At 47.6% G+C, this 72,089-nt stretch overlaps 1 long non-coding RNA gene across 3 annotated transcripts; it reads left to right on the plus strand.

Annotated features, from left to right (window-relative positions):
* The first annotated feature begins 303 nt into the window (after nucleotides 1-303).
* On the plus strand, nucleotides 304-29,169 carry LOC140479541 (uncharacterized). Of its 3 annotated transcripts, XR_011961064.1 has the most exons (7): nucleotides 304-371; nucleotides 1,010-1,116; nucleotides 4,484-4,566; nucleotides 6,311-6,409; nucleotides 9,822-9,917; nucleotides 23,430-23,547; nucleotides 27,496-29,169. It is a non-coding gene; the product is annotated as an uncharacterized lncRNA (long non-coding RNA). The 3 variants fall into 3 exon arrangements; XR_011961063.1 differs by lacking the exon at nucleotides 9,822-9,917; XR_011961065.1 differs by lacking the exons at nucleotides 4,484-4,566; nucleotides 9,822-9,917.
* The last annotated feature ends 42,920 nt before the right edge of the window (nucleotides 29,170-72,089 follow it).

Here is a 72,089-nt window from a genome sequence, read left to right on the forward strand (position 1 = left end):
GATTCATCAATCACAGCTATACAGTCATGAGTAGGAAGGGAATTCCCTCCATTAATAAAGGAAATCTACTGCAGAGCTCACACAAAGGGAATTCTTCCCCTCAGTCAACTCTCTCATCACATTACCCAACATATCAGCAAAAGTAGGACACACTACGCGTGCGAAAGCCAACAAAGGGACTCTGGGTGATTGATGTCGGCACCGGACCAATGGAAGGATAGTGGGAGGAGCTGGAAGACCTAGTGGGAGGTGGGTCCTCCAACCAATCCAGTGAATGAAGGGCGGGGCTAATCCATACCATGTGATCACCCTCGCGCGCGGCGCAGAGTCGCTGTAATGAATACTCGGAAGTTATGGAGAGAAAGGATACGGTAAGGAAAGAAATAAACAGGGAAACGGGAGAAAACTGTGTTGCTATGAGCGGAGAGGTTTTCCAAACAAATTGTGAATGTCGGAAAACACAAATTTGAACGTCCCAGTCCCGTGTTTGCAGTAAATGGGGAATTGCCTCAGGGCGGCTGCAGGCCTGAGTGAGCGCCGTCATCTTTATTCGGGACAACGATTCACTGGACACGTGCGCGGCCGCCATCTTTGTAGGGGGCAAGGTGCAGCCAGGCGCATGTGCAGCCTTTCTCTAGTCTAGAGTCACTGGGATCATAGCAGCCAACACTGCTCTGGTTCACCTCTGGGCTCCCTCATGACCACTTTGTCAATATCTAACTTCCTCACTCTCGAACCATGGGTGTATTGTTGTTCTGTTTACTACTGTATTATTACTTGTATAGACCCTTTGTTAATGAGTTTTTCACTGCGGCCCAGCCCCTGACCATGTACTGCTCTATTATCAGATTACTTTCTTCTTGAATACTTTTGACAGTCAAGAATTCTTTTTTTCCAAGAAGCGAGTGTATTTTCCTTCCATTTCTGACTATCAAATTCTGCACCATTTTCATTCCCTGTAAACTATTTTGCACTCCCTGAAACATCAAATGTGTTTCTCCTTCCACAGATACCAGTGATTAATGCCAAAGCCCTGTTGCCTGTGGAGAGGGTGATGTTTGACTTTCTTGTACAGCTGCAGTTTGTGTGGTGAAGGTGTTTCCACAATGTGGTTGGGTAAGAGACATTACAGATTATTCATTACAGCACATTGATTATTTGAAGATAATGTCCAAATCAAGAACAGTTTGTAGTTTTATTATCATGCTTATAATTTCACAAAAATACTATTGAGAGTTTTAGATATAAGGCCAGAGATGGAGAGATTAGGTCAGGTGATCAAAAGCATTGCCAAAAAGCAGGTTTTGAGGGATGTCTTAAAGGTGGAAAGCAGACCTGTGAGGTTTTATCTGCAAATTCCAGACCATGTTGCTTTAGCAACTGTACAATCAGCCACACAGTTGAAGTAATGAATTAACAAATCGTTGGGAGTCTCATAGAAAATGGGTTGTTGAGGTCTCAAAGGATGTGTGGTGCAGGGAGCTAGGGATGATCACAGCCAGGAATCAAATCAAGAATGAGAATTTTAAATTGTTGTCGCTTATGAATATGAGCCTTTTGATGGATGAACATGTTTGGGGAGAAGTGAGCACGTGGGCAATAGAGCTTTTATTTTTTCTTGAGATTACAGGGAGGTTGAATTTGGGAGGCTGGCCAGGAGTGTGTTTGGATAATTAAGTCTGGATATAACACACGATGTATGAGAGTTTCAGTATATGAGCTGAGATCAGAGTGGAATCAGCTAGAAATAGTGGTGTTGGAGTGGGACTGGGCTGTCACTCACCTCACCTCTGGGATTCAGCTTGTGAGAAACAAAGCTCACACACTTCAATAATTGCAGTCCGAGACAAAATCTGAATCAGCAGTGTCCTTTATTTTACACTTGCAAGTGGGTGAGATGTCCAGTGCCTATAAGGTAGAGGACATACACACACCAAATTCAATTCATACACAACATTTATATGATTTGATTTCTATTGTTTTACACTGCTCCCTCCCCTGTTTACATCCTCCATTTCCCTAAGACCGGCCCCCATTACCCCTGTTTATCTCTTGCCTTATCCGGCCTTGTCTGTGACAAAATTCTTATTTCTGGCCTCACAAGGCTGTTTGACCTCATCCCGCTGTAGGTCATTGTTAGGCATATTCTTTCTTCATCATTATCTACCCCCTTCATCTGTGCCTTTCCCGAGGCCGTTCTGATCCCTATGACCCTGTAAAAGTGGGAAACAGATGTTTATACCTACTGTTTGTACAGGCGTATCTAGCTTAACTTCATCCCCTCACAACATCTTATATATTTGCCCGTAATGTCTACCATTGTTTTACTGGCACATCTCATTCTGACATACAATTTTAGCTAATACAAAAACAATTATATATTTCCTCCACATCGTTTCCATTCTTGTTGACTCAGCTCGTGGCTAAAACAATTACACACTGGCGTGAGTCCATTTTACTTTGTAAAATGGAATTGCAGAATTGCAGAATTAACATTAATTTACCTGTATCCCACAAGCTGGTTGTCAGGTTGTGAATCAGGGCGGTAACACAATGGGGAGCTGAGTGGCCCTGGTGGAGCCTAAAATGAGTGTCGCTCAGCTGGCTGTTGCTGAGCAGCTGCTGCTTGGTAGCCCTGTTGATGAATACTTCCATCACGTTACTGCTGATCGAGTGTGGACTGACAGAGGGAAATTTCCTGGGTTGGATTGCCCTGTGTTTTTGTGTTGAACATCCCTGGGCAATGTTTCACATTGTCAGTCAATGTCAGTGCTGGAGCGGTACTTGGCTTGGTGGGTGGCAAGTTCTGGAGCACAAGCTATCAGTATTATTGCCAGAATGTTAGAAGGACCCATAGCCTTTACACTACTTAACCATTTCTTGATATTATTCGAACTAAATTGAATTGGCTTAAAGCTCACATCTGTGACGTTAGGAACCACTAGAGAATGCTGAGATGGATCAAGCCACTTTGCATCTGGCTGAAAATTGCTGCAAATGCTGTCATCTTATCTTTTACATGGATGTATGAAACCCCTCCATCAGTAAGGGTGGGGATATCTGTAGTGCTTCCTGCAATGAGTTGTTTAATTGTCCATGACCATTCACAACTGGGTGTGGCAGAATTGCAGAGCTCTGATCTGATCCCTTGATTGTTAGGATTACTTAGCTCTGTTGCTTGCTGCTGATGCTGTTTGATATGCAGATAGTCCTGCTTGGTAGCTTCACCAGGTTGGCACTTCATTTTTAGCTATGCCTGGTGCTGCTCATGGCATGCCGTCCTTTCCTGCCCACTGTGATGGGTGAGTGCGGGATGTACAAACCCATGAGATTACAGATTGTGCTGGAGTACCTTCTGCTGCTGTTATTATCCCACAGTGCCTCAGAGAGATCTACTTTGAGTTCCTACATCTGTCCCATTTAGCACGGTGATAGTACCACTCTGCATAGTGGAGGTTTTTCTCAACTTTAAGGTGAGGCTTTGTCTCCAAAAAGACTGGGATGGTCGCTCTTACCAATACTGTCTTGGACAGATGCATTTGCAGCTGGCAGATTCATACTGATAAGATCTCGTATGTTTTTCCCTCTTGCTGGTTCCGTTACCGCCTGCTGCAAACCCAGTTGAGCAGCTATGTCCTTGAGGACCCGACCAGCTCAGTCAGTAATCCTGCTGCTGAGCTACTCTTGGTAGAGGACATTGAAATCCTGTACCCAGAGGAGCCTTGTCACCATTTTATTGCCTCAGTGCTTCCTCCAAGTGTTGATCAACATGGCGGAGCACTGATTCATCAGCCGTGGGAGCACAGTACGTGGTAATCAGCAGGAGCCGTGAGACTTCCTTGTGTCCAAAGTCAATGCTGAGTACTCCCAAGGCAAATGGTTCCTGTGTGTACACCACTGTGCCATCGCCTCCGCCTGGTCTGTCCTGCTGGTGGGACAGGACATATCCAGAGATTTCAGGAGAAAGTGAAGACTGCAGATGCTGGAGATCAGAGTCCAGAATGTGGTGCTGGAAAAGCACAGCAGGTCAGGCTGATGAAGGGCTTAGGCTCGAAACGTCGATTCTCCTTCTCCTTGGATGCTGCCTGACCTGTTGTGCTTTTCCAGCACCACACTCTGTCTAGGGATGGTGATTGTGGTGTCTGGCCATTATCTGTAAGGGGTTACTCTGTGAGTATGACTATGCCAGGCTGTTCCTTGACTAGTCTGTGAGACAGCTCGCCACGTTTTGGCACAAAAAAACAGATGTTAGTGAGCAGGATGTTGCAGAGTCGAGAGGGCTGATTCTGTGGTTGTATTTTCTAATGCCTTGTTAGATGCCAAGTGGTCCATCCAGTTTCATTCCTTTGTTGAGACTTTGCAGTGATTAACACAGTGAGTAGCTTGTTGGGCGACTGTCACGTTGTGAGGATTTTTTTCGCCATTGACAATGGTTCCATGGAGATCAGGAGATTCCTAATTCGTTATTTTTTCTTGCATTCAGTTTCTACCATCTGCCGAGCTGGGATTCGAACAAGGACTTCAGTTGTACATTTTAATATTCTGGATAAAAGTTAAATATATTAGGTTTGTTCACTCATTTTAAATATCACTAACCCAGGTTTTGTTTCTATGTAAAACACAGTCCATCATCCTGTCTCCTTCATCCTTCCCTCCAACAACAAGAGCAAGGAGCACATTGAGTTTCTCTGTCACTAAGACTGAGACAATCCGATCAGCTGCTTCTGCTGCTTCTCTCCCTCCCACTAGCCCACCGAGACAAGCTGCCTCACATGGTGTTCCTGGTTTTTGTCCCAAACTCACATCTTTCTCCAGTCTCTAGTCAAGCCTTATCAGAGCTCACCTTGATCTTTTACTAGTCTCACTAAACTACAGACATTCCAAATCTGTTTCCTCTTCATCACTCCCCCTCGCCAATTCACAGGTATTGTTCCGTGTTGTGTCTGTCTGTCTTTTCTGGTTATGTCCTTCTCATCCATTCTGCAAAACAAACTAAAATTTGACCTCACTATCATTTGTAAATCCTGCTCCATCTCCACTCTCCCTTTCATTTCTGAATTCCTTGTATTTGGTGTCCCTCAAGGATCTATCCTTGGTCCCTCCTGTTTCTCACCTACGCACTGCCAGGAGGTGACATCGTCCAAACGCACAGTGTGAGGTTTCACATGTACACTGACGATGTCCAGCTCTCCCTCCCAATCAATCCTCTCCATTGCTCCACTGTTACTCAGTTACCAAACTGCTTATCACATTTCCACTACTCAATTAACTGCAATTTCCTCCAAGGAAACATTGTTATGGTTAAATCCATTGCCTTCAGTTGCTATTACAAATTCCTTTCCCTTACTGCTGAGCCCGTCCCTCTCACTGGGTGCAGTCTGAGGCAGAACTACACTCTTCACAACATTGCTGTCATATCTGTAACCCCAAGGTGACCTTCTGATCAGACATCTACGCAATCACAAACACCAGGATCCAATCTCTAAAATGTTGCTTGTCTCCACCTCACCCTAGCTCCATTGCAACTGAAACCCCATACCCGTGTCGGTGTTACCTTAAACTTGATGAATCTGAAATGAACCCTTGATTTCGTGACTGACCCAGAATCTGCTAGCTTTCAGTGTTTCCTGCAGAATTACCCCCCCCCCCAAAAAAAAACCTCTGTGATGCAGTTTTCTACAGTTTCCACCATGGAAATAGCACTCTGTTCTCTTATTATCCCCTCCAAAATGACCGACTTCACTTTTTCCCAAATTATACTCCATCTGACAACTTGTTGCCCCCTTCTCCTGTGCATCTCTCTCTCTTCACAATACTCTCAGAACTTTATAGTTATGCCTTTACTAGGAGTTCCCCCCCCCCAATTCTGCTAAACATTTACTGGGAGCACTGGGCAGTGTGAAGCATGCAGAGTTGCTCTGTTTTTAGAGATACTCTGTGGGAGGAGCTTGCTGCCCATTGGTCAGAATGGAGACAACTTGCCCATCGAGCTGCATGAGCCTTTCACCCCCCCCCATGTCTTATTGATGAGGCACAGCAGCAGCACGGAAGGAAAAAAAAGCAGCAAATCCTGCTCTCCACATCTCACTGACTCTTGGAATATTCAGTCCCATGTTTCAAAGATCTGCCCTGTTCAGTCACATGAAATTCCAAGGTGGAAACTCCTAGAAACCCACATAGATTTCCCCCTGAACCGACTGCTGACCTCCACAAGGGGTAATGTGTTCAGTCATCCTGGGCCAGGAGGAGGGGATGGTGCGAGTTTCTAACCTGAACGGACAGTGATGGATTTTATAAACTTGTATTACAGGATATTACAGTGGACATTCAGATGGTAATCTCAGTCATTGTAACACCTAACTCTGATTGAATTAGTCAATTCATCAGGACCTGGATATTTGCATTGTGTGTGAGTATTGTGTTCCATCTGAATCCCATTTGCTGCATAAAAATTCTCCTTTGAATCTTCCCAAACCTTTAATATGTGTCCTGTAATCCTTGTATAATGAGCTGATGGGTAGAAGGTTTATTATTATAATGTGTAACTTTTCTAAACCCCTCTGTCACAGCTCCTTTCGATTGCCTTTGCTACAAGGAGAACACCTCAGTTTCCCCAAACCCCTGATTCCCCAATGTCTGTTTGCTCTCTATAAGGCACACATCAGGATTCTGTTGGAACATTCTCCACTTGCCTGCATCAGTGCAGCCCCCAACAATATTAAAGAAAGTGAACATCCTCCAGGACGAAGCATTATGCCTGAGTGGTGTCCCATCCACTCCCTTCAGCATTCCCTCTCCCAACCCCAGAGACACAGTGGCATCATTGTGTAAAAGGCAGCATTGTCCTACCAGACCATAGGGCTGCTCTCTCATTAGGGAGGAAACTGGAGGACCTGGAAGAAACCCATACAGACACTCGGAGAATGTGCAAGTCCCACAGAGACAGTTGTCCAAAGCTGGAATCGAACCTGGGGCCCTGGCAGCAGTGCTAATCACTGAGCCACTGTGCCCCCTAAAATTGTAATTTGATTCACAACTACCACTTCCTCTGATAGGTCATTCCACACATAAACCATTATCTGAACAAAAATAAAAAAAAATTCCCGTACGCCTTTTTAAAGCCGTTCTGCTGTCACCTTAAAAGGTATGTACCCAGTCTTGAATCGCGTCCCTTCCTGGAAAGGACACCTGCTGTTCACATTACTGATACCAACCCTCCATGATTTGAGAAACATCTAATAAGGTCACTCCTCAGCCTCCTGCGTGCCAGTGAAAGAAGTTGCAGCCTATCCAGCCTCTGCTTATAATTCAAACTATCCATTCCCACCAACATCCTGGTAAATTTCTTCTGAATCTGCTCCAACTACATAATGTCCTCCCGATATCAGCATGACCAGAACTGAACACAGAATTCCAGAAAAGGCCTCCCCAACATCCAGAATAATGTTCCAACTCTTGTACTCAAAGGTCTGCGCATTGAAGGCAAGTGTGCTAAGCACCTTCTTAACCACCCTGTCTACATGTGACACAGACTTGAAAGACCCAAACCCCTCAGCCTTTTTGTTCCATATCACGACTCGAGGCCCTGTTTTTAATTAATGTAAGTCTGCCCTCGTTTGTTTTTTCAAGATGTAATAATTTGCATTTATTCCAATCCAAAGATCCCAAAAAACCCTGAGCATTAAAGACAGTAGGAGTATACTTAAGAGGGAAATCAGGAGGGCAAAAAGGGGACATGAGATAGCTTTGGCAAATAGGGATATGAATAATCCCAAGGGTGTTTATAAATACATTAAGAACAAAAGGGTAACTCGAGAGAGAATAGGGCTCCACAAAGATCAGTAAGGTAGCCTATGTGTGGAGCAGCAGGAGATGGGAGAGATACTAACTGAATGTTTTGCATCAGTGTTTACTGTGGAGAAGGACATGGGCAATATAGAATGTGGGGAAATCGATGTCGACATGTTGAATATGTCCATCTTACAGAGGAGGAAGTGCTGCGTGTCTTGTAACCCATAAAGATTGGTTAATTCTCAGGTGAACCCGAGAACTCTGGGAAGCTGGGAATGTGATTGCTGGGCCTCTTGCTAAGATATTTGTATCATCGATTATCACAGGTGAGATGCTGAAAGACTAGAGGTTGGTTAACGTGGTGCCACTATTTAAGAAAGGTGGTAAGGACAAGCCAGGGAACTCTCGATCGGTAAGCCTGACATTGATGCTGGGCAAGTTATTGGAGGGAATCCTGAGGAACAAGATGCGCCTGTATTCTGAAAAGCAAGGACTGATTAGTGATAGTCAGCATGACTATGTGCGTGGGAAATCATGTCTCACAAAATTAATTGAGTTATTTGAAGATACATTTGAAGATGTATCAAAGAGGATTGTTGAGGGCAGAGGTAGACATGATCTATGGAATTCAGTAAGGCGCTCGACAAGGTTCCCCATGGAAGACTGGTTAGCAAGGTTAGATCTCATGGAATACAGGGAGAACTAGCCGTTTGGATACAGAACTGGCTCAAATGTAGAAGGCAGGGTGGTGGTGGAGGGTTGTTTTTCAGATTGGAGGCATGTGACCAGTAGAGTGCTGCAAGGATCGGTGCTGGGTCCACTACTTTTCGTCGTTTATATGTATGCTTTAGATATGAGCATAGGAGGTATAGTTAGTAAGTTTGCAGATGACACCAAAATTGGAGGTATAGTGGACAGCGAAGAGGGTTACCTCCGATTACAACAGGATGTTGTTCAGATGGCTGAGAAGTGGCAGATGGAGATTAATGCAGATAAATGTGACGGGCTGCATTTTGGAAAAGCAAATCTTAACAGGACTGACGCACTTAGTGGCAATTTCCTAGATAGTGTTGATGTACAAAGATATCTTGTAGTGCAGGTTCATATTTCCATGAACATAGAGTTGCAGGTAGATAGGTTATTGAAGAAAGTGTTTGGAATACATTCCTTTATTGATCAGAGCATTGAGTATAGAAGTTGGAAGGTCATGTACAGGACATTGGTTAGGCCTCTTTTGGAATATTGTGTGCAATTCTGTTCTCCATCAATCGGAAGGATGTTGTGAAACTTGAAAGGGTTCAAAAAAGATTTACAAGGATATTGCCAGGGTTTGAGCTGCAGGAAGAGTGCAAAAAGGCTGGGGCTTTCTCTCCCTGGAGCATCAGAGACTGAAGGGTGACCTCGTAGAGGTTTATAAAATCATTAGTAGCATGGATAGGGTAAACAGACAAGGTCTTTTCCCTGAGTAGGAGAGTCCAGAAATAGAGAGCATAGGTTGAGGGTGAGAGGAGAAAGATATAAAAGGGAACTAAGGAGCAACTTTTTCATGCAGAGAGTGGTGCGTGTCTGGAATGAGCTGCCAGAAGAAGTGGTGAAGGCTGACAATTATAACATTTTAAAGGCATTTGGATACTTGACATGAATAGGAAAGATTTAGAGGGATATGGCCCAGGTGCTGGCAAGAGGGATAAGATTAGGTTCGGATATCTGGTCGGCATGGACAAATTTGACCGAAGTTTCTGTTTAGTGGTGTTCATCTGTAACTCACAGCTCAGTCGGTTTCGGTCTCTTCAAAGATAAATCTTAGTCTGTTTTATTTTAGTAAAGCTACAACATTCAGGAGGGCGACGGCTTATATCTTTAAATACATATCTTATGATATTTGGTTGAGTTTTTTAATATAAAATATTGGTACTAATTTATTCTAGAGTAGTGTTTTGTAAAGCTGTGTGCCTTTTTCTGGGTCTGTGGACTGTTAAGGTGCAGAGATGGCCATTTGTACAGTGATGTGCTCTTCCTGTTGGTTTTAGGAGATTAAGCAAAGTTTCAATGATCCTGATTGTCTGCAGGAAGTGAGGATGCAAATCCTGTAGGATTTCATGGACCAGATGGAGCGATGGTTAAAGGTAATGAAGAATTTACAGGAGCCGGAGGGATGGGGGGGTGGGGGGGGGGGGTGATAGGTGGCAGTTTCAGAAAGGTAGGAAAACTGCCGATCCAGTCAGGTAGATGGGTTTCCTCTCGGAAAGGGAGGAGTGAAGGGCAAGTAGTGCAGGAGTCTCCTGTGGTTATATCCATCTCAAACACGTTTACTGTTTTGGAAAGCGTCGGGGGTCACACTCTCAGGGGAATATTGCACTGACAGCTAAGTTCCTAGTGGAATGGATCTAGTGTAATGTGAGGTATATCAGGTTCCACGTGATCGATGGTGATAGGGGGCTCTCTGGTCTGCAGCACAGACTGCAGTTTCTGTAGCTAACAGTGAGACATCAGAATGGGGTGGTACCTCCCTACTGCCTGGGAGAAGGATGGCTCCAAGGGTGCAGAATATACTGAAAGGGGAGAATGATCAGTGGGAGGTCACTGTACACTGGTACCAATGACATAAGAGAAAAGGATAAAGTCCTGATGAGAGAATATAGCAAATTAGCCTGGAGGATAATAAGCGGGTCCTTGTGGGTAGTAATATCTGGATTACTCCTGGTGCCACATGCTCGTGAGAGTAGGAATAGCAGGGTAGAGCAGATGAATGCATGGCCAAGGATCTGATACAGGGGAGAAGGATTCACATTTTTGGATCATTGGAATCTCTGCTGGGATAGAATTGACGTGCATAAGAAGGATGGATTACACCTGAATTGGAAGGTGTCTAATATCCAAGCAGGGAGATTTGCTAGTGCTACTCGGGAGACATTAAACCAGTGAGGGCGCGGGGGTAAACCTAAAGAGATAGTGAGAAAGGAGGTAAGTCTGAGTTGAGAAGTTATACAGGCAAGGGCAAAGCACCGAATGAGGTAGGACTGACAAGGTACAATAGACAATAGGTGCAGGAATAGGCCATTCTGCCCTTTGAGTCAGCACCACCATTCATTATGATCATGGCTGATCATCCACAATCAGTATCCTGTTCCTGCCTTATCTCCGTAACACTTGATTCCATTATCTTTAACAGCTCTATCCATCTCTTTCTTGAAAGTATCCAGAGACTTGGCCTCCACTGCCTTCTGGGGCAGTGCATTCCATGTGTCCTCTCTTGATAAAGACGTTTCTCCTCAACTCTGTTCTAAATGGCCTCTCCCTTATTTTTAAACTGTGTCCTCTGGTTCTGGACTCACCCATCCGTGGAAACATGCTTCCTGCCTCCAGAGTGTCCAACCCTTTCATAATCTTGTAGGTGTCTATCAGATCCTCTCTCATTCTTCTAAAGTCAAGTGTATACAAGCTCAGTCGCTCCAATCTTTCAACATATGATCATTCCGCCATTCCGGGAACTGACCTCATGAACCTACCCAACAGTCCCTCAATAGCCACAATGCTCTTCCTCAAATGTGGAGACCAAAACTGCACACAATACTCCAGATGTGGTCTTACCAAGGCCCTGTACAGCTGCAGGAGGACCTCTTTGCTCCTGTACTCAATTCCTCTTGTTATGAGAGCCAGCATGCAGTGAGCTTTCTTCACTACCTGCTGTACCTGCATGCTGGCTTTCATTGACTGATGTACAATACCTAGATTTCGGTGTACTTCCCCTTTTACCAAACTTGACTCCTTTTCGATAGTAATCTGCCTTCCTGTTCTTGCCTCCAAAGTGGATAACCATACATTTATCCACATTAAACTGCATCTGCTATGCACCTGTCCACTCACCTAGCCTGTCCAAGTCACCCTGTATTCTCATAACATCCTCCTCACATTTCACCCTGCCATCCAGCTTTGTGTTATCAGCAAATTTGCTAATATTACTTTTAATATGTTCATCTATATTATTAATGTATATTGTAAACAGCTGCGGTCCCAGAACCGAACCTTCTCGTACCCCACTAGTCACTGCCTGCCATTCTGAAAGGAAACTACTCTTTGCTTCCTGTCAGCCAGCCAGTTTTCAATCCAAGTCAGTATATTCCCCTTTGTAAATCCATGCTGACTCTGATGAATCCTATTACTGCTATCCAAATGAGCCATAATTTCATCTTTTATAATTGACTCCAGCATCTTTCTCACCACTGACATCAGGCTAACCGGTCTATAATTCCTTGTTTTCTCTTTCCCACCTTTCTTGAAAAGTGGGACAACGTTAGCCACCCTCCAGTCTGACTCTACATCTCCTGATTCTGTGTCTCCCGCTTCGCAAGGGACTGAAGGTCATCCCTCACCAACAGGGCCATCCCGCCCCCTCTGCCCATCAGTCTGTCCTTTTGATAGCACTGCACTGCATTTATTTCAATGCAAGAGGTTTTACAGGGAAAGCAGATGAGCTTAAGATATGGTTTTGAACATAGGACCGGGATATAGTGGGTATTACAGAAACGTGGCTTAGGTTGGAAAGGACAGGTAGCTTAATGTTCCAGGGAATAGATGTAAGAGGAAGGATAGAAAGGGGGACAAGCGAGAAGGTGGAATGGTGTTTTTGATAAGGGATAACATTATTGTTGTGCTTAGGGAGGATATTCATGGGAGTTCGCCCGGTGAACTTACTTGAGTGGAACTGGGAAATAAGAACAGGGTGATCACCTTATTGAGGTTGTCTGTGTGGGTTTCATCTGGGTGCTCTGGTTTCCTCCCATAGTCCAAAGATGTGCAGATTGAGTTTATAATCCGGGCTGAATTGCCCATATTGTTCAGGGATGTGCAGGTTGGGTAGATTGGCCATGTGAAATTGCCTACAGTGTTCAGGGATGTGCAGGCTAGGGGGATTGGCCATGAGAAATGCAGCATTACAGAGGCTCTGAGGATCAGTGTGAATGTGATGGGCCGAATGGCCTGCTCCCACACTTGGGATTCTCTGACGATAATTCTACTAGTTCTAAAGTAGTTGCAGAAAATAATAGATCAGATCTAAAAGTTGGTGTTCAAAATTGGACAAAGGTGAATTTTGACGGTTCAAGGCGAGACCTTCAATATTTCTTTGCAACCCCCAGGTAAAGGGACGGCTGGAAAGTGGGAACATAAGAACAGAAGGAATAGGAGCAGGAGTAGGCCATCTGGGCCCCTCGAGCCTGCACTGCCATTCAATCAGATCAGGGCTGATCTTTTCATGGCCTCAGCTCCACATTCCTGCTCTCTCACCATAACCCTTAATTCCTTTCCTGTTTGCAAATCTACATTTAGCCTTAAAGACATTCAAGTTGATAATGTCAACTGCTACACTCAACAGGGAATTCCACAAATTCATAACCCTTTAGCTGAAGAAGTACCTCCTCAACTTTTTCCTAAATCACATACCCCCTTATTTTGACGCTATTCTCTCTAGGTTGAACCCCCCCCCCCCCCCCCCCTCCCCCAATGGAAATGACCTCCCTGCTTCTATCTTCTCTGTTCCGTTCTTAATTTTATTTTTTCCAATGCAGCCACCGATTCTTCTAAATTCCAACAAGTATAGTCCCAGTCTATTCGTCTCTCCACATACACCAACCCTCTCAACTTCCGACTCAAACTCGTGATCCTCCACTGCACCCCCTCCTGTGTCAGTACATCTTTGCTGAAGTAAGGAGATCAAACCTGTACACAGTACTCCAGGTGTGGCCTCACCAGCACCCTGTACAGCTGCAGCATAATCATCCCTCTAGCAAGGAAGGACAATAGACCCTTCACCATCTTTTTTAGTCCCTGAGATGCATTCCATCACGGCCAGGAGACCCATGTACTTTTGGGCTGTTATCTTTCCCAACACTGCCTCTTTACTGAGAATGACTGTTTCCATATCCTCATCTGCCATTGCCTCCATAGGCCTGTGGAAATGAGACAACAAGAGAACATAGGCAATATGTTCCTGTTAAGGCCAAGTCTGGTAGGTGTAGAGAATGCTGTGTGTCTCGAGAAATTGAGAGTCTGGTCAAAAAGATGGAGGGATATGGCAGGTACAGATATCTGGGTTTGAGTGAATCCCTCAGAATATAGGGGCAGTAGGAGTACACTCGAGGGAAAACAGGAGGGCAAAAAGGATACATGAGATAGCTTTGGGGGGAAAGAGGTTTAAGGACAATCCAAAGAGATTCTACAAAACACTAAGGACAAAAGAGTAACCAGGCAGAGAATTGGGACCCTCAAAGATGAACAAGGCTGTCTGTGGAACCACAGAAGGTGGGAGAGATACTATCCGAGGATTTCATGTCAGTTTTTACTGAAAGAGGATATGGAAGCTAGAGACTTTGGAGAATAAATAGTGATAACTTGACAACTATCCATATTACAGAGGAGGTTGTACCGGATGCCTTATACATAAAGCTGAGTAAATCTGTGGGACCTGATCAGGTGTATCCCAAATTTTTGTGGGAAGTTAGGGAAGTGATTGCCGGGCCCCTCGCTGAGATATTTCTATCACCAATAGCCACAGGTGAGGTGCTGCAAGACAGGCGCCATTATTTGAGAAAGGTGATGAGGAAAGGCCAGGGAACAATACACTGGTGAGCCTGAAGTAAGTGGCAGACAAGGTGTTGGAAGGAATTCTGAAGGACAGGTTTGTATGTAATTGGAAAGGCAAGAAGTGATTAGGGATAGTCAGCATGGCTTTGTACATAAATCACTAACTTGGACTTCAGAAAGACTTTCAAAAAGGTTCCACATAACAGACTGGTTAGCAAGTTAGACACCTTGGGATACAGAGAGAACCAGCTATTTGGATGCAAATTGGCTGGAAGGTCGGAAACTGAGGATAGTGCTTTTCGGACTGGAGGCCTGTGATGAGCAATATGGTGTAAGGATCAGTGCTGGGTCCACTGCTTTTCATCATTTATATTCACATAGAAATCATTGATATCTGAGGTATAGTTAGTAGGTTTACAGTAGACATCAAAACTGGAGGTGCACTGAACAGCAAAGAAGGTTACCTCAGAGTACAATGGGACTTCAATCAAATGGGCTGAGGATTGTCAGATCGAGTTTATTTCAGGTAAATGTGAGGTGCTCCATTTTGGAAAAGCAAATGAGGGCAGGAATTATACACTTAATGGGAAGGTCCTGGGGAGTGTTGCTGAACAAAGAGACCTTGGAGTGCAGGTTCATAGTTCCTTGAAAGTGGAATTATAGGCAGGGTAGTGAAGAAGGTGTTTGGTATACTTGCCTTTACTGGTCAGTGCATTGAGTAGTGGAGTTGGGACGTCATTTTGCGGCTGCACAGCACATTGATTCAGCCACTTCTGGAATTCTGGTGTCAGTCCTGGTCTCCCTGCTATCGGAATGATATTGTGAAACTTGAAAGGTTTCGGAAAAGATCCGCAAAGATGTTGCCCGGGTTGAGGGTTTGAGCTATGTAGGTAGAGGGTGAATAGGCTGGGGCTGTTTTCTCTGGAGCATCGGATACAATTGTGAGGGGCATGAATAGGGTGAAATCCCAGGGTCTTATTCCCAGGATATGTGAGTCCAAAGTTTGGGGCACAGGCTTCAGGTGTGAGGGAAAATATTTCAAAGGGATCTAAGGGGCGATGTTTCCAGCTGAACATGGTATGTGTATAGAATGAGCTGCCAGAGGAAGTGTGGAGGCTGGTACAATTACCCAATTATGACTTTGAGATGTTGTACGTGATTAGCAAAAGTTTGGAAGGGTATAGGCCAAGAGCTGGCATATGGGATGAGATTAATTTAGGATATCTGGTCAGCATGGACAAGTCGGATCGAAGGGTCTGTTTCTCTGATGTACATCTTTATAGCACTACTAAAAGTAAGATAGGTTTCTCTTTTATGAAAAGTTAGCAGAAGGTCAGATAATTCTCCTTGGAGCTGAGAAGGTTGGGCAGTGATTTCGACCAGGAGCAGATTTGTTTCCAGGGTATTTAATTGACAGAGAAACAGAGGGAGAAATTATTAATGTCACAATTTTTAGTAACTCCCTTCAGGTAACTAGCAAATAATGCAGGTTAAAAATGTGAGGATTATTTTATTCACTATGTTCTGAGCATCTGGAACAGTTTGACCGACAGCTGGATGCAGATTCAGCAGTTATTGTCAAAACAAATTTGGAATTTAACATTTTTAAGGAAAGATTTGGAGGGCTACAGACAAATGGGAGGTGAGTTGGGACTGACTGGCTCCATCTCCAGAGGGGGAGAGTATAGCCCCAATGGGCTGAATAGCCCCAAACCCCTGTGATCTGTGATACTGCCCCATTCACTGTGAATGATGAAGCTCATCCCAGGGCAGAGTCATAGAGACATACAGCATAGAATTAGACCCTTTGGTCGAACTGGTCCATGCCGACCAGATATCCCAACCTAATCTAGTCCCATTTGCCAACAGTTGGCACATATCCCTCTATACCCTTCCTCTTCACATACCCATCCAGATGCCAAATGGTGTAATTGTACCAGCCTCCACCACTTCCCTGAACAGGAGATTCCATACACACACCCATCTCATGTGAAAAAAGTTGCCTTTTGGGTCCCTTTTAAATCTTTCCCCTCTCACCTTAAACCTCACCCTCTCGTTCTAGACTCCCCCACCCCAGGGAAAAGACTTTGTCTATTTTTCCCATCCATACTCCTCAGGATTTTATAAAGCTCTATGAGGTCACCCCTCAGCATCCGATGCTCTTGGGAGGAGCCCACTCATGTCACAATGGGGCCCGGGTGATTGACAGCAGCTTCAGACCAATAGGAGATTTGGCGTGATCCTCCAGCCAATGGGAGTGAATTGGGGTGGGTCCAGCAGGCCAACACGTGGCTATGTGCTGCGCAGGCACAGTGTCACGGTGAGGGGGAGAGACTACAAAGTCTGGGGAAGAAATGGAGCTATTGTGGGCTGGGAGGGTTTATAAACGCATGGTTTTAGGCTGCTAGACTTGAATTCGAAATTCCTGGTAAATTAGAACCAAAAGAACTGCGGTAGCTGTAAATCTCTCAACAACCAAAAGATACTGGAAAAGCTCAGCAGGTCTGGCAGCATCTGTGAAGAGAAATCAGAGTTAACGTTTTGGATCTGCTGACCCTTCCTCAGAACTGATGTTACTGAAAAGAAATGTCGGTTTAAATGTAGAAGGTAGGGGTTGAGGAGTAAATGATAGGTGGTGATAGAGTCCAAAGAGATGGGAGCAGTTGGACAACGGAGTGGATAACGATCTGGCTGGGGGGAGGGTGAATAGCTGTTAATGGCCACTGTTAGTGACTAACCATAGGTAATGTGTAATGGTAGGGTGTAGTAACAGGGCCTGGTATGTGGGTTAAGAGGCTAGGGCGCTAGGACATTGGAGAGTTCAGGACCTAAAATTATTGAATTTGATACTGGGGCTAGAGGGGTGTAGGGTCCCCAAGTAGAAGATGAAGCGTTGTTCTTCCAGCTTGCGTTAACGTGTGGTGCTGGAAAAGCACAGCAGGTCAGGCAGCATCTCAGGAGCAAGAGAATCAATGTTTTGGGCATATTCCTTTCATCAGGAATGCCAGGATTGGGGGCGGGGGGGGGGGGGAGTAAGAGGGCTGAGAGATGAATAAGAGCGATGTGTGGGGTTGGTGGGAAGGGAGCAAGGGAGGCAATAGGTCGATGTAGGTGGAAGGTAATGGAGAGAGGGTGGAGTGGAGAATTGGAAAGGAAGATGGACAGGTGGGACAGTTCAAGAGGATGGTGTCGAGTTGGAGGGTTGGATCTGGGATAAGGCAGGGGAAGGAGAGATGAGGAAACCTTGATTCTGTGGTTAAAGGGTCCCAATGTGTAAGATGAGGTTTTCTTCCTCCGGGCGTCAGGTGGCTGGGATTTGGTGGTGGAGGTGGCCCAGGACTTACATGTCCTTGGCGGAGTGGGTGGGGAAGTTGAAGTGGTCGGCCACAGGATGGTGGGGTTGGTTGGTGCATGTATCCCAGAAATGGTCCCTGAAACATTCCACAAGTTGGTGTCCTGACTCCCCAGTGGAGTGGAGACCACATCGAAAGCAAAGGTTATAATAGGTGGAATGTTTGGATGTGCAGGAAAATCTCTGCTGGATGTGGAAGGGTCCTTTGGAAGTGAGGGAGGAGGTGTGGGCACAGGTTTTACACCTCTTGCATTGACAAGTGAAGGTGCTGGGAGTGGAGGGTGGGTTAGTGGGGAGCATGGATCTGACGAGGAATTCACAGGAGATGGTCTCTGTGGAATACTGAAAGGAATGGAGAGGGAAATATATCTGGTGGGATCTGATTGTAGGTGGTAGAAATGGCGGAGGCTGATGCGTCGTATCTGGGTGGAAGGTGAGGACTAGGGGATTCTATCCTTGCTGCAGATGGAGAGGTGTGGTTCAATGGCAGAGGTGTGGGAGATACACTGGAGAGTATTGTTGACCACGTGGGAGGGGAAATTGCAGTCCTTGAAATACGGGGTGTTTTGGTATGTTCTGGAGTGTTCTGCCAGCTTGCATCAAGCTTCACTGGAACACTGCAGTAAGCATGAGACAGAGATGTTGGCCAGGGAACAGACTCGTGTGTTAAAGTGACAGGCAACTGGAAGCTCAGGGTCTGTTTTGCAGCAGAATGTAGATCATCAGTCGCCATTTCCAGCACCTCCACTGAGATGCTGCCAGACACAGGTTCCTGTCCCCTCCATTAACAGCTATGCACCCTCCCAGCCAGATTGTGATCCACTCCTTTGTCTTTCCAAATGTTACTGTCTCTTTTGGGCTCTGTCCCTGCCTATTATTTACTCTTTGAACCCTATCTCCTGCAGTCTGAAGACATGAAGGTTCGGTGAATTGGCCGAGCTAAATTTCTTGTAGTGTTCAGGGATGTATAGGTTAGGTGCATTAGTCAGGGGAAATGTAGAATAATAGGGTCGAGGAATGGGTTTGGTTGAGAAACTCTTCAGAGGGTGGGTGTGGACTTGTTGGGCCGAATGGCCTGTTTCCACATTGTAGGGATTCTAATTTTCCCAGCTGCCGTCGGTTGTGAGGAAGGGTCACTGGACCTAGAATGACCCTTGGTGTGTGCAGGAGGAGGAAACGGGAAAGGGGGAGTTGAATCCAGTTTAGACTGGGAGGGTTTAATTACACCCTGAACAGGTAGTTAGGCCTGAATTAGAAACTCTTGGTCCCACGTTTACAGCAAATGGGAAAACGGCTGTGGGCCTCAGTCAGTGAGAGGTCCTGGGTTATGGCCGCCATCTTTATTTGGGGCAAGGTACAGCGAGGCACAAGAGCATGTCCTCTTCCTGGGTGGGTTGGGGCGATTTGAAGAGGAGCATTTACACATCAAACACACACCAAGAGAAATATTTGTCTTTACTGTTCAGTCTGCAATGACTGAGTTTTGTTTTGTGAATTCATTTTATCGGATATTAATTGAGAATAATTGAGACAGGGATCTCAAAAGCAATTTTCTATCGTCAGGGTCATCAGGATCAGAATACCATTGACATTTAACTGTGGAAGGAGAAAGGTGTGTCTGTTTTGTCTGTGGGAAAGTATCTTTTTTTCGAGCAAAGAGCAGAAAGATGTTCAAATTTGTGGCCGGATCACCCTTGTGGTTTGTGCTCAATTCTGGGCCCTGTAGTTGTGGAAGGAGGTATTGGCCTGAGAGGGAGCACTAATTTGTCCCAATTACACCTTGTCTCTTTATATGAACTGTCAGGTTTAGACCCAATCACCCACTTCATGATGTTAACCTGTCAACTCCTTATTTTCAATTCCCTGCAGACTTCTCATTAAAATTCCTTATGGACGATGCAGTTCCTGAGCTCCCATTGAGATGCATTGGGACAGTACAGGAGGCTGAGGGCAGTGTAGGTGTGAGCAGACCATGAAAATGACAGGGCTACATTGTGAGGGCTGCTTGGCTCAATGAGAGTGTTTTGGAGTTGGGTGTAAACAGAGCGAGGGGAGACAGGGAGAAGGTGAAACTCCTCTTCAGTTTTAGTTCAGGCCATTCAGAAATTCACTTTTTTTTAATGTTTTTAAAGTATATAATGTCTGCTTCAGTAAAGATCGGGGCTTTTGATTATAATGGAAATGTTTGAAGAGAAGGAAGGTTGCTAGCTCATTTAAATTCTCCTAATGGGAGTAACTAGCTGAAACTAGAGAGACATTGTGACAGAAGACCTCAGACCAGTGGTGTGCTCCTCTTGTACAATGTGGGAAATAAAGGACACTTCCAGTGTCCGTTACAGCTATGTGTGCAGGAAGTGGGCCCACCTGCAGCTACTGGGAAACTGCTTTTCAGACCTGGACTCACTGTGGAGCAATACTGAGAATGTTATGGAGAGCATGTTTAGTGAGTTAGTCACACTACAGGTGAGGGTTACACAGGCAGAAAGGGAATGGGTGACCATCAGATGAAGTAAATGGTCAGGAAGGAAGTGCAGGACTCCCCAGTGATCATTCCCCTTCTCAAACAGATATTGTGCACCGCTTGGGATTCTATAAGGGAGGAACAGGTGGGGTGGACTCTCAGGGGAACTCAGCAACAGCCAGGTTCATGACACCACAGATAGCTCCGCTGCACCGAACGGGAGGAGGGAGAATGGCAGAGCTATAGTGACAGGGGATCCAGTAGTCAGGGTCAGAGACAGGCGTGTCGTTGGACACAGACATGAATCCAGGACAGTGGAATTGAACCCAGGACAGTGGAATTGAATCCAGGTTCATTTATTGATAAGTGCACAGACCAAATAAAGGTCAGCGTCCCAAATGCAACCTTCAGCACTTGATCACCCTGAAGCTCTACTTTCCAACGTCTGTGCACGTGTTCTGAGCCCTTCAGAGGGATTGAAGGCGACAGGGAGAAAACAGGAACAGGGTTGTGTTATAATCTACAAAATAATGGTCACCCTCCCATCTCAGTCTCCCCCCTCTGTCTCCCACCCCCCATCATGCCTCCTCCCCACCGCAGGGAAAAAACTTTGTGTATTTCCCCTATCCATGCCCCTACTGATTTTATAAACCTCTATAAGGTCACCCATCAGCCTCCAGGGAAAAGTGTATTTATCCTCTCCCTGTAGCTCAAATCCTCCAACCCTAGCAACATACTTGTAATACTTTTCTGACCCCTTTCAAGTTTCAAAATATTGTTTTTATAGGAAGGAGACTAGAATTGCATGCAATATTCCAAACATGACCTAACCATTGTCCTGTACAGCCGCAGCATGACCTCCGAACACCTATACTCCGTGCTCTGACCAATAAAGGAAAGCATATTAAACACCTTCTTCACTATCCTGTTTACCTGCGACTCTGCTTTCAAGGAGCTATGAACCTGCACTCCAAGGTCTCTTTGTTCAGCAGCACTCCTGAGGACCTTACCATTAAGTGTATACATCCTGCTCATATTTGCTTTTCCAAACTGCAGCACCTCACATTTATCCAAATTAAACTCCATCTGCCAGTCCTCAGCATATTCAAACATCTGATCAAGATCCCGTTATAATCTGAGGTAATCCTCTTCGCTGTCCACGACATCTCCAATTTTGGTGTCATCTTACTAACATTACTTCCTATATTCACATCCAAATCATTGATATAAATTATGAAAATTAGTGGATCCCGTGCCGATCCTTTGTGACACCCCACTGGTCTCCAATCTGAAAAGCAACCTTCCACCATCACCCTCTGTCTTCTACCTTTGAGCCAGTTTTGTATCCGAATGGCTACTTTTCCCTCTATTCCATGAGATCTAACCTTGCTAACCAGTCTCCCATGGGGAAACTTGTTGAACGCCTCACTGAAGACCATGTAGATCATTTCCACCGCTTTGCCCTCATCAATCCTCTTTGTTGTTACTTATTCAAAAAAATTGACTCAAGTTCATGCGACGTGATTTCTCACACAAAGTCGTTATTAATATCCACGATTTAACTCTGTACATTGGGGTCTGTGTCACCCAGTTATGGGTGTTAATATTCTGGATAAAGTTCAAGTACATGGGTTTGTGTTAGTGACTGTACTGAGTCTTGTTAATAACACCAACACAGATGAATTCCTTTAGAAAGCCAGTACCTATATCCCTAAACCCCTCCCACCTGCTCTGTCTCCTCCATCCCCACCGTAGACAATCAGTGGGAGGAACTCATGGAGTTTCCATGTGAGTGAGATTGCGAAAATCTTCCCTTCTTTCCACTAGCCCAACAGGAAATGGTGGTTGTGTCCTTACCTCTGGACCAGGAGGATCGGGTTCAGAATTGAGTAATAGCATCTTTGAAGAGACTGATTAGAAAACCTGCCCAAGCCACCAGGCCATACTGTCTCCCAGCTGTCCCTGCCTGTGCCTCGAAACAGAACCTTCCTGTAGTTTCTCTCCTGTCAGACTCTCCCATTGCTCAGTTTGTTCAGGATCCCCTCTTAGTGCTGCACTGATCCTGTCCATCCCCCAGTGTCCTCCACATTCATTCGTTGTTTACAATCCCATTGTCCCAGTCCACCAGCCCCGCCCCCTCCACTCTATTGGGTGCAGCAGCTGTCAATCACCCAGGCACCTGTGTGATCTGGAGCATGTGCTGTAAGAGGGGAGATTGGTGCACAGGCGCAGTGCTGGACAATTGTTGGTATATGTGCAGGGTGGGTCAGTGCCAGGGAGGGAGGCTGTGGGATTAATCTGTTATTGGCAGCTGGCAGCTTCCTCCCTCTGAGAACAGGACCCAGGGGAATGCTCCCTGCCCTAGTATCGTGACCAGTGGTCGGTGTATCTTTGGGGGGAGCATTTTGCAGAAAGTTATCAGAACTCGGGTGAAGATTCAGGTATGTTATGGAAAGGAACAAAGGTGGGCCTGCAATTAAAGTTCTAATTTGGTTCATTTTATTTCAACCAGATATGATTTGCCCAGTGTGTGCAGGATTGGTTCTCATCAGAGGATTGAAGTGGGGGAAATAAATAAGAGGTTCCAGATTGGGGAAAAAAAAGTCACTGCAGGTCTGACCCGGAAGGAAATCTTGGGAGGTGGGGGGAGGATTCAACAACACCCGGAGGCTCCGAGTTCGACTATTGATTAGATTAGATTTCCTACAGTGTGGAAACAGGCCCTTCGGCCCAACCAGTCCACACCAACCCTCGGAAGAGTAACCCACCCAGACCCATTTCCCTCTGACTAATGCACCTAACACTATGGGCAATTTAGCATGGCTGATTTCACCTGAACTGTGCATCTTTGGATTATGGGAGGAAACCGGAGCACCTGGAGGAAGCCCACGCAGACACGGGGAGAATGTGCAAACTCCACACAGTCAGTCAACCAAGGCTGGAACCGAACCTTGGACCTTAGTGCCGTGGGGCAGCAGTCCCATCGTGCCACTCCTTGTTTTGGTTCTTACTCTGCAGGCAGGAGCTCGAAAGCTGAATTTAAAGAGAAGAGAGAGTGGGAGAGAACTGCATGTGGAGGAAAAGAGTGAGGAGATTGGTTTGGATTTCAGTTAACAAGGGAGAGAAATTGTGAGACTGAGATTTAAAACTTTGGGGGAACAAAGAAACTACAATTTAATCCTATAATTGTTTTATGAATTTCCATCCTGTGTTAACAGTGGTGACTTGTTTTCTCTGTTGTAGGGTTCGGAAAGGGCGGATTTGTGGATGAGAAATTCAAATTGAACTTCCTATTCGGTTTTGATAGTTACTTGATCCGTGCCGATCTGAATATCATTGGCCATTTCATGTGGAAGGAAAGGTGTGTATTCTGTCCATGGGCGAATATTTCAAATGTCAATGTGACTGCAAAAGTACTGAGACACAGCCAAGTCCATGTTAGCGTGGTGAGTGTGGAGAGAGATTTCATTTGTTTTTAAAAGTCTGAAAAAACCTGGCACATTTCCCAGGAACAATTAAGCTACAGATTTGTTTTGTATGAGAACAAGTTTTTAATTAATCATGCAACTAGAAAGACACAAGGATACCTGCAGCATGGAAAAAAAAACCTATGAAAACAGGATTGTTGTAAAGGAGTTAATTATCGATCATAGCTTGTAATCCATTGGCGTTGTCACATCGGTTCCAGTGCCGTGGGGAAACACTGGAAATGTGATGAATGAAATGTAGGTTTCAGTTGTTAAACTGGAAATAGTGCAGAAGAAATTTAGAAGAATTTTTGCCAGGGCTCGGGGTCTGAGTTATAGGGAGAGGTTTTTTTGTTTAGAGAAGAGGAAACAAGGGGGAACCTTTTTTGGAAGTGTATAACATCGTGAGAGGCTTGGGAAAGGTGAATGCACTCAGTCTTTTTCCCAGGGAATCAAGGAGTGGAGGGCATCAGTTTAAGGTTAGAGGAGAAATTATGAAAGGGAACCTGAGGGGCACCTGTTTTACCCAGAGGGTGGTATGTATATTGGACTGAGCTGCCAGTGGAAGTGGTTGAGGTGAGTACATTAACAACATGTAAAAGACATTTGGACAAATACATGGATAGCAAAGGGTCAGAAGCATATGGGCCAAGTGCAGGGAAATGGGGTTCGTGTGATGGACATTTTGGCCGACGTTGGCCAGTTTAGGCCAAAGGGCCTGTCTCTGCTGTAGGACCCTGACTCCAAGTATATTTACTATTTCTCCCGCTATCTCTGGTAGCACCCTGGGATGTAATCCATCAGGGTAAAGAGACGTGTCTACCTGTAGCTCCATTAGCTTGCTCAGCTCCAACTCTCTCATGATAATGGTAGTTTATTGGTCCTCACCCTCCTCAGTCTCCTTATCAATTACTGCCATACTCTTCCTATCCTCCACTGTGAAGACTGACTGCTGTGTGCTCATATTCCTGAACCCTGCAGGATAGGAATAACTAGGCACAGAACTCTGAGAGGTCTTCTTTGAGTCTTTATTGATGAACATGCAGAACACCTCCAGGCAGCATCAGGTAACTCCCCGCCTGTCCGATGTACAGCTCCCATTCTTATACGTTTGTGGTTTGTGGTTTTGAATGGATGCTGTCTGTCAATATTATCTCCATGGCAATGGCAGTTAAAAAGTCTAGTTCAGCTCAGCACTTTGTGGTTAAACCACATACCCCTCCCCCACGCCCCCGTGGCTCCCTCAAGTATCTGACAGGCGCTTCAGTTTCAGTGGGGTATCTGTCAGGATTCTGATGTGGAGGAGCCGGGGTTGGGGTGGGCAAAGTTAAAAGCCACAAATCACCAGGTTATAGTCCAATAGGATTTTTTGGAAGTACAAGCTTTTGGGGTGTGCTGTGATTTTTAACTTGATCAGGATTATCTCTATGGTAACAGTTAAGTGCTTCAACAATTACAGAGGCCATATGTTCCCCACACAATAGGTTCCCCTCTAGCAGGGTAAACTGCTATTCTGGCCCTGGGGATAGCTACTCATCACTTTTCTCCCCCAATTCCATCTAGCTTTTTTTCTAAACTCCTAGTTTCTCCTTGGTCATTGCTAATTTGTATGCTTTCTATTTCAGTTTGATAGACTCCCTTATTTCCTTAACCACCCATGGCAGATTACTCCTTTTCCTACAGTCCTTCCTTTTCACTGATATATACTTTAGCTGATCAGTTTGAAAAATCCTTTGTTATTCCCCCACTGTCTGTCAACTGTCCCACCCTAAAGTCTTTGCTTCCAGTCTACATTAGCCAACTCCTTCCTCATCATATTGTCGTCTCCTTTATCTAAGCACAGGATCTGGATTGGATTCAATCTTCCCACTTTCCATCTGTATTCTAAATTCAACCGGACTTATCACAAGTCTTTTATCAGATTACGAGGTGAGGAGATGTTACCTGGGTGTTTTGCATTTCATTCTCAAAGACCTTGGCTTTGTAATAAAGTACAGGATAAATATTCACAACAGAGTATTCTGGACGGTGTGAATGTAATACACAGTCTAAAACCATAAATCACTGTCTCCCCTCAGTTTACATGATTTGGAGAATCCGGTGTTGGACTGGGGTGTACAATGTTAAAAATCTCAACACCAAGTTATAGTCCTTCAGGTTTAATTGGAACCACACTAGATTTCGGAGCGTTTCTCTTTCATCATGATCCAGTTAAACCTGTTGGACGATAACCTGTGGTTGTGTGATTTTTAACTCCCCTCAGTTTAAAATTGCAAAATCGTTATCTCCCACACGCTTCCTCGCTATCTAAGTTTGGAACGCTAATCCACCTGACTATCCTGCTTTTTCCAAAAATCTCCTTTGGTGAAGGCGGTGATTTTTGGATTCATCTTTCTGGTTATTACCATAAGAAGATAAGCACTGGGCACAGGAGAGGCAATGCAGCCCTTCGAACCAGCTCCACCATTTAATACGGAGATAATTGAACTCACCTCGGTCTCAGCTGGATTTTCCCACCTGCTCTCTCTCACCCTTCATCTCATTGCAAATTCAATATCTATCTCTAAAGTGAATTTGTTCATTGTCCTGGCATCCACTGCATTTTGAATAGGGAATTCCACAGATTCACAACACATTGAGATAAGTACATTCTTCTTCATGAGAATAGAATAGAATCCCTACAGTCCAAAAACAGGGTATTCGTTCATGGAGTCCACACCAACCCTATAATGAACGTCCCATTCAGACTTGCCCATTCCCTGTATTTCCCGTGGTTAATGGCTTAACCTGCACATGCATGGACACTGGGCAATGTAGCATCGCCAATCCACTTTACGTGCACATCTTTGGACTGTGGGATGAAACTGGAGCACCCAGAGGAAACCCGCACAGACATGGGGAGAACGTGTAAACTCCACATAGTCGCCGAAGGCTAGAATCAAATCCAAGTCCCTGATGCTGTGAGTCAGCAATGCTAACCATTGAGCCACCTCTGCTTATAATCTGCTCCTCCTATTAATCACCCCACATCCCAGTTGGCTGAATCTATATTCCTTACATCAGAAGATCAGGTTGTGGAAGCAGGTGTCTCAGTAAAACCTAGTGACAGTCCATATGTTCTGTGTATCTGAATGGGGATCCTATACACAACACCCTCCAGCCTATACTTTTCATTCAGTTTCTAGAGACAGGGCTCCAGTGGCATCATGGGGAGACCCACAATCCCTGAGGCAGGGCCCACACGTGTGGGGAAACCTGGCACTGTACATGTACAGAATGTGGGCGGGTTTTGGAGCATGTGCTTTGGGTAATTATACTTTGTGGAAAGTATTTCACACTGTGATTGGCTGGAGGAGGAATGCATCTGCTTATAGTATTGATCTGTTGGGGGGTCAAAGTGTCACTACACCCATGTAGGAACACTCTCCATCCCCAATTCATTGTAATGCTGGGAATCAACTATTGGGAAACAAAGAAGGATCTGACCCATTCTCCCAGACTGAAGGTTCCTCTTCTGTCGAGGATCTGCCACCTCCCTTTCTGTTTCCTTTTGTTTCATTCTGCTGTTACATTATTGACTTGCAGCAACTGAAGGGAAAGGAAGTGAACCTAGAAAGGGTGCAGAGTCTAACCAGGACGGGAAGTGGTGGCATGGATCTGTTTATCAGTAACTCCATGAGATGGGGAGGATGTATATTAGAGGGTAGCAGAGTCAGAATGGTGGGAGAGAGGAAGTGGGCTGGAGGGTTACAGCTTCGGGGGAAGAAAGGGGAAAAAGATATTCCAGAGAAATTAGAATAGTCTGTTCTGAATTTCTAACCTGTACACATTCCTTTATACAGGGTGCTCGATGGTGAAGATTTGCGGACTGAAATCTCAAAATCATGGGCAGATCATGATTAAGTTAACCAGCATTTGAAAAAGCAAAGATAGAGAATCACTCAGCCAAAATCCTGCAACACTCTCTCTCCCAGCATTGTCGGTCTATCTGTACCACATGGACTGTGAATAGTACAAGACAGCAGCTCACGACCATCTTCTCAAGGGTAACGAGAGATGGGGAATAAATGCTGGCTGAGACCGTGATGCCCATATCCTGGAAATAGGTTCTATCTCTAGTTGCTGAAACCCAGTTGATGTTACTGCGGGATGCTGAGTGCATCCTCCAGGAGGCAGCACCATCACATTACCTCTGCCTACACCCACACATTAATCATGCAACTAGAAAGACACAAGGATACCTGCACCATGGAAAATAGTATGAAAACGGGATTGTTGTAAAGGAGTTAATTCTCGATCATAGCTTCTAATCCATTAGCGTTGTCACGTCAGTTCCAATGCCGTGGGGAAACACTGGAACTGCGATGAATGCAGTGTAGGTTTCAGTTTTTAAACTGTAAAAGATGCAGAAGAAATTTACAAGGATGATGCCAGGGCTCAGGTGTCTGAGTTATAGGGAGAGGTTGGACAAGCGAATGGGTATTTTTTTGTTTAGAGCAGTGAAAACAGAGAGTGGATGTTTTCTGGAAGTGTATAAGATCATGAGAGGCATGGGTAAGGTGAATGCACTCATTCTTTTTCTCGGGAAATCAAGGACTGGACGGCATCAGTTTACGGTTAGAGGAGAAATTATGAAAGGGAACCTGAGGGGCAACTGTTTTACACAGAGGGTGGTATGTATATGTACTGAGCTGCCAGTTGAAGTGGTTGGGGGTGGGTACATTAACAACATGTAAAAGACATTTGGACAAATACATGGATAGCAAAGGGTCAGAAGCAGATGGGCCAAGTGCAGGGAAATGGGGTTAGCATGGATGGGCATTCTGGACGGCATGGGCCAGTTTGGGCCAAAGGGTCTGTCTCTGCTGTAGAGGCAATGCAGCCCCTCGAACTAGCTCCACCATTTAATACCATGATGATCGAGCTCACCTCGGTCTCAGCTGGACTTTCGCGCCTGCTCACTCTCACCCTTCATCTCATTGCAAATTCAGCATCTGTATCTCTTCAGTATATTTGCTCATTGTCCTGGCATCCACTGCAGTTTGAATAGGGAATTCCATAGATTCACAGCACATTGAGATAAGTACATTCTTCTTCAGGAGAATAGAATAGAATCCCTACAGTGCAGAAACGGTATTCGTCCATGGAGTCCACACCAACCCTATAATGAGCATCCCATTCAGACTCACCCACTCCCTGCATTTCCCGTGGTTAATGGCTTAACCTTCACATGCATGGACACTGTGGGCAATGTAGCATCGCCAATCCACCTAACCTGCACATCTTTGGACTGTGGGATGAAACGGGAGCACCCAGAGGAAACCCGCACAGACACGGGGAGAACGTGTAAACTCCACACAGTTGCCGAAGGCTGGAAACAAATCCAGGTCCCTGACGCTGTGAGTCAGCAATGCTAACCATTGAGCCACCTCTGCTTAAAGTCTGCTCCTCCTATTAACCACCCCACGCCCCAGTTGGCTGAATCTATATTCCTTACATCAGAAAATCAGGTTGTGGAAGCAGATTTTTTTAATTTCAAAAATATACTTTATTCATAAAATGATTTGATGGTCTGTACATTTGGTCATGCCATACATATGTCAACATTTACATACACAGATCAGAGTTTATCATTGTTATATACAGGTCTGTGCATTTCTAAATCTTATGCACATATATTTGGCTGAGGCATCAGCAGAGCCCAAAAAAACGTCCACATGGGCCCCCTGTTCTTCTTTAGGCGGGCCGATCTTACACGGTGGTCTTTCCCCACCGCGCCTTGGCGGCAGCTGCCCCAAACTTCAGCGCGTCCCTCAACACGTAGTCTTGGACCTTGGAATGTGACAGTCTGCAACACTCAGTCGGGGTCAACTCCTTCAGCTGGAAGATCAACAGGTTTCAGACCGCCCAGAGAGCGTCCTTCACCGAGTTGATGATCCTCCAGGCGCAGTTAATGTTCGTCTCGGTGTGAGTCCCGGGGAACAGGCCGTAGAACACGGAGTCCCGTGTCACGGCGCTGCTCGGGACGAACCTCGACAAGCACCACTGCATTCCTCTCCAGACTTCCTCTGCATAGGCACATTCCAGAAGGAGGTGTGTGACAGTCTCATCCCCCCTGCAGCCACTTCGAGTACAGCGTGCGGTGCGGCAGAGAGTCCAGGCATGCATGAAGGATCTCACAGGCAGAGCCCTTCTCACCACCAGCCAAGCCATGTCTTGGTGCTTGTTGGAAAGTTCTGGCGATGAGGTATTCTGCCAAATGGCTTTGACAGTCTGCTCAGGGAACCGCTCGACAGGATCCGCCCTCTCCTTTTCCCGAAGGGTCTCAAGGACACTACGTGCTGACCACTTCCTGATGGACTTGTGGTCAAAGGTGTTTTTCCTCATAAATTTCTCCACGAAAGACAGGTGATACGGAACGGTCCAACGACTCGGAGCATTCTGCGGCAGCAAGGCCAGGCCCATCCTTCGCAACACCGGGACAGGTAGAACCTCAGTACGTAGTGACAGTTGGTGTTTGCGTACCAGGGATCCACGCACAGCTTGATGCAGCCACACACAAAGGTGACCATCAGGGTGAGGGTGGCATTGGGCGTGTTTTTTCCCCCATTGCACCGGTCTTTGTACATAGAGTCTCTTCGGACCCGGTCCATCTTTGATCTCCAAATGAATTGGAAGATGGCCTGGGTGACTGCGGCGGCACAGGTCCTGGGGATAGGCCAGACCTGTGCCACATATAGCAATACTGAGAGTACCTCACACCTGATGACCAGATTTTTTCCCGCGATGGAGAGCGACCGTTGCCCCCATCTGCCTAGTTTCTGTCTCATCTTCCTGATCTGCTCCTCCCAGGTCTTGGCGCACGCCCCAGCCCCCAGCCCCCCCCCCCCCCCCCCGAACCAAATACCCAGCACCTTCAGGTGGTCAGTCCTGATGGTGAAGGGGATCGAGGATTGGTCGGCCCAGTTCCCGAAGAGCATGGCCTCGCTCTTGCCTCGGTTTACCTTGGCCCCCGAGTCCCGTTCGAACTGGTCACAGATGCGCACGAGTCTGTGCACGGACAGTGGATCCGAGCAGAAAACAGCGACGTCATCCATGTACAGGGAGGCCTTAACCTGCAGGCCCCCGCTGCCAGGAATAGTCACCCCTCTCAGGCTCGCATCCTTCCTGATGGATTCGGCAAATGGCTCTATGCAACACACACACAAGGCGGGTGAGAGGGGGCATCCCTGCCTGACTCCAGATCTTACAGGGAAGCTATCTGATTCCCACCCATTGATTGAGACTGCACTGACAATGTTGGTGTAGTCTGATCCAATTGCATATATGTTTTTTTTAGATTAGATTACTTACAGTGTGTAAACAGGCCCTTCGGCCCAACAAGTCCACACCGCCCCGCCGAAGTGCAACCCACCCATACCCCTACCTTTGCCCCTTACCTAACACTACAGGCAATTTAGCGTAGCCAATTTACCTGACCTGCACATCTTTGGACTGTGGGAGGAAACCGGAGCACCCGGAGGAAACCCACGCAGACACGGGGAGAACGTGCAAACTCCACACAGTTAGTAGCCTGAGGCGGGAATTGAACCCGGATCTCTGGCGCTGTGAGGCAGCAGTGCTAACCACTGTGCCACTGTGCCACCGTGCCGCCCACAGGATATGTATGCAATATCCTGTCAAAGGCTTTCTCCTGGTCCAGGCTGATGAGGCAGGTGTCCACCCCCCTGTCCTGCACGTAGGCAATCGTATCCATGAGGAGTGCAAGACTCTCAGAGATCTTGCTGCCCGGTACAGCACAGGTTTGGTCCGGGTGGATCACCGATCCCAGAGCAGACCTGACCCGTTTGGCAATGACCTTTGACAAGATTTTGTAGTCTGCATTTAACAGTGAGATCGGTCTCCAATTTCTAATTTCCTCCCTCTCCCCCTTCCGCTTGTAGACGAGGGTGATGATGCCTTTCCTCATGGATTCACTCATGGTACCTGCCCGGAGCATACTGACATACACCTCCAGCAGGTCCTGGCCGATCAAGTCCCAAAGAGTGGAATAAACCTCGACCGGTAAGCCGTCGCTTCCGGGAGTTTTATTCTTTTCGAAGGACTCGAGGGCCTTGGTCAGTTCATCCAGAGATAGCGGCTGGTCCAGCCTCTCTCGTGTTCCGTCATCTAGGACCTCCGTGATAGAGGACAGGAACGACTGGGAGGCCGCGCTGTCGGTTGGCTTCGAGTCATACAGGCTGGCGTAGAAGGATTTGCTGATCCTCATGACGTCAGCCTGAGATGATGTTACCGAGCCATCTTCTTTCTTCAGGCTGCTTAGCACGGAGCTCTCTTTGTGCACCTTCTGGAAGAAGAAACGTGAGCACGTCTCGTCCTACTCCACCGAGCGGACCCTGGACCGGAAGATTATCCTGGAGGCCTCCGAGGCAAAGAGCGAGGCTTGTTGGCCCTTCACCTCCTTGAGGTCCTCCGTGACATCGACCCCCATCGTCTACAGCAGGAGCAGGTTCTGCATACTTTCCTGGAGCTGGGACAGTTTTCCCCGCCTCTCTCTCGCCTCCTGGACGCCTTTGAGGATAAAGAACCTCTTGATGTTCCCTTTTACCATTTCCCACCAGTCCGCTGGAGACTCAAAGAGGGGTTTCACGGTTCTCCAACCTGCGTAATCCCTCTTGAGCACTTCGATGTTTCCTGGGGTCAACAGCTTAGTGTTCAGTTTCCAAGTTCCTTTGCCCACCCGCTGTTCATCCCGTAGGTGACAGTCGGCCAGCAGGAGGCAGTGGTTAGAGAAGAACACCGGCTTGACATCGGTGGAACTGACCGAGAGCGTTCAGGACACAAACAGGTAATCTATCCTTGAGCGGATAGACCCATCTGCCCGTGACCAGGTGTATCTACGCTGCGCTCCATCTGCAGGGGTGCTGAAGACATCGTGCAGCTTGGCGTCTTTGACCGTTTCCATCAGGGCTCTGGATGTAGCGTCCGGTTTACTGTCCCCCCCCCCGCTGGATCGTCCATCAGCATCAATGATGCAGTTGAAGTCTCCGGCCAGAATGACCGGCCTGGACGTAGCCAGCAGCAGTGGAAGCTGTTGCAGGATGGCCAACCGTTCACTCTTACCCACTGGGGCGTACACGTTGATTAGTCTCACGGGAGCGTTTGTGTATTTAACGTCCGCGACGAGGAGGCGCCCGCCCACCACCTCCTTAACCTCGGCGATGGTGAAGTTGCCTCCCCGCAACAGGATACCCATGCCGGAGGCGCGGCCATCGTTGCTGCCCGACCACACTGACGGCAGTACACTTTTTTTTATTTCAAAAATATACTTTATTCATAAATGATTTGATGGTCTGTACATTGGATCATGCCATACATATGTCCATATTTACAAACACAGATTCGACTTTATTCTTGTCCTTTACAATCCTGTGCATTTTTTCAATCTTGTATATATACATATATTTGGCTGAGGCATCAGCAGAGCCCAAAAAAACGTCTGTATGGGCCCCCTGTTCTTCTTTCGGCAGGCCGATCTTACACGGTGGTCTTTCCCCACCGCGCCTTGGCGGCAGCTGCCCCAAGCTTCAGCGCGTCCCTCAACACGTAGTCTTGGACCTTGGAATGTGCCAGTCTGCAACACTCGGTCGGGGTCAACTCCTTCAGCTGGAAGATCAACAGGTTTCGGACCGCCCAGAGAGCGTCCTTCACCGAGTTGATGATCCTCCAGGCGCAGTTAATGTTCGTCTCGGTGTGAGTCCCGGGGAACAGGCCGTAGAGCACGGAGTCCCGCGTCACGGCGCTGCTCGGGACGAACCTCGACAAGCACCACTGCATTCCTCTCCAGACTTCCTCTGCATAGGCACATTCCAGAAGGAGGTGTGTGACAGTCTCGTCCCCCCCGCAGCCACTTCGAGGGCAGCGTGCGGTGCGGCAGAGAGTCCGGGTGTGCATAAAGGATCTCACAGGCAGAGCCCTTCTCACCACCAGCCAAGCCACGTCTTGGTGCTTGTTGGAAAGTTCTGGCGATGAGGCATTCTGCCAAATGGCTTTGACAGTCTGCTCAGGGAACCGCTCGACAGGATCCGCCCTCTCCTTTTCCCGAAGGGTCTCAAGGACGCTACGTGCTGACCACTTCCTGATGGACTTGTGGTCAAAGGTGTTTTTCCTCATAAATTTCTCCACGAAGGACAGGTGATACGGAACGGTCCAACTACTCGGAGCGTTCCGCGGCAGCGAGGCCAGGCCCATCCTTCGCAACACCGGGGACAGGTAGAACCTCAGTACGTAGTGACACTTGGTGTTTGCGTACCGGGGATCCACGCACAGCTTGATGCAGCCACACACAAAGGTGGCCATCAGGGTGAGGGTGGCATTGGGCGTGTTTTTTCCCCCATTGCACCGGTCTTTGTACATTGAGTCTCTTCGGACCCGGTCCATCTTTGATCTCCAAATGAATTGGAAGATGGCCCGGGTGACTGCGGCGGCACAGGTCCTGGGGATAGGCCAGACCTGTGCCACATATAGCAATACTGAGAGTACCTCACACCTGATGACCAGGTTTTTTCCCGCGATGGAGAGCGACCGTTGCCCCCATCTGCCTAGTTTCTGTCTCATCTTCCTGATCCGCTCCTCCCAGGTCTTGGCGCACGCCCCAGCCCCCCCGAACCAAATACCCAGCACCTTCAGGTGGTCAGTCCTGACGGTGAAGGGGATAGAGGATTGGTCGGCCCAGTTCCCGAAGAGCATGGCCTCGCTCTTGCCTCGGTTTACCTTGGCCCCCGAGGCCCGTTCGAAATGGTCGCAGATGCACACGAGTCTGTGCACGGACAGCGGATCCGAGCAGAAAACAGCGACGTCATCCATGTACAGGGAGGCCTTAACCTGCAGGCCCCCGCTGCCAGGAATAGTCACCCCTCTCAGGCTCGCATCCTTCCTGATGGATTCGGCAAATGGCTCTATGCAACACACAAACAAGGCGGGTGAGAGTGGGCATCCCTGCCTGACTCCAGATCTTACAGGGAAGCTATCTGATTCCCACCCATTGATTGAGACTGCACTGACAATGTTGGTGTAGAGCAGTCTGATCCAATTTCCGATTCCCTCCCCAAAGCCCATTTTGGAGAGGACATCCCTCATATATGTATGCGATATCCTGTCAAAGGCTTTCTCCTGGTCAAGGCTGATGAGGCAGGTGTCCACCCCCCTGTCCTGCACGTAGGCGATCGTATCCCTGAGGAGTGCGAGACTCTCAGAGATCTTCCTGCCCGGTACAGCACAGGTTTGGTCCGGGTGGATCACCGATCCCAGAGCAGACCTGACCCGGTTGGCGATGACCTTTGACAGGATTTTGTAGTCTGCATTTAACAGTGAGATCGGTCTCCAATGTCTAATTTCCTCCCTCTCCCCCTTCCGCTTGTAGACGAGGGTGATGATGCCTTTCCTCATGGATTCACTCATGGTACCTGCCCGGAGCATACTGACATACACCTCCAGCAGGTCCTGGCCGATCAAGTCCCAAAGAGCGGAATAAACCTCGACCGGTAAGCCGTCGCTTCCGGGAGTTTTATTCTTTTCGAAGGACTCGAGGGCCTTGGTCAGTTCATCCAGAGATAGCGGCTGGTCCAGCCTCTCTCGTGTTCCGTCATCTAGGACCTCCGTGATAGAGGACAGGAACGACTGGGAGGCCGCGCTGTCGGTCGGCTTCGAGTCATACAGGCTGGCGTAGAAGGATTTGCTGATCCTCATGACGTCAGCCTGAGATGACGTTACCGAGCCATCTTCTTTCTTCAGGCTGCTGAGCACGGAGCTCTCTTTGTGCACCTTCTGGAAGAAGAAACGTGAGCACGTCTCGTCCTGCTCCACCGAGCGGACCCTGGACCGGAAGATTATCCTGGAGGCCTCCGAGGCAAAGAGCGAGGCTTGCTGGCCCTTCACCTCCTTGAGGTCCTCCGTGACATCCACCCCCATCGTCTGCAGCAGGAGCAGGTTCTGCATACTTTCCTGGAGCTGGGACAGTTTTCCCCGCCTCTCTCTCGCCTCCTGGACACCTTTGAGGATAAAGAACCTCTTGATGTTCCCTTTTACCGTTTCCCACCAGTCCGCTGGAGACTCAAAGAGGGGCTTCACGGTTCTCCAACCTGCGTAATCCCTCTTGAGCTCTTCGATGTTTCCCGGGGTCAACAGCTTAGTGTTCAGTTTCCACGTTCCCTTGCCCGCCCGCTGTTCGTCCTGTAGGTGACAGTCGGCCAGCAGGAGGCAGTGGTCAGAGAAGAACACCGGCTTGACGTCGGTGGATCTGACCGAGAGCGTTCGGGACACAAACAGGTAATCTATCCTTGAGCGGATAGACCCGTCTGCCCGTGACCAGGTGTATCTACGCTGCGCTCCGTCTGCAGGGGCGCTGAAGACGTCGTGCAGCTTGGCGTCTTTGACCGTTTCCATCAGGGCCCTGGACGTAGCGTCCGGTTAACTGTCCCCCCTGCCGGATCGTCCATCAGCATCAATGATGCAGTTGAAGTCTCCGGCCAGAATGACCGGCCTGGACGTAGCCAGCAGCAGTGGAAGCTGTTGCAGGACGGCCAACCGTTCACTCTTACCCACTGGGGCGTACACGTTGATTAGTCTCACGGGGGCGTTTCTGTATTTGACGTCCACGACGAGGAGGCGCCCGCCCACCACCTCCTTAACCTTGGAGATGGTGAAGTTGCCTCCCCGCAACAGGATACCCAGGCCGGAGGCGCGGCTATCGTTGCCCCCCGACCACACTGACGGCCCGTGGGCCCACAAGCTCGACCATCTCCTGTAACTGCTGAGGTGCGGTATCCCACACTCCTGCAGAAACAGGATATCGGCTTTGACGTTGGCCAGGAAGGCCAGCGTTGAAACACATCGCGTAGCCGCTTTAATGCTACGCACATTTATGCTGGCAATTTTAAACCCCATTTTAACAGTTTACGGGGTTACCAGTGTCCATTTTCTTCTGGTCTTGCTCCAGTGGGGTAGCTGCGTGCATCCCCGTGGTGACAGCAAACTGCTGGACCTTCCCAGGGCTGAGGTAGTTGTCTGGCTCCACGCTGGAGTCATTTCCCCGCTCTGGTGTCATCGTGTCAGACCCAGGGTCCGCATCGCCAAGTTCTCCATCTGACAGCAGGGCTGTCACAGGGCCGCTGCTCCCAGTTCCCTGGAGCTGTGGGCCGGTGGGTACCCCTTGGTTCTCACCGGGTAGGGGGAGGCCTTCACCCATCCCCTCAGAGGGATCGTCTTTTCCTTCTTGGGCGGTGTTGCCCTCCTTTCTCCCCACGGCGCTCTGCCTCTTCCTCCGGAGGCGACCCTTCTTGCGCCCGTCCTCACCCTCGGAGGAGCTGCCTGTATCCTCCTCTTGGAGGTGTCTCTTCCCCCTTCGCTTGGTGGCTTTGGGGCCCTCGAGAGGTTTCCTTTTCCTGTTTTTAACAATAATCCACTGCTCTGCCTCCTTTGATCCCTCCTCTTCCATTTCCTCCGTCTGTCTTGCAGGAGCTTGGGTCGGCTGCTGCATCTCCCCGCTGTCTGCCGCCTGCTCCTCTACAACCTTCCCTTCCTTCTGGGTGCCTCCAGGCACCGTTCCTTTGCTGATTCGCGGTACCTCGTTGGACTTTGTCGGTCCGCGGCTCGTGTTGCCACCTCCGGCCATCTGTGCGTAGGTGGCGGCTCCTCGTCTTGGGCAGGCCTTGTACATGTGGCCCGCCTCCCCGCACAGCTTGCAGCTCTTTTCCTCCCGACAGTCCTTTGTCAAGTGACCCTCCTGTTTGCAGTTCCTGCAGATGGTCACTTTGCAATCCACCGCCACGTGTCCCGACTTCCCACAGGTTCGGCACACTTTGGGCTGCCCTGCATATGTCAGGTAGCCTCTGCTCCCTCCGATTGCAAAGCTCGAGGGTGGGTGGAGGATGTTCCCACTGTCATCGGCCCTCAGAGTTACTTTGACCTGCCTCTTACTGGTCCAGATCCCAAAGGGGTCGATCACATCAGTGGCTTCTCCCTCGACTTGGACGTACCTTCCCAGGAAGGTCAGGACATCAGCCGCTGGAACATAGGGGTTGTACATATGGATTGTAACAACCCGATTCCTCTGTGCAGGAAGCACACACAATGGGGTCGCCGACAAGATGGAAAACAGCGGCTCCCCTTCCTTCTCCTTGAAAACCTTCAGGAGCTGTTCGCACTGCTTCACGCTTCTGAAGGTCACATCGAAGTAGCCTGCCCCAGGGAAATCCTGCAGGCAGTACACGTCTGCGGCTGCAAGGCCGCAACACTCCAGCAGAACTTTCTTCACAAACACTGTCCGATCCACTGGTGTGTGCTCCTCCACCTTCTTCACAGTCACCCTGACTGTGTTCCGAATGCCCTGGCCTGGGCGGCGAGTGGCTGCTGAGGCCATAGCTCTGAGGTTGGCTGGTCCCTGAATTGGCGTTAGGCCGAAGCCAGCATGAAGATCCACCAAGAGCAGGTCAGCACAACCAAACGATCCTCCAACGGCCAATCACGATCCAGCGATGGTCTCCAGCAGCTACGACGCCTCGCAACACGACCCCCGCAGTTTTTCCCCCGCCAGCACGCTTCTGCTGCGTCGAACCTCCAACACTCGAGCAGAATCTCTTCCTCTGGTCCTCAAGGACGACACATATTCCGAGCCAAAAGGCGATGGTGAAGTTGCCTCCCCGCAACATGATACCCATGCCGGAGGCGCGGCCATCGTTGCTGCCCGACCACACTGACGGCAGTACACTTTTTTTTTATTTCAAAAATATACTTTATTCATAAATGATTTGATGGTCTGTACATTGGATCATGCCATACATATGTCCATATTTACAAACACAGATTCGACTTTATTCTTGTCCTTTACAATCCTGTGCATTTTTTCACTCTTGTATATATACATATATTTGGCTGAGGCATCAGCAGAGCCCGAAAAAACGTCTGTATGGGCCCCCTGTTCTTCTTTCGGCAGGCCGATCTTACACGGTAGTCTTTCCCCACCGCGCCTTGGCGGCAGCTGCCCCAAGCTTCAGCGCGTCCCTCAACACGTAGTCTTGGACCTTGGAATGTGCCAGTCTGCAACACTCGGTCGGGGTCAACTCCTTCAGCTGGAAGATCAACAGGTTTCGGACCGCCCAGAGAGCGTCCTTCACCGAGTTGATGATCCTCCAGGCGCAGTTAATGTTCGTCTCGGTGTGAGTCCCGGGGAACAGGCCGTAGAGCACGGAGTCCCGCGTCACGGCGCGGCTCGGGACGAACCTCGACAAGCACCACTGCATTCCTCTCCAGACTTCCTCTGCATAGGCACATTCCAGAAGGAGGTGTGTGACAGTCTCGTCCCCCCCGCAGCCACTTCGAGGGCAGCGTGCGGTGCGGCAGAGAGTCCGGGCGTGCATAAAGGATCTCACAGGCAGAGCCCTTCTCACCACCAGCCAAGCCACGTCTTGGTGCTTGTTGGAAAGTTCTGGCGATGAGGCATTCTGCCAAATGGCTTTGACAGTCTGCTCAGGGAACCGCTCGACAGGATCCGCCCTCTCCTTTTCCCGAAGGGTCTCAAGGACGCTACGTGCTGACCACTTCCTGATGGACTTGTGGTCAAAGGTGTTTTTCCTCATAAATTTCTCCACGAAGGACAGGTGATACGGAACGGTCCAACTACTCGGAGCGTTCCGCGGCAGCGAGGCCAGGCCCATCCTTCGCAACACCGGGGACAGGTAGAACCTCAGTACGTAGTGACACTTGGTGTTTGCGTACCGGGGATCCACGCACAGCTTGATGCAGCCACACACAAAGGTGGCCATTAGGGTGAGGGTGGCATTGGGCGTGTTTTTTCCCCCATTGCACCGGTCTTTGTACATTGAGTCTCTTCGGACCCGGTCCATCTTTGATCTCCAAATGAATTGGAAGATGGCCCGGGTGACTGCGGCGGCACAGGTCCTGGGGATAGGCCAGACCTGTGCCACATATAGCAATACTGAGAGTACCTCACACCTGATGACCAGGTTTTTTCCCGCGATGGAGAGCGACCGTTGCCCCCATCTGCCTAGTTTCTGTCTCATCTTCCTGATCCGCTCCTCCCAGGTCTTGGCGCACGCCCCAGCCCCCCCGAACCAAATACCCAGCACCTTCAGGTGGTCAGTCCTGACGGTGAAGGGGATAGAGGATTGGTCGGCCCAGTTCCCGAAGAGCATGGCCTCGCTCTTGCCTCGGTTTACCTTGGCCCCCGAGGCCCGTTCGAACTGGTCGCAGATGCACACGAGTCTGTGCACGGACAGCGGATCCGAGCAGAAAACAGCGACGTCATCCATGTACAGGGAGGCCTTAACCTGCAGGCCCCCGCTGCCAGGAATAGTCACCCCTCTCAGGCTCGCATCCTTCCTGATGGATTCGGCAAATGGCTCTATGCAACACACAAACAAGGCGGGTGAGAGTGGGCATCCCTGCCTGACTCCAGATCTTACAGGGAAGCTATCTGATTCCCACCCATTGATTGAGACTGCACTGACAATGTTGGTGTAGAGCAGTCTGATCCAATTTCCGATTCCCTCCCCAAAGCCCATTTTGGAGAGGACATCCCTCATATATGTATGCGATATCCTGTCAAAGGCTTTCTCCTGGTCAAGGCTGATGAGGCAGGTGTCCACCCCCCTGTCCTGCACGTAGGCGATCGTATCCCTGAGGAGTGCGAGACTCTCAGAGATCTTCCTGCCCGGTACAGCACAGGTTAAAAAACCATCTACATTTTTTTTTTTTTTTTTATTTCAAAAATATACTTTATTCATAAATGATTTGATGGTCTGTACATTGGATCATGCCATACATATGTCCATATTTACAAACACAGATTCGACTTTATTCTTGTCCTTTACAATCCTGTGCATTTTTTCAATCTTGTATATATACATATATTTGGCTGAGGCATCAGCAGAGCCCAAAAAAAAAAAAAACGTCTGTCTGGGCCCCCTGTTCTTCTTTCGGCAGGCCGATCTTACACGGTGGTCTTTCCCCACCGCGCCTTGGCGGCAGCTGCCCCAAGCTTCAGCGCGTCCCTCAACACGTAGTCTTGGACCTTGGAATGTGCCAGTCTGCAACACTCGGTCGGGGTCAACTCCTTCAGCTGGAAGATCAACAGGTTTCGGACCGCCCAGAGAGCGTCCTTCACCGAGTTGATGATCCTCCAGGCGCAGTTAATGTTCGTCTCGGTGTGAGTCCCGGGGAACAGGCCGTAGAGCACGGAGTCCCGCGTCACGGCGCTGCTCGGGACGAACCTCGACAAGCACCCATCTACATCCACAGCAGCAAAGCCACAACATCTCAACAGTACCTTCTGGATAAACTGGGTGTGGTCGAGTAGTGTATGATCCTCAATCTTCTTCACAGTCACTCTGACTGTGTTCCGAATGCCCTGGCCAGGGCTGCGCGTGGCTGCTGAGGCCATAGCTCTGAGGTTGGCTGGTCCCTGAATTGGCGTTAGGCCAAAGCCAGCATGAAAATCCACCAAGAGCAAGTCAACACAACCAAACGATCCTCCAACGTCCAATCACGATCCAGCGATGATCTCGTCACGAGCTCTGATGACTCGCAACTCGACACCTGTCCTGATAAGAACAGACACTTGATCTTAGCCAACAGGCGCTGCTGCAAGCCCACAACACTCCAGCAGAACATGGGAAAGGCCACTGGGATTTTGGAATGAATATTGAGAGTGAGGAGAGGGAGGAGAGAGTGGCCAGGACAGCTGTACTGAAGAATGGTTAAGTCACATCTGGAATATGGTGGACAGTTCGGGGCTTCTATGAGGTGAAATGCAGAATGGTGCAGGGATAGGGGATCAAGGTGACAAGGAAACACTAGAACAGGATCTCGAGGAGGGAGGGAGGAAATTCTGATATTCGAAATTCTTTAATGAAATCAACACAGTAAATGTAGATTTTCTGTCAATGATGGCAAACAGAAAGACAAAATGACACATTCTGTGGTCAAACACCAGGTACAGGAAGGAGATCAAGAAAAATATTTTGATGCAGAGATTGGAAATTAGTGAGCGCTGATAAACTGAATCCACCATTCAAAATGGGACAGAATTACTCCTTGGAAATTGAACAGGTCTGAAGCAAAAGAGTAAATTACGATCAAATAGTTATTTGAGAATATTGTGGAAGCTTTTCGGTTTTCCCTCATCAGGACAATTGCAAAAATACAAATCAAAAGAGAAAATCACAACATTTATATTGCATGGGAGGAAAGTGCTGACAGGCTGAGGTGTTGTCACCATGAACACACCAGTATAAATATTGTTTCCCTTCGCTGTGGCATTTCTTGCAAATTGTCCTGATTCGTGCAAGACAAAAAGCTCCAACAAAATGTTTTGTTTTTATGAGAATCAGTTTGGAGAGAAAGTTAACAATGAAAATTGATCTGAATTCAGCCAGAGACCACCTTAAGTTCACCTTGAACTTAATACAGCAATTATCAGGTGAAATGTAATCACGGAGCTGATCCATTCCATCTTCCACCAGGTTGATCATTTGAATTCTGCATCATTTATTTTGATTTCTCTTGGAATGGGGAATGTATTGACCTGTCTGCGATTTATTACCCTTCTCCAATTGCCCAGAAGATGGCAGTGGTGAGCCATGAGTTTATCGAAGAGGATCTGACAGTGGGACCAGATCATGTGCTGGGCCTGAGTACAGCCAACTCTCAGGAGAATGAGCTGTGACACAAGGGAAAACCTGGGAGTGATGGAAAGGTACAGGCAGCCTGGCTAGGCTGCGGAGGGGCAGGACCAATTTTGATGAATGAACTGATATCCTTCCGAGCTGAGATGCAGACTGAGGGCAGCACAGTTTTTTTTCTCTTTTCTATAACCCCCACAAAGCTGCCTAACAATGGTGGTGCATAATTTTTCCCCAGCACCCACATTGTGTGTGTGCAGGTGTGAGACACAGTGAAAAATGACAAGCGCAGAAGTCTTTATTCATTTTCCACCTCCAGGAAGAAAGGGAATACCTGAGTGGCCAGTGACAAGCAGTGTCCTTCACATCAAACGCCAATGATACGTAATCAAACAGTGAAGGGGAGGGCAGGGAGTGAATCACAATAGAGTCGGGGGGGGGGGGGGAAATAAAACACTCCACACTCCACAGTGCCCACCTCGTGGCAGCACAGCTTACACTCTTACTGACCATAGCTCCGTGATTGATGAGGCCTGCCCCAGGAGAACATCCACAGAAAGCTGCCTCCTGTGTGTCTGATGTGTCTGTGTGTCTCTCAGACGTGACTGAGCAGACAGCAAGGGTTTCAGCAGCAACAAAGATGTTATTCTAGTGCCCCACCTGCTTTCACCCATCGACTTACAAACTATGCTGGGAAAAGGGCTCAGGACCTGCCATCGCCTGCTTCAATGTCCCACACTCCAACCCACCCCCACACCCACACACACACGCACACACACACATAAACATCATCTGTTCACCATCGCTCCCCTGAAGGCACTATCTCTGATTGGTAAACAGCTCCAGCCTCCCCAGGTGGTCTCATTCCTCCAAGTGGGAGCTGGGATGGGGAAGCAAGGCAGGCTATTGGACCGGGAGGTGTCAGCCTAGTCTCAGTGGGAAGCACTCTCCCCTCAGACTCACAATGTAGCACACTGGGTGGATGAGCCATTGGAAAATGCAGGGTTACAGGGATAGAGTCAAGGTTTGGATCTGGGTGGGATGCTCTTCGGAGGATTGGTGTGAACTCATTGGGGTGAATGGCCTGCTACGACATTGTTCAGATTCCATCATTACATGATTCTATCACTGAAGCAAATTATCCAGGCCGAGAGTGCAGTGCAGTGCTGAGGGAGTGCAACATTGTCAGATGGTCAAGGCTGAGAGACTGCCACACGGTCAGGGGGTCAGTACTGAGGGAGTGCCACACTGTCAGGGGGTCAGTATTGAGGGAGTGCAGCACAATCTGAGTCTCAGCACTGAGGGAGTGCTGGACTATCAGACGGTTCAGTACTAAGGGAGTGCTGCACTGGCAGACAGTTCATACTGAGGGGGTGTTGCACTGTTGGTGTGTCAATACAGAGGAAGTGTAGCATTGTCAGCGGTTCAGCACTGAGGGACTGTCTTCAGATGGGACGTTCTGATGTCTGCCCTCTCGAGGGCAGTGGAAGATGCCACTGCATATTAGAAGAGCAGGGCACATCACCCTGGTGTCCTGGTCAATATTTATCTCCCAATCAACATCAGTGAAAACCTGATTCTCTACTCATTGTCAGACTGCATGCTGGGATCTTGCTGTGTACAATCAGAAGTGAGGGGCATTAGTCATTCTAAGGTAGCAACAGGTGCTACACAAATGCAAGTCCTTCTTTTAGATTGCAGTCTACAGATCCTGACCATCGCCCATTGTCAGAGCACTGCTATCTTCCAGGGGTCATGGGGTCATGAGGAGCAGCCTCACCCTTGACCTCAGCCCAGTGGAACCTTCGACATGGACACTCAACATGATTCCTTCCAGGAGTGTGTTGATCCCAGTCTGCTACAATATTCTCGGATGAAGTTCTCCCGATCTGTGAGTGATTGGGGGTTTGTTAAGGAGATGTCCTTTAGGGAAGAAAATCTGCTGTCCTAACCTGGTCTGGCCTACACGTGACTCCAGACCCACAGCAATGAGGTGAACTGTTACCCACCTTCTGTAATGGCCGAGCAAGGCCCTCCATTCTAACAATCACTGGGACGTCTCAGAAACAGAATGAAACCTGATGGGACACCTGGCATCGACCTTGGCACCGGAAACAACATCAAACACAGCCCTGTCTACCCTGTTACATCCTCCTTACTAACATCTGGGGGCTGGTGCCAAATTCAGGAGAGCTCACAGACGAACCAAGCAACAACCTGACACAGTCATACTCACAGAATCATATCTTACAGACAATGTCCGAGACACCACCATCACCATCCCTGGATATGTCCTGGGCATATCAGCAGGACAGACCCAGCAGAGGTGGTGGTGCAGTCTTTATCATTTCATGCACGAATTGCAGGATCAAGGAGGATATGTTGGAGCTGGGCAAAACTGATTAGGCCACAGCTGGAGTACTGTGTGCAGTTACAGTCCCCACACTATAGGAAGGATGTGATTACACCGGGTGGGGTGCAGAGCATGTTGCTGGGGATGGACCATCTCAAATGTGAAGAGACGCTCAGGTTGTTTTCTTTGGAACAGAGAAGGTTGAGTGGGGCTCTGACAGAGGTGTATAAGGTTATGTGGAGAATGGAAAGGGGGATTGGAAAGTAGCTGCTCCCCTTAGTTGGAGGGTCAATAATGAGTTGGGGCACATTCAATGTGAAAGACAGAAGCTTTAGAGAGGAGTTGAGGAAAACCTTTATCCCCCAGAATGTGGGAGTCTGGAATATACTGCCTGGGAGGGTAGTTGAGGTGGGAAACCTCACAACCGTTTAAAAAATACCTGGATGAGCACCTGAAATATCTGAACATTCAATGCTTGGGGCCCAGTTCTGGAAAGTGGATGGAGAGTAGATTTAGTTTTGCCTTGGTGGGTCAGACATGATCAGATGAGGGACCTCTTCTACACTGTATGATTCTCTGATTCTGTGAAACCTCTGCCTGATGACCACATACTGTCCTCCCTCGGCTGATGAATCAGTTCCTCCTCCATGTTGAACAGCACTTGGAGGAAGCTCTTAGGGTGGTGAGGGCACAGAATATACTCTGGATGGGGGACTTCAATGTCCAACATTAAAAATGAATTTTAATAAATGTCCATTCTTTTGTTGGGTTTGCTAGTTATTGGATACAAAAGTTCAAAATGTCAGTTAATGTCTGAAGAGTTGAAATCCCTTCAAATGGTAGGGATTAAAATTATTTCTCTTGTCTTTCAGGCTGTGAGAACTCTCAGCCCAAGCTGACCCTGCTGCCCCCCTCCCCGGAGCAGGTCAATGCCAAGGGCACTGCCACCCTGGTGTGCCTTGCCAATCACTTCTATCCCGATGAGCTGGAGGTGCAGTGGAAGAAGGATGGTGCAGTCATTTCGGACGGGGTTCAGACCAGCAACTACCTGCGAGCTTCGGACAGCACCTACAGTGTCAGCAGCCTGCTGACCCTCTCTGGGTCTGACTGGGAGTCCAACGCTCGCTTCTCCTGTGCCCTCACCCACGTGACCCTCCCCTCTCCCCTCAGCAAGAGCATCAGGAGATCAGAATGTGTGTAGAGTGTTTGAGACAGTCCACAGAGGAGACACAACTTTAAATAGAACAGGGCTGAGCTGGCAGGACAGAGGTTAAGGCAGGTTAGTGTGACACTGTAGAGAGAGCTTCACTCTGTACCCAACCTAGTGCTGTCCTTGTCCTGGGAGTATTTGAAGAGGACAGTGTGGAGACAGCTTTATTCTATTTCTTATTCTGTCCCTGTCATGGGTGTCTTTGGTGGGAACAGTATGGAAAGAGCTTTACTCTGGATCTAACCCTATTCTGTCCCTGTCCAGGAGACTGTTTGTTGGGGACAGTGCTGACTTGTAAGAACAAGCATAACCTTTAAAAGATATTGAAGACTGTCAGCTATACAAAACAATGTGAACCTCAGAAGTCTCTGCCTCAGTTAACCAGATCTCCTTCCTGATCAGCCACCAGTTCCACCTTAAGGTTTTGTCACTGTTTAAAGGGACAGGATTCTCATGTTATTGAGAAAATTTCCACAAGTGTTTTTCTCAAGCTCCATTGTGGCTGTGAACTTGAGTAGCTTCCTCGTCTGGGCTGTTAATTGTAGTCTGTTTTCTGTCAATGTCAGTCTGGAAAAGGGAATAAAGATGAAGAAGATTCAGTCTCTGTCTCGTGTGTGCTTTGGAAATGCCCCGAGCTGAAGCCTCAGGGTAAAGGTGTGTAAAGTGTTAACCTGCACTCTCAAGGCACGGAACACGAGGGGGAGAATAGAGAGGGCAATGGGGTCCTGGGAGCAGGAGAGCAATACTACAGTTAGGGACAGAAGGTGCACTTTCAGCAGGAATGCAGCACCCAGAGAAAATCATCCCCAATAAATGGGGAAAAGAAGGAAAGTATGTTGGAGTTCAGAAAGATTGAAGAATGATGCCGAGAGTAAGCTGAATTCAGAGTGTAGATGGGGAAGATCCAACCCACAGTGTGGAAGGTACCTTTCACTCCATAAGCCCCCATTCACCATGGCGGTGCTCTGAAGGGGCAGTACCCATCCTGAATACCTTTGCCTGATGATGTACGGTGAATGGGGAAGAGCCTGTGTCCATATGTGTGTGGGTGGGGAACAGGGAATATATCGAGTTGACCCCGTTATATCTCATCCGTCCATCAAACCCACTAGCCCTCTCCAGTGGAGAACGAACTGAAGGGGTCCACGGGGGGACTCTGTGATGGGAGGGCTATCAAAACCGTGGAATGTAAGGGTGGGCTGTCTGGGCACTCAATGGCAGTGTAACTGAACATAATGGAGTGAGCTCACTCAGGGAGAGTTCAGAGAAAATTGGCTCATTGCTGTCGGACTGGCAGTGAGTCATTACACAGTTGGTCATTTTGAATGTGTTCTGGTCCATATCGGGTCAGGGAGGGCTGAGGACCAGGACAAGTTCACCTTCACGTTTAAAGACCAACAATATTGATGGAGCTGACTGTACCAAGGGTTCCCCAATAGTCCCTCCATCTTCCAGCAGAGCATGGCACAAGTGCTGTGAGAGTTCAGTTCAGTTCCCCCGAACAGTTTGGACAGTGTGTGTAGCCGATTTGCTGCTATTTGTGGGAACTGAGGAGGAGGATGTGTCCCATTGGGATGACGGAACTCCCAGGAGTTGCTCTGAGGGATCCAGATGTTGATCCTTTCCCTGGAATAGCAGGTGTAGAGCTGCTGCTGCATTGCTAGGGATCCTTGATGCCACACACCGTCAAAGTGACCTTGATGTCAAGGGCTGTTACTCTGCCCTCACCTCACTCGCATGGTCAGGGAGAGCTCAGTCCACTGACTCACATTTATCTGAATGAATTCCACTTGTTACTGATCAGCCCATCTGACCCTCCAGCCCATCTATATCCTCATGTCGTCTTGTCCTGCTTTGGGACACCCCCATTCGGGAGGGTCAATAAATGGAAAGCACGAAAACTTTAATTCAGATACTGAAGACAATTACTGGATTAATAGAGGAATGGGTACCTTTCATTTGTAAGTGGGATCTATATTTCTTTATTAAGTTAAAGTGACTCAGATTAAACACATCTGTAGTGAATGGATAAATCTACAACAACCCCCACACAGGGTGTTTGGATTGGAGGCTGAGTTGAAAGTATTGGTGATACATCAGTGAGGTGCAGAGATACCTGGAGACTTTGTTCCAGAAGGAACTTATAAGCCTCAGGTCCAGGCAGTCCAACTCCATGTGGAGGAAGGGGCAGGAGGGTATGACTATGAAGATGGCAGGTAAGGATTTGGAGAGCACTGTAGGACAGGAAAACCCCTTACTTTTGCTGTAGTTGCGGGTATGCTCACTGAGCTGGGAAGTTGATTTGTAGACATTTTGTCCTCTGTCTAGGTGACATCTTCAGAGCTTTGGAGCTTCCTGTGAAGCGCTGTTGTGCTGTGTCTTCTGGAATTTATTTGGTTCCATTCCTGCTGTTTCCAGTTACTGGTTCCTGATGTTCGTTGCAGTGGTCTGTATACTGGGTCTAGGTCAATGTGTTTATTGATGGAGCCCATGGATAAGTGTCACACCTCTCGGAAGTCTCTGGCTGCCCTCTTTTGAGCTTGTCCTATGATCATAGGGTTGGCCCAATCGAATTTGTGGTCCTTTGTTCTGTGTGTACAGCTACTCGGGACAGCTGCTCATGGGGTTTAGTGGCTCATTGGTGTTCATGGATGTGGATGGCTAGTTGTCTGCCTGTGTGTCTGAGGTGTTTTGTGCAGGCTTTGCATGGAATTTTGTAAATTACATCTGTCTTTCACACGGTGGGTATTGGGCCTTTTGTTCTCATGAGTCGTTGTCTGTGTATGGCTGTCAGTTTTTGGGCAGTTTATGAGTGGTTGGAGAAGTCCAGCTGTCAATTCTGTGATGTTTTTATATAAGGTAGTGTGGCTATTGAGTTAGTTTGTGGCATGTCCTCATCACGTTGTTTGTCTGTTAGGCATCTGTGGTTGAAGTTGCTGGAATATCCGTTCTTGGCAAAGTCTTTGTAGAAATGATCTTCTCTTTGCAAATTGGGAGTGCTGCAGTGTGTTGTAGCCCTTTAGAACAGGCTCCTAATGCAGCTTCTCCTGTGTGTGGGGAGGGATCAGGCATAGAGAAAGAGGCAGTGCAGCCATTGTGTAGCATCCATTGTCGAGTTGTCCCATTTCCAATCCCACTGCAATGTCATTGTCTGCCCTGACAACAAGCAGATGCTCCCATCACAAGAGGCTCCATGGCCCTGAGGACTGTGAGAGTGAGCCCTGTCCATTCAGCTCGATCATCAAGCTCCAGCCTTCCTGATGTTGTGGCAGCCAGGAGAACCCTGCCCAAGGGAGATTCCACACACACTCCCTCCCTCCCTCTTGGAAAACATGATTTCATGTTCCCGCTTTCTCTCCCAACTGATCCAAATTCAAGTGTTGCTGAAAAAAAGAGACATTTTTTCCAAACTTTTGTCTTGCACACAACAAGACAATTTGTAAGAAATAACACAGCAAAACTCTGGAGATCCCAGTATCCATGGAGAGAAAGCAAGGCAAAATGAAATGTTTTTACAAGAAGGGTTTTGTCTCACTCAAGTACTATATTCTCAAATGACTATTTGATCCTGATTTCCTCTTTTGCTTCAGGCTTGTTGAAATTCTAAAAAGTAATTCCGTCTTTTTTTGAATGGAGTACTATGTTTAACATCATTCATCATTAAGTTCCAATGACTGCATCAAAATATTTTTCCTGATCTCTTTTCTGTACCTGGTATATGACTGGAGAATCAGTCATTTTTCCTTTCAGTTTGTCTGCACTGATAGTAAATCTACATTTACTGTGTTTCTTTGTTTAAGAATTTTTGAACATCAGAATTCCTTCCCTCCAGCGTTGAGATCCTGTTCTGGCCTTCACAGAATCATCGAATCGAGGAGTCCCTACAGGTGGAAGCAGGCCACACAGCCCAGCAAGCTCGTATTGACCCTTTGAAGACCATCCCACCCAGTCCCACACCTCCCCTACCCTATCCCTGTAACCATGCATTTCCATGGCATTTTCCATTTGCTAACCTGCACATTTCTTATGACCCTTGATCCCCTGTCCCTGCCCCATTCTGTATTGTCCCTCACAGTAGCCCCTAACTGTCCACCATATTCTAGACGTGACTGAACCATTCTTCAGGGCAGCTGCCATGGTCATTCTCCCCTCCATCTCCTCACTCTCAATATTCAATCCAAAATCACATTGACCTTTATTTCTGATATTGTTTCCAATTTCCAATCTGTCACTCAACATCCTTTCTTGCGTGCTGCAGTGTTGTTTATAATATAAACGGCCCTTCAACCTTTATCATTCTCAGAGGGGTTTTATCCAAGAAAACCCCTTCCAGCTCTCAGTGGAGAAATTCAGTCATTCCCGTTTCCCTGCTCTATCCCAATAGCTTTCCTTTCTGTGTGACTGTGTTTCTGGTGTGTTCAACAATATCTGACACTTACCTGCCTAATGCTCTTACACCCACTGATACCTGTTGAGTTCTCCTACATAAATTGCTGCTCTTTCCAGTTTGGTGACCCGCTTTGATAGCCGTTTGTTCGGTCTTTGAGTGTAATTCATTTTTTGCCTGATCCCAGTGTCAATCCGAAGGACACTCCACCTTTCAGTCTGACAAACCCAGGTTCACCCATGTCATGGCTCTGTTTCTAGGCTAGGCTCCAGTCTTTCAAAGAGATGAATTCAAGCCTCACCACTTTGATCATTTGAAATGTATCATTTATTTTGATTTCTTCTGGGATGGGCGGGCACAAAAGTGGCTCTACCCTAATTGTCCTGGAGAGGGCGGTGGTGAGCCATGTAATATCTGGGAAGGAAGGCGCTGGGATCTGAACAAAAAAAACCATTGAAGCTCAATTTCATGTTCATGAATGTAGTTTGGACAATGGAACCCAGTCACCACCCGGTCTGTGACTCCAGTCCCACAGTGACACGATTCATTCTTAATGGTCCCATGATCTGGCTCAGAACTCAGTCCGAGGAACTAGAGATGGGCAATAAATTTGTGGCTTGATTTACAATAGTTTATAAAATTGTTTATTTTAAAAATTATTTAAAATATTTAAATCTATGTTAACCTGCGTGTACAAGGCATAGTTTTAAAATTTGCTGATGGTATGAAACTTGGATGTGTTACGGCTCATGAAGAAGATCGTGTCGAACTTCAAAAAAGATACAGGTAAGTTAATGGAATCAGCAGATGGTCGCAGATAGAATTTAATGGAAAGAGACGTCACTGATTCATTTTGGAAGGAAAACGTGGAAAGATAAAACAAACTAAAGGGTACAAGTATGGGTGGGTGTAGGGGCAGTAGGACCTGGATGTTTATGAGCATCAGTCACTGAAGGTGGCAGGATAGGCAGCTGTTCTCATGGGAGAGCAGCTGATTAAAGCAGATGCCATATCAACATGAACATGGAATACAGCGTGATGTGAAAAGAATGCTTCCTTTTCAGGGAGAATATAAAACTAAAACAAGTTCCCTCATTTAAGACCAAGATAAGCAGAGATTTTCTTTCTTGCTTAAGGTCATAGGTCTTTGGAACTCTTCTTCAAACATAGAAATGAAACCTCTGAATGCTTGTCGTGAAGAAGTAGATAGCCATTGCTTATCAAGAATCTATCAGGGTGAGGCAAGAATGTGGAATAATCAGGTCAGCCTTGGGGAGCAGGCTCAAGAGGATGAATCTCCTTCATTTTTGTCCCTAATTCGTATGATCGTGTGTTCAGTTCCACCGTTGAAAGATCAGCGCCTTAAAGCTTGTGGTTTTCAATAAAGCAGCTGAAGTGGCTGCTGGTTTGTGTTGGCGCGAATGGAAGGGGACTTTACCCATAATCCTCAGCAGCAGTCCAAGCACTCTCTCGCCACTAGAGGGCAGCTGCTTCACTGTCCCTGATCAGTAAAACATTAACTGGGGCCCTGCTTGGAGCGAACACGCTCAATCTGTACAGACCCATAGAGAGAGAGCACAGCTTCAGAAGTAGGGTACTTATCACACCACAATGAAAATGTCCCCATGATAAGAAAAGTACTTCAGTGTGACTTTTGCTTGTCTTCACAGTGTGCTGTTATGTTCATTCTGTGATACACATAGATGATGTCAGTACTGAGTGACACAAAGTATACTTCCTCTTCTAACCCCTTTCCAAAACACCCTCTCCATCTTGCTTTACTCCTTATTGACTCTTCTACAATTGTACCTGTTCCCTCACTCCGTCCCGGTCCCAGAGGAATTGATGCCCGGAGTTCATGACGCCACACTGTGTGAAGGTTGGTGTAAAGTGAGGCCAGTGTGTTGGAGTTTGGTCTCCTGCCTCAGGCCCAGGTGTAGGGAGCTGTTCAACAATCTGCACATTGTCCTTTTTCTCTTTCTGACCATACTGGAGTAACTTGCTGGCAACAAGGTGTCTTGTCTAAAATTCTCCCAGCACTGGACAGACCTCGGCTGTTGATTTTTTTTTCTCTCTCAGGAGCCTGCTCTGTATTCAGTGCCTGTTATCATTAGTTTGTTAGAGTTCACATGTCAGCTGCTGCTTCCTTGCTATGATACTGGAAATTAGTCATCAACGCGTCTTGGGATTTAAATACTCCGTCTTCATGAAAGTGGTTGGCAGACTTTTTAACATCATTTAACAAACTAATGATGTGAATGCATCTGTGTTATTTCTGGCTGGGAGCATATAACATCATGGTCCTAGTTTTTAATGGGTCCTCACTCGTGGTAATATAGTTTATAATGTTTCTCTGTCCTTCCGTGTTTTTAAGAGGCTTGCAAACGTGTTATGATGAGAACACCATGGGATAGAGTGGGTAGTTGTTAGAATTCTCATCTCATTATCGTCCAGCTTTCAAAGGAAATGCTGTAGTCTTTGTAATGAGATTGCACTCAGTTTTTATACATATTGTGTTTGGATTTTATTTTTGGAATGCCAATTTTCATAAAAAATCCTGTACAAGTTTATAGCTCAGTAGTTGTGTTTGTTCCCTGAGATACTGAGAGTTTGCACAACAGGCCATTTGCCTGTGACCCAGTTGTTGGCTGAAGTCTCTGGTTGTTCAGTGAGTCTAAGCCATTGTCTTGCGCTCTGCAGTTATACCATCAACTTGGTTTCTCAGTGTGAGCCAGGAGACCACTGTGTGGTGACTTCCTTCCCCACTGTCGGTGTAAAGGCAAGTGGGAACTGTCAAAGTTAATCCCATCATGAACATCAGAACATTATATTCAGCTGGAATTACATCCACTGACTAATTTCTTTGGCCGCAATTACAGTGTAAACAAATCTCTCCCTTTGCTAGCACAAGGAGAAACTGTCTGTCAGATTCCCTCATTTGTGATGGATTAGCCCAATAGGAGCAGCACTGGTAGACCATGCTGTATCAGCCTGGACAGAATCCTGGGCAAACTCCAAATGAAAGCATGACCTTCAGTGGATCTGCTGCCACACAAAATATGGAATTGGAATCCTTGTTCCCGAATCACATCATCAAACCTAAATACAATTGAGAAAATATAAACCAAACCCATTTCCCAAGGATATATGTCACAACAAGAAAGTGGGGAGCAGACAGTTACTGTTCGCCTGTCTCTGGGGAGTGTCCTGCTTCCTGTCCTCTCTCTCTCTCTCTCTCTCTCTCTCTCTCTCTCTCTCTCTGTGGGCTACCATTTCTACCATCCTTTCTGTCTGAGAATATTATTGTTCCTATCCCCACTCACTTGGGGAGTGTGCGGGTGTCACGCCCACCCAGTTTGTTAGTTCCATTTACTCACGCAAAATGGGGAACCCCTGCTTCACTATGTTTATGAGCCATGTGTGAAAGCCCTGCACAGCTAACCCTTCATCTCAATCAGATCACAGGGTCTGAGGTTGGTCAGTACTGTCTCTACCCAGAACAATAACACTGACTGACTCAGACCAACTCAGATCAAGTCACAAGGAGACTGCTATTGACCTTCACCCTCAAAGCCCACTGAGGAGGTGGTCATTAATCCAAGTGTTGTCATAGATTAAGTTCTCCCAGAGATTCATGATTCATTCCAGACTTGACACAAGTGTGGAATGTTGTTCGGTAATAGGTGGGAAGGCATGGAGATAAAATATAAAAAGAGAGAGAATTATATTTCTGTTATACCATCCTTGAACTTAGGATGTTTGGAAATGTTTTACAGCCAATGGAATACTTCTGAAGTCCAGACATTGTTGTAATGTGGGAACTGTGACAGCAAGGCAGATCTTTTGGCAGCACCACCCAGAACTGGAGGCTGTTACTGCAGGCAGGCTCCAACCAGCTCCACTGTTGGGAAGGACACTGGAGCACACAAGGACATGGGAAATAGGAGCAGGAGAGTGAATCCAATAGCTGTCAATTCTTTCTTAAAAACAGGGACCAAAATTGCACACAATAATCCAAATGCAGGCTCAGTAACACACTGTACAGTTTGAACAGACTTTCGCTACTTTTAAATTCCAACCCCCTGCAATAAAGTTGAAAATTCCATTCAACTTCTCAATTACTTGCTGCACCTGCACTTACTTTCAGTGTCCCATGCACAAGAACACCCAGATCACTCTGTACTGCACTTTGTTGGAATCTCTCACAATTTCAGTACTAGTCGGCCTTTTGATTATTCTGACCAAAATGCATGGTCTCACACTTTCTGATCTTAAATTCAGTCCACTGTGTCTGAATGTTTCATTTCCAGTTTGGTTTTCCCTTTGTGAATGACCACCTCAATGCATCTATCTGTTGCATGTCCCACTTGCTTATGGCCCTGATACTTGATTGTCCAACCCTTTCCTGCTGTTTCCATTCAATGTAGACAGGGAGGAGGCTGGAGGAACACAGCAAGCCAGGCAGTGGAGAAGATTAGATTAGATTCCCTTCAGTGTGGAAACAGGCCCTTTGGCCCAACCAGTCCATAATGACCCCAAAGAGTAACCCACCCAGACCCATTTCCCCTCTGACTAATGCACCTAACACTATGGGAAATTTAGTATGGCCAATTAACCTGACTGGCACATTTTTGGACTGTGGGCGGAAACTGGAGCACGCGGGGGAAACCCATGCAGACACGGGGAGAATGTGCAAACTCCACACAGACAGTCTTCTGAGGATGGAATCAAACCCGGGTCCCTGGCACTCTGAGGCAGCAGTGCTAACCACTGAGCCACCATGCTGCCCCCTTCTCTACAGTGTGGAAACAGGCCCTTCAGCCCAACAAGTCCGCACAACCCCTCTGAAGCATAACCCACACAAACCTATTTCTCTACCCGATATTTACCCCTGATTAACACACCTAAAACTATGGGCAATTTAGCACAGCCAATTCACCTGACCTGCACATTTTTGGATTATGGGAGGAAACCAGAGCACCTGGAGGAAACCCAAGCAGACATGGGAGAATGTACAAACTTCACACAGGCGACCGGAATTGAACCCAGGTCCCTGGTACTGTGAGGCAGCAGTGATAACCACTGAGCCACCGTGCCACCCTAGTTGACGTTTCGGGTGTAACCCTTTTTCAGGAATGGAGGTGGGTGTAGGGGGAGCTGAAGATAAAGGGGGTGGCAGGGATCGGATGATGAAGTGGTGATTGGTGGTGACAGGTAGAGGTTATGACCTGGTTGGTCAATGGGAGGAATGAATCTAGTAGGCGGCAGGAAGGAGTGGAATGGAGGGAGAGGGGTTGGGAAGGGAGACATGGGATGGGAAGGGTGGTTATATGAAATTGGAGAAGTCAATGTTGAGCCCTCCGGGCTGTCGGGCGCCCAGGTGGAAGATGGGGTGTTCTTTCTCCAATTTGCGGTTTGGTTCGTTGTGGCAATGGAGGAGGCCAAGGATGGTCATGTCAGAAAGGGAATGGGAAGGGGAATTAAAATGGGTGGTGACTGGGAGGTCTGGTCAGCCCCTGCAGGCCCAGCTAAGATGCTTGATGAACCATTCCTTAAGTTTACGTTTGGTCTTCCAGATGGAGAGAAGACCCCATCAGGAGCTCCTAATGCAGTAAACTAGGTTGGAGGAGAGGCAGGTGAACCTCTGTCTCACCTGGAAGGACTGTTTGGGGTACTGGATGGAGGTGAGGTGTTAATGTACCAGCAGGCTTTACTTCTTTTTGAGTTGCAGGGAAAATTTATCTCAGGATTCGGGAGGGTTGGTGGGAGAGTGACACAAACCAAAAATTGTCAAACGGAATGGTCCTTGTGGAAGGCAGCCAGGGGTGGGGAGAGAAAGATGTACTTGGTGGTGTGGTCTAGTTGGAGTTAGCAGAAGTGTTTAGGGATGATGTGTTGGATACGGAGATTGGTGGGGTGATAGGTGAGGACACTGGGGACTCTGTCTTTATTGTGTTTGGAGGTGGTGGTTTGAGAGCAATGGAATGGGAAATGGCAATGGTGCAGTGGATGACAGAAGGAGGAAAAGCACGTTGTTCAAAATCGGTGGACGTCTGTGATCACTGGAATGTCTCCTCATCCGAGCAGATTGGGCAGAAGCAGAGGAATTGGGAGAATGGGATGAAGTTCTTGCAGGATACTCGGTGGGCGGAGGTGGAGTCCAGGTAGTAATGGGAGTCTGTTGGTTTGTAGTAAATGTCTGTCTGAACACTGTCACCAGAGATGGGAATGGAGAGGTCAAGAAAGGGAAGGAAGGTGTCCGAGATGGACCAAGTCAATTTGAGGTTGGGGTGAAAGTTGTGAGCGAAGTCGATGAACTGCTCCAGTTCAGCCTGGGTGCAGATCACTCCATCATGCAGTCATCAATGTAATGGCAGAAGAGTTGGGGCACTGTGCCTGTGTAGGCACTAAAGAGGGACTGTTCGACATAGCTGATAAAGAGGCGGGCGGGTGCCCATGGCCAATCGCTGGATTTGGAGGAAGGAAGAAGACTTAAAGGGAACGTTATTGATAGTGAGTACCAGTTCAGCGAGGCAGAGGAGGGTATTGGTGGGGGTGGACTGGATGGGTCTGTTGGAGAGGAAGAGGTGGAAGGCCTGGAGGCCATCCTTATTGGGTATGGACATATATAAGGTCTGCACATCCATCGTGAAGATAAAGCACTCGGGGCCAGAAAACTGAAGGTTACTGAAGAGATGGAGGGTGTGGTTGGGGTAGCGGATGTAGGTGGGAAGTGCCTGAACCAAGGAGGAGAAGGTGGAGTCCAGGTAGGATGAGAGGAGGTCGGTGGGGCAGGAGCATGCTGGGATGATCGGTCAGCCGGGGTAGTTGGGTTTGTGGATCTTGAGGAGCAGGTAGAACTGGGCATTGCGGGGATGGGGGACTATGAAATTAGAGGCAGTGGAGGGGAGATCACTGGAGTTAATGAGGGCACTGACAGTGCGAGTGATTTTGGCCTGATGGGACGCGATGGGGTCTTGGGCAAGGAGGAAGAAGGACGTGGTGTTGGAGAGTTGGTGATTGGCCACAGACACATCGAGGTCCATTCCCTAGACTACCACCACTCTGCCTTTGTCAGCGGGTTTGATGGTGAACCAGGGTTTGGTGCAGAGAGAGTGGAGCACTGCACATTCAGTGGGGTTGTGGTTGGAGAGTGTGGGGGGTGGGGGGGGGAGGGTGAAGAAATTGAGGTGGCTGGTCAGCAATGAAGAGGTCTAGGTATGTGTACACATCTGGAGGGGTGACCAAGGGGAGGAGGAAGGTTGGAGGTGGGAGGAGGGGTCCTCAGAGGGACGTTGGGAGTTTTTGTTAAAGAAGAAGACACTGAGGTAGAGGCGGTGGAAGAAGAGCTCCGCTTCGTGGCGGTTACGGGATTCGTTGAGGTGGGGTCGGGTAGGAATGACTGTGAGCCCTTTCTGAGGATGGACATTTTGGCCTCACAGAGTTCGAGTTCGGGGCGGGACAGTAAATATGGGGCAAGGCTCAGGGGTGAGGTTTTCGGATTGGCCCAAGTTGGTTAAAGGAGGGGAGGAGGGTAGGTTGATGGCATGTGGTGTGGTATAGCACGGGGAATGGGTGTGGAAGAGAAAGGAGATTGGGGCGGAGATGGGTTGTGGAGTGAGGTGGGGGAGTGGGAAGGTGGGGATGAGTTGAAGAGGGAAAAGTGGAGGGATAGGGTGCACTGTGGGGGTGGATGGATGAGGAAGGAGAGCGAGTGTGCTGGCTGGCTGCAGGTAGGCAGTTGGACTCAGAGTGACTCTGGGAAATGTAGTCTGAGTCTTGTTTGCAAAGTGGGTGGGGTCAGAGGTGGAGGCAGAGGCTGGAGTGAAGTCAAGGCTAATCCAAGTGTTTTGACCCAGGTTCGATTCCAGCTTCAGGCAACTGTCTGTGTGGAGTGAGCATGTCCTACCCATGTCTGTGTGGATTTCCTCTGGGTATTTTGTTTTCCTCCCACAATCTAAAGACATGCAGGTTAGATGAATTGGCCATGCTAAATTGCCCACAGTGATCAGGGATTTGTAGATTAGATTACTTACAGTGTGAAAACAGGCCCTTCGGCCCAACAAGTCCACGCAGACCCGCCACCCACCCAGACCCATTCCCCTACATTTACCCATTCACCTTAGCCAGACCAATTCATCTAACCTGTGCTTTGGATTGTGGGAGGAAACCAGAGCACCCGGAGGAAACCCACGCAGACTCGGGGAAAATTTGCAAACTCCACACAGAGAGTCGCCTGAGGCGGGAATTGAACCCCAGGTCTCTGGCGCTGTGAGGCAGCAGTGCTAACCACTGTGCCACCGAGCTGCCCACAATTGATTTTGGCCTGATGGGTTAGGTTAGGTTCATTAATCAGGGGAAAAGGGGAAAACCTCACCCCTGAGCCTTGCCCCATATTTACTGTCCCGCCCCGAACTCAAACTCTCTGAGGCCAAAATATCCGTCCTCAGGAAAGAGCTCACCGTCATTCCCGCCCGACCCCACCTCAATGAAACCCGCAACCGCCACGAAGCGGAGCTCTTCTTCCGCCACCTCTACCTCCGTGTCGTCTTTTTTAACAAAAACTCCCAACCTCCCTCTGAGGACCCCTCCTCCCACCTCCAACCTTCCTCCTCCCTTGGTCACCCCTACGATAAAACGTCTTGGGTAGGTAACTCTTCGAAGGATCAGTGTGGACTTGTTGGGCCAAATGACCTGTTTCCTCACTGTAGGGATTCTCTGACATCCATTCCAGATTCCCACTACTCACTGAGTGAAAAAGCCCTTTTTCAAATCTCGTTTGCTTTGTCCAAATGAAATCTTTCTCTTGAGCTCCTTGTTCAATAAATGTTTTATTCTTTTTGATAAAATATGAGTTCCCTGACAGGAACAGTTAACTTTGTCCAATCAGGGAGCGCTAACTGTCAGATAAACAGGGGAGTGTCAGAAGAACTGATAATCTAGTACCTGACTCTGCTGAACAACCTGCCAACCAACCCCATCCTTTTTTTTAGATTAGATTACTTACAGTGTGGAAACAGGCCCTTCGGACCAACAAGTCCACACCACCCCGCCGAAGCGCAACCCACCCATACCCCTATATCTACCCCTAACCTAACACTAAGGGCAATTTAGCATGGCCAATTCACCTGACCTGCACATCTTTGGACTGTGGGAGGAAACCGGAGCACCCAGAGGAAACCCACGCAGACAAGGCGAGAATGTGCAAACTCCACACAGTCAGTCGCCTGAGGCGGGAACTGAACCCGGGTCTCTAGCGCTGTGAGGCAGCAGTGCTAACCACTGTGCCACCGTGCCGCCCACTATCATCCTCGATCTCCCCATGCTTACTCTTGATGCCCCTTTGATCCAGCTTATGCTGACTTTGGGAGGAGTTGACCTTCCCTCCATCACCCAGGAACGTGGTCATCATCCCAGAGGAGCATAGTCCCACATGGTCATCACAGCTGGGGCAGGGGGAGAGAATTCTCGGGGTTTCAAGAATTCAACCTCCCACCCTCACTCAGACAGCTCCCCTCCCTGGAAGGTAATATTGCTGCACCTAGGTTTGAGTTAATTAACCACTGAAATATGACTGTGGGGAGCCAGCATTGGCTGGGCAGGCAGTCATGACTGCTCTGACTCTGGATTCAGAAAATCCACTTGTAATTGAGCAACACATTGGGGAGCAAAGTGCCCACTGCCTCTGAAATCCCTCCCTTATTGAGAATACACTCTCAATATTCATCTTTTTCAACTGCCATCTCAATTTCACTGCAAATTCTGTGTCCAATAATCCTGCCCTCCAGATACCTAATGAAGGAGCAGCGCTCTGAAAGCTTCTACTTCCAAATAAACCCCGTTTGACTATAATCTGGTGTTGTGTGATTTTTAACTTTGGCCATCTGAATGAGCTGCCATCTCAGACTGAATCAGCTGAACTGTTTTTCATTCATGATTTGAGAAGATTAAAACCTGATCTTCAATCCCCAGCACAAAGCCCGTTCCCAATCCATCGCTCGGAGACACATATCTCAAAGAGACACCTACAGGCAGCACAGAGTAACACACCCGCACTGAGAGAGACACCTCCAGGCAGCACAGCACAGAGTAACACACTCGCACTGGGGAGAGACACCTACAGGCAGCACAGAGTAACACATGCACACTGAGAGAGACACCTACAGGCAGCACAAAGTAACACATGCACACTGAGAGAGACACCTACAGGCAGCACAGAGTAACACATGCACACTGAGAGAGACACCTACAGGCAGCACAGAGTAACACACGCACACTGAGAGAGACACCTGCAGGCTGCACTAAGTAACACATGCACTCTGTGAGATAGGATTTGGAGATGCCGGTGTTGGACTGGGGTGTACAAATTTAAAAATCACACAACACCAGGTTATAGTCCAACGGGTTTAATTGGAAGCACACTAGCTTTCAGAGCAACGCTCCTTCATCAGGTGATAGTGGAGGGCTCGATCGTAATACAGAATTATGATCGTAACACAGATCGTGACAAAATCTGTGTTACAATCGAACCCTCCACTATCACCCGATGAAGGAGCGTTGCTCTGATAGCTAGTGTGCTTCCAATTAAACCTGTTGGACTATAACCTGGTGTTGTGTGATTTTTAACAGAGTAACACACTCAAACTGAGAGAGACACCTCCAGGCAGCACTAAGCAAAACATCACATGCACTCTGTGAGACAGGCAGCACTGAGTAACACACTCACACTCCATGCTCCGGATCGGTGTCTCGCCGAATGTGGGTGTATAACTGAATGCTGTCTGTGGGTGTCTCTCTGCGTAACACACCCACACTCAGAGAGACATCTACAGGCAGTATTAGGATTAGGACTCAGACTCAGCCAACAATGTCTGTGATTGTCCAAAGATTATTTCAGGGGCTATCTGACATACAGCAGAGATTGCACAGTTCGATCCCATCAGCTGGTCCTGGACCATCAGAGTGAAGAGGGAATACATCAGATTGTACTTATTGAGTCCTAACAATTTTCAGTTTCTGTTCTTTTTGAAATCTACATAAATTCCTGATTAAAGGGATCATTTGAAAATGACTGATGATTGAGAATTGAAATTGATTGACCTGCTGAAATACAGCCAATCAACTCAGAGGTGGGCGGGGGGAGGGGCGGAAGGTGGAGGTCAGTTATTTCCAAAGCACGCAGAGACAGAGACTGAATCTTCACTTTTATTCCCTTTTCCACATTCACATTGACAGAAAGAAACAACTGCAATTAACAGTCCAGACAGAGGAAGCTGCTCAAATTCACAGCCACAATGGACCTTGAGGAAAACACTTGGAGAGATTTTCTCAAGAACATGAGAATCCTGTCCCTTGAATCAGTGATAAAACCTTAAATTGTAACTCGCAGCTGAGCAGGAAGGAGATCTGGTTTACTGACGCAGAGACTTCTGAGGTTCACATTGGTTTGTACAGCTGACATCACAAGGCAATCCTGTCCCCATCAAACACTCCCAGGACAAGGACAGTATGAGGTCTGACACAGTGTAAAGCTCTCTTGCCGCTATCCCAATGATCTGCTTTAACATCCAAACCTCAGAAGTGTCTCTGAGCCAGTCCCAAGAAGGAAGAGAGTTGAAATTCAGTTCTGACAATGACCTTTGTCCTGCCAGCTCAGCACTGTTCTATTTAAAGTTGTGTCTCCTCTGTGGACTGTCTCAAACACTCTACACACATTCTGATCTCCTGATACTCTTGCTGAGGGGAGAGGGAAGGGTCACATGGGTGAGGGCACAGGAGAAGCGAGCGTTGGACTCCCAGTCAGACCCAGAGAGGGTCAGCAGGCTGCTGACACTGTAGGAGCTGTCCGAAGCTCGCAGGTAGTTGCTGGTCTGAACCCCGTCCGAAATGACTGCACCATCCTTCTTCCACTGCACCTCCAGCTCATCGGGATAGAAGTGATTGGCAAGGCAGACCAGGGTGGCAGTGCCCTTGGCATCTATCTGCTCCGGGGAGGGGGGCAGCAGGGTCAGCTTTGGCTGAGAGTTGTCACGGCCTGAAAGACAAGAGAAACAATTTTAATCCCTGCCACTGGAAGGGAATTCAACCCTTCACTGTTCTTACAATCTTTTTGAACATTTGTAGTCAATACAGAATAAACCCAACAAACGACCAGGCATTGATCAAATTGCTTCTTGGGATGTGAGTGTCACTGGCAGGACCAGTATTTATTACCCATCCCTAATTGCTCCAGAGAAAGTGATGGTGAAGCAGCAGAGAGAGAACGGACAGTTTTGGACCATTGTTTATAAAATGAATGTGGGCAGCTGGAAGGGCTGTCAATGGGGGAGCATTTTCGTGACAGTGATCAGAACTCAGTGAGATTGAGAGGAGGGATGGAAATGGAGAACCATGGAGCAAGTGTAAAAGTTTTCATTTTACTCAACTGTGTGGTGTTTTGGTAAAAGTGGATCGGAACAAGCAGCATTGTGGGAAATCAGTGTCAAGGCAGTGGGAGCCCTCGAAGGATGAGACAGAGATTGTTCAGAATCTGTTCCCACAATGAGTAAGGGTGGGACTCCCAGATCGAGACCAAATGAACAAGAGGATTGGGGGTCATGTACTGACATGGATTGGGAACTGGTTGGCAGACAGGACAGAAAGAAGGAGTCTTTTTCTGAATGTCAGGTAATTACAATTTAGGATACCACAGGGGTCAGTACTTGGTACTCAGTTATTCATAAAGTATAATAATAGAATCATTGAGTCATTAGACTCTTAATTCCAGATTTTGTTTGATTGAATTTGAATGCACCATCTGCTGGATTCTAACCCTGGTGCCCAGAACATTATCTGGATCTCTGGATTAACAGCTCAGCAATAACACCATTAGACCATCACCTCCCTTATCTCATTATTGGTTGACAGCGAAAGCAAGGAGTTTGTTTATTCTGGAACTGTATAAAACCCCAGTTAGAGCACAGTGAGAGAACAGTGTATGGTTCTGGTTACCACATTACATGAAGGATGGGATTCCATTAGAGATGGGGACAGACGAGGAGTTTGTCTGGAATGGGGACTTTGAGCTTTGAGGAATGATTGGTTTGGCTGGGACTGTTTTCTTTGGAACAGAGGTGGCCGAGGGGAGATTTGATTGTGGTGTGTAAAATGATGAGGGGCCTGGACAGAGTGGGTGGGAAGGACTGATTTCCACCAGCACAGAGGGCACTAACCATGGGGAGAGATTGAAATGAATTGGGGGCAGGATTAGAGGGGAGTTGAGGGTATTTGTTTTCACCCAGAGGCTAGTGGGATGTGGGATTCACCGTCTGAAAGGGTGGGAGAGGCAGAAACCCTCATCACATTGAGAAAACACTTGGATATTCACTTCAAACAGTGAAACCTCCAGCGTTATGGAGCAAGAGCTGGAAAGTGGGATGGAGCTCGATCCCTCTTTAACAAACCTCCGATCACCCACAGATCAGGAGAACTTTATCCGATAACATTGGAGCAGAATCGGATCCACACACTTCGGGAAAGAGTCACATTGGGGTGTCTGTTTAGAAGGTTCTAGATTACATTTCAAACCTTACTGCACACTGCTGGGCTGAGGTCAAGGGTGAGACTGCAATGAGTCTCAGTGTCCTTTGGGTCACTGCTCCTAATGACCCCATGCCCCCGGAAGGTGAGAGTGCACAGACAATGGGTGAATGTCCGGATCAGGGGAGTTCAATCTTAAAGAAAGACTTGCATTTGTGTAGCACCTGTCCCCAACTCAAGATGTCCCAATGGATCTTTCCAGCAGACTGTGCACAGCGAGATCCCAAATACAGTATGATAAACAGCAGAGAAATAGATTTTCAGTGATTTTGATTGGGGGATAAATATTGATCAGGGACACCAGGGAAAACTGCCTGCTCTTCATCCAACAGTGCCATGGAATGGCATCTTTCACAACTGAAAGACTCCCGGTTCATCCAAAAAAAAGAAGAATAGTTCACTGAAAGTGAAGTTGTCAGTCGGTGGGGGTGGAGGGGGTTGGGGGAGGTGAGGGGGAGTGACAAAGTCATTTGGTTTGCTTTTCTTTATTGGTCAGTGCATTGAGTATTGGAGTTGGGAGCTGTTGCGGCTGTACAGGACGTTGGTTACGGCACTTTTGGAATACTGTGTGCAATTCTGGTCTCCCTGCTGTAGGGAAAATGTTGTGAATCTTAAAATGGTTCAGAAAAGATTTACAAGGATGCTGCCAAGGTTGGAGGGTTTGAGCTATCGGGAGAGGCTGAATATGCTGAGGCTGTTTTCCCTGGATCATTGCTGGTTGATGGGTGACCGTATAGAGGTTTATAAAATCATGAGGGGTACAGATAGGGTGAATAGAGAAGATCTTTTCTCCAGAGTGGGGGGAGTCCAGAACTGGAGGGCATAAGCTGAAGGTGACAGGGGAAAGATTTAAAAGGGACATAAGGGGCAAAGTTTTCATTCAGGGGGTGTTAAATGTATGGAATGAGCTGCCAGAAGAAGTGGTGAAGGCTGGTACAATTACAACATTTAAAAGGCATGCATATGTAAATAGGAAGAGTTTAGAGGGATATGGGCATCAATCCAGCCCTTAACATTTCAGGGTCTTCCAAATACATTTACAGACAGTTTTGTTTGACAAGCTACACTGTTGCAATGTCAGGAACATGGCAGCCAGTTTCTACACAGCAAGATCCCACTAGAAGCAATGAGATCAAAGAGCATTAATGATGTTGGATTAATGATAAATATTGGCCTGATTAGATTCCCTACAGTGTGGAAATAGTAGTTCAGCCTGACAAGTCCACATCAACTCTCCGAACAGCAGCCCAATGAGAAACCTTCCATACATTTATTCCTGACTATTTCACCTAACACTGTAGGCAATTTAGAACAGCCAATTCACCTGAACTGCACATCTTGGGACAGTGGGAGTAAACCAGAGCACCTGGGGGAAACCCACACAGCCACAGGGAGAATGTGTAAACACCACACAGACAGTTTCCCAAGGCAGCAATTATACCCGGGTCCTTGGTGCTGTGAGGTAGCAGTGCTACCCACTGAGCCACCATGCCTGAAGTCAACCCAATGATAAAGTAATTTGGTTCACTTGGATGGAAAATGAGAAAACAGAAGGTGAAGGAGAAGGTACGATTGCTGGTTAGGGATGGGATTGATTGTTGCCAGAAAATAAAAGATAGGGACGGATTTTTTCAATATCAAAGGAACTAAAGAAGTGCAGGGAAAATCAATAACAGAACAAACTTAAAGATTTTGCAACTAAATGCACAAAGCATTCCGAATAAGGTAGACAAAGTTATGCGATAAATCGAGGTAAATTGAGTGTCCAAGGAATTTAAACTAGTTAAAGTGGAGGAGGGCTCAGGAGATGTTATTCAAGTTTCTAGAAGACGTACGAGGACAGAGAGTACAGAAAGGAACAAGAGTCGAACATCAAGCCCAGCAGATAAGAGGACAATGATGGGAAGGAGGGCAGTCAATGCAGGACTGAGGGTGTTGTACTTCAAAGCAGAGAGTATACACAATGAGCTGGTAGTGGAGATTGAAACTGGCAGGTACAATGTTGTGGGTATCACAGAGACATAGCTGGAAGGGGATCCCGGCTGGGAACTAAATATCCAAGGATCCATGTCCTATCAAAAGGACAGGCAGATGGTCAGAGGGGGAAGTGTTGCCTTGTTAGTGTGAAATAAAATTCAATCAATAGCAAGAAGTGATAGAGAGTCAGAAGGTGTCGAATCTGTGTGGGTAGAGTTGAGGAACCGCAATTAAGAATCTGATGCAGTTTATGTCCAGTTCTCCAAACAGTAATCAGGGTGTGGGGAATAAAATCAATCAGGATACAGAAAAGGCATAAACTAAATGTCAGGGTAGACCTCAATGGATAGATGGACTGGGTAGTGCGTCTAAAGAAAAGGATTTCAAGGAATATCTACGAGATAGTTTTTGGAGCAGCTTGTGGTTGAGCCACTATAGAACAGGCAGGTCTGGATTCAGTGATGTGTATTGAGGCAAACTTGAGTCGTGAGTTTAAGGTGAAAGTATCCCTGTGGATAAGGGACCATAATATGATGGAATTCCCCCTGTCGCTTGAGAGGGAGAAGCTACAATCAGATGGAACTGTATTTCAGTTGAGTAAACAGAGCTACAAAGACATGAGGAAGGAGCTGGCCAGAGTTTATTGGAAGGGGAGCCGAGCAGGTAAGATGGTGGGGCAGCAAACAGCAGAGTTTCTGGGAGTAATTCAGGAATTAGAGTAGGAATTCATCCCAAAAAAGAAAAAAAAACATACTCAGGGGACGACAAGGCAATCACGGCTGATGAGGGAGGTCTAGGACAGCATAAAAGCAAAAGAAAAGGCATCCAATGTGGTGGAGAATAGTGGGAAGTCAGAGAATTAGGAAGTCTTAAAAAACCCATAAAGGATAACTAAAAAAGCATTAAGGGTGGAGAAGGTGAAATGTGGGGGTATGCTCGCCAGTAATACAAAAGAAGATTGCAAGAATTTTAGCAGATATATAAAAAGGAAGGGGGAGGCAAAAATAGATATTGGATCACTGGAAAGTGAGGTTGGAGAAAGAATTGTAGGAAATGATGGAATAGCCGAGGAATTGAATCGGTACTTTGCATCAGTCTGCACCATGAAAAACACCAGCAGCATTCCAGTACTTCAAGACTGTCAGGGGGCAGAGGGGAGTGTAGTGTCCATTACTAAGGAGGAGGTACTGGGTCAGCTGAAAGGTCTGAATATGGATAACTCACCCAGACTGGATGAACTACACCCGTGTGTTCTGAAGGAGATCAGTGAGGAGAGTGTGGAGGCATTGGTGATGATGTTTAAGGAATCAATGGAGTCAGGGTGTGGAGGTGGAGATTTGGTGGGGGTAAGGGATAAGAAAATGACTCACATACCAACCCTGTTTAAGAAGGGAGGGAGGTAGAAGATGGTACATTATAGGCCACTTAGCCTGGACTCAGTTGTTGGTAAGATTTTAGAATTCAATTTAGGGATAAAATTGCAGAGGACTTGGAAGTGCAATGGTAAAATAGGGCTGAGTCAACACGGTTTCATCAAGGGGAGGTCATGCCTGGCAAATCGGTTAGAATTCTTTGAGGAGGCAATGAGCCAGTCAGATAAAGGAGAGTCCGAGGAAGTAATGTATTTGGATTTCCAGAAGGTATTTGACGTAAGATAAGCACCCACAGTGTTAGGGGCAATGTACTGGCATGGACTGAGGACTGGGACTGGCAGGTTGGTATAAAGCAGAGAGTGAGGAAAGATGGCAGCTGGTGACGAGTAGAGTTCTGCAGTCATCAATGTTGGGACCATAACTATTCACGTTATCCATTAACAATCTGGATGAAGGAAGTGAAGACATTGTTGCTAAGTTTGCAGGTGACATGAGATAGGTGGAGGGACAGGTAGTGTTGAGGAAGTGTGAAGGCTGAAAAAGGTCCTGGAGAGGCTTTGAGAGTTGGCAAAGAAGGGGAAGATAGAATACAATGTGTTACAGTGTAAGGGTATGCACTGTGGGAGGAAGAAGAGATGCAAAGACTGTTTGCTAAATGAGGAAAGCCTTTGGAAATCTAAAGCAGAAACCTCATTCAGGTTTCTCTTCAGGTTAACAGGCAGGTCCAGTTTGTGCTTGGGAAGGCAAATGAAATGCTAGCATTCATTTCAATAGGGCCAGAATACAAGAGCAGAGATGCACTGCTTAAGCTGTGTAAGGTTCTGGTCAAACTGCATTTGGAATATTGTGGGCATTTTTGGGACCCATGTTCTAAGAAACAATGTGCTGGCATTGGAGGGGTTTACAAGAATGATCCTGGGGATGAAGGGCTTGTCATATGAGGCGTGTTTGAGGACTCTGGGTCTGCACTCGATGGAGTTTCAAAGGATGAAGAGGGATCTTATTGAAATTAACTGAATTCTGATAGGCCTGGATAGAGTGGATGCAGAGAAGATGTTTCCAAAAACAGGAGAGACTCGGTAGCCAAGTCACAGCCGCATAATTAAGGGCCGACTCTGTAGAGCTGAGATGAGGAGGAATTTCTTCAGCCAGAGGGCTTTAAATCTGTGGAACTCATTGCTACAGAGGGAAGTGGAGGCCAAGTCACTGAGTGTATTTAAGACAGAGATAGATAGGTTTGTGATTGTTAAGGGGATGGAAAGGTCCTGTGGAGTAGGCAGGAGAATGGGGGTGAGAAGCATATCTGCCAAGATCAAATGGCAGAGCAGATTCAATGGGCTGAATGGCTGATTTCTGCTCCTATTTCTGAAAGTCTTCTGGAGAGTTTCCCCAAAACCCTGGAACACTGAACCCACTGGACTGTGAGCCCTGCTGTAGCTGTTTACTGTCAGAACATTGTCAACAGATAACCAAAGAGTGGAGAGAGTGTGCATTTAGGTGGGAACTTCAGAATGCTTCCCAGCTCCGGGAATACCATGAGAGCAGGAAGTGTGGTCAGTGACAGCAGTTGGAGCACCGGGTTCTGCAACTTGAGCAGCAGCTGGTGTCAGTGCGGAGAGTCCGTGAGGCTGAGAGCTCCGTGGAGAGCACGTTTCTAGATGTGGTCACTCTGCAGCTTCAGAGTATGCAGGGAGAGAGGGAATGGGGGAGCAGCAGACAGTCCAAAAGGACGTGGCCACTAGTACAGGAATCCCCTGAGTGCATCTCACTCTCTAACCAGGATTCAGTTCAGAATCCTGATGAGAATGATGGTTCATCGAGGGAGTGCAGCCAGAGCCAAGTCCCTGGCACAACGGTGGGGGGCTCAGCTGTACAGGAGGGCACAAGTAGGCCTGGAAGAGCGATACCGAGATATAATTCGAGAGTGAGGACAATCGATAGGTGTTTCTGCTGCTGCAGATGGGAATCCAGGATGGTGTGTTGTCTCCCTGGTGCCAGGGTCAAGGATGTCACTGAGCGGCTGCCGAGCACCCTGAGGGGAGAGGGGGAACAGACAGCAGTCGTAGACCACATTGGTCCCAGTGATGGATGGAGAAAAAGGAACATGGTCCTGCAGTCAGAAGTTCGGGAGCTCTGGAGGGAATAATCAGCAGGAACTCAAAAGTAGGAATCTCCGGATTACTCCCAGTGCCGAACGCAGGTGAGAATAGAATCAGGAGGTGAACACAGGTGACTGCGGGCTGGAAAGAGGATCCCTGAGGGAGTGCATTAGACTCATGTGAGGTGGTTTACTTGTGCTGTTAGAGAGGGTTTAAACTAACTTGGCAGAGCTGTGGGAGCCAGGAGGGAATGTCAGAGAGGAACACAAAGGAACACAGAATCCTCAGTGCAGTCAACAAGTCACCTCCCAGTGGGAAGGATGTGGAGGAAGACAAATGCATGAATTTACAGAGACCTGCAAATATGATAGAGTTGTTATAAATGGGCGGGGGGTCTTTAGTTTCTGAATATAGACTGGGATAGGAGCAGTGTAATGGGCAGGGAGAGCCCGGAGTTGGGAGAGCGTGTTCAGGTGAATTTTCAGGTGGCATCGGTGGCTCAATGGTGGCTCAGGTGGGGCAGCACGGTGGCTCAGTGGTTAGTACTGCAGCCTCACAGTGCAAGGGTCACAGGTTCGATTCCAGCCTTGGATGACTGTGTGGAGTTTGCACATTCTCCCTGTGTCTGCATGGGTTTCCTCTGGGTGCTGTTGTTTCCTCCCATGGTCCAAAGATGTGCAGGTCAGGTGAATTAGCCATGCTAAATTGCCCGTAGTGTTAGATGCATTACTAATAGGGAATTGGGTCTGGGTGGGTTACTCTTCGGAGGATCGGTGTGGACTTGTTGGGCCGAAGGGCCTGTTTCCACACTGTAGAGATTCAAATCTAATTATTGACTGTGAAGAAGGCTGTCTAAGAATACAATGGAATCTTGAGCAACTGGACCAGTGGGCTGAGGAATGGTAGATGGAGTTTAATTCAGATAAACCCTAGGACCGGGTCATGTGTATCCCAGAATATTGTTGGAAACTAGGGTGCTGGGCCCCTTGCTGAGAAATGTGTATCACTGACAACCATGGGTAAGGTGCTGGAGAACCAGAGAGGTTGGCTAATGTTATGCCATTACTTAAGAAAGATTGTAAGGAAAAGCCAGGGGAACTATTGACCAGTGAGCCTGATGTCAGTGCTGGGTAAGATGTTGGAGTGGATTCTGTCGGATAGCATTTACATTCTTTGGATAATCGATGTAGTTTTATGCATAGGAACTCATGTCTCCTGAATTTGATTGAGGAGGTGACAAAGAAGATTAATGAAGACAGAACAGTCGACATAATCTATATGAACTTTAGCAAAGTGTTTGCAAGGTTCCACATGATAGACTGGTTAGTAAGGTTAGACCACATGGGATCCAGGGGGAATGAGCCTTTGGGATAAAACAAAATTAGATCGAAGAGAGGACACAGAGAGTGGTGGGAAAAGGTTGCTTTTCGGACTGGAGATCTGTGAATAGCTGTGTGCCACTAACTTTGGTGCTGGGTTCACTACTTTTATCATTTAAAGAAATGATTTGGATGTGAATATAGGAGTTACAGTAAAGTTTGTAGATGATATCAAAATTGGTGAGTTAGTGGATAGTAAAGAACTTCATCTCAGGGTACAGCAGGACCTTCATCAGATGGGGCAATGGGCAGAGGTGTGCCAAATGGAGTTCAGTTTAGATAACTGTGGGATGTTGCATTTTGGAAAGGCAACCCAGGGCAGAACTTATACAGTGGGAGGGCCCTGTGGGGTGTTGCTGAACAAAGAGACCTCGGAGTGAAGATGCAAGTGCATCATTACTTGAAAGTGGGGACACAGGGAGACAGGTTGATGAAGAAGTTGTTGGGTACACTTGCCCTTATTGGTCATTGCTTTGAGTATAGGAGTTGGGACATCATGTTGCACCTATACAGGAGATTAGTGAGGCCACTTTGGGAATAATGTGAACAATCCTGAACACCTCGCAATAGTAAGGATACTGTTAAACTTAAAAAGCTGCAGAAAATACTTACAAGAACATGGCCAGGAATTGGAGGGTTTGAGTTATATGGAAAGGCGGAAGAAACTGGGCCTATTTTTCCTGCAGCATCTGAGGCTTCGGGGTGACCTTATAGATGTTTACACAATCATGAGGGGCATGGACAGGGTTATATCCAATGACTTTTCCTTGGGAAAGGGAGTCCAAACAAGATGGCATAGGTTTAAGGTGAGAGGCAAAATATTTAAAAGGGACCTGAGGGGTAACTTGTCACACAGAGGGTGGTGTGTGTCTGGATCGAGCTGCCAGAGAAAGTATTGGAGGCAGATACTATTACAGCATTTAAAACGCATTGGGATGGGTACATGAATAGGAAGGGTTTTGAGGGATGGAAGCCAATGCTGGTTAATAGGATGAGGTCAGTTTAGGATATCTGGTTATCATGGACAAGTTGAACTGAAAGGTCTGTTTCCACGCTGTATGACTCCATGACTATAAAGGGCTGGAAAAGCTGAGATTTTTATTCTGACGCATAAGAGTCTGAGAAGTGCACTTATAGATGTTTATAAAATCATGAGGGCCATAGAAAATGTGAATAATTCAGTAAGGAGGTGAAGGCAACAAATATTCCTGAAGATCATTCCAGGGATGAGGAACATCAGTTATACAGATTGATTGGAGAATTTGGGACTGTCTTCTTAGGAGAAGGCTGAGAGGGGATTTGTTTGAGGAATTAAAACCAGGAGGGGCCTGGACAGAGTAAATAGGGAGAAAATGTTCCTAATTGAGAAAGGATTGAGACTG

Source organism: Chiloscyllium punctatum, chromosome 7, assembly GCF_047496795.1.
Source record: "Chiloscyllium punctatum isolate Juve2018m chromosome 7, sChiPun1.3, whole genome shotgun sequence".
NCBI lineage: Eukaryota > Metazoa > Chordata > Chondrichthyes > Orectolobiformes > Hemiscylliidae > Chiloscyllium > Chiloscyllium punctatum.